General features: G+C 43.1%; 1 long non-coding RNA gene and 1 pseudogene across 1 annotated transcript; one reads left to right on the forward strand and one right to left on the reverse strand.

The window, feature by feature from the left end:
• Positions 1-16,720: 16,720 nt before the first annotated feature.
• Positions 16,721-54,078, forward strand: LOC110528802 (annotated as a pseudogene).
• Positions 54,079-59,559: 5,481 nt separating this feature from the next.
• LOC110527421 lies at positions 59,560-64,811 on the reverse strand. Its single transcript, XR_002474132.2, has 4 exons — positions 64,055-64,811; positions 62,748-62,897; positions 62,488-62,582; positions 59,560-60,453 (listed from the first exon to the last, which is right to left on the reverse strand). It is a non-coding gene; the product is annotated as an uncharacterized LOC110527421 (long non-coding RNA).
• Positions 64,812-72,089: the final 7,278 nt, after the last annotated feature.

The following is a 72,089-nucleotide window of genomic DNA, read 5'->3' on the forward strand; positions in this document are numbered from 1 at the left end:
AGGGGGGAGGACTGAGCCGTTGCGAGGTGTGACTGGCTGTCTTACTCTGAACTTCCCTATCCATGTCACTGAGGCATTTACTTACATCTGTTTCAATTGCAAAGGTCACATTCCTACACATTTACATGTAGTTGTGATAATGCAGCTATCCTAGTTAAGGCAGGCTTCTCCTGGCCTCCTGGTGTATCTTGCTTTGCATTTTGCATGAGCATATAGCCCCTGGAATTCTATAGTATTGTTTCCTGATACTTCCTGAAGGAATCGCGCTACACACACTCTCATGCCTGATAAGACGTGTGTCCTTGTCAGACATTAGAACAGGAACACACAGTGTCCTGGGGGTCAAGACAAACAGACAAAGTTCTCTGTTTCAAACTGGCATCAGCCACTAGATTAAAGAGCCCACAGTGGAAGCTCATGTGTGTTGTGGCCAGCCTATCACAAAACCACATGTCTCCTCAAATCAACCTATCACAGATGATTTCACCCTTGTTAGTGGTAGAAATTATTGTTTGAAGGTTTTAGCCGCTGTTACTGTTGCATTCACAAAGTGCGGAAAGAAAACACGTGAAGGGCAACATCGTCTTTCAAATTAATTTGTGCTGCAGAAGTTTTACGGTATCTTTTCACAGATCTGTGCTCTTCTGCGTGATTAAAACGTCCCCCTCAGTGATTGCCTTGCAGACAAATCAGCTCATCCTATACCTGTACTGCACCTCCACTTCAAGCCGTGCTCATCCTCCAAACATTGTCTGGACGGGGATTTCCCGACGGCCTCACCTTAACCCACAATAATCTCCCATAAGTGGCCTGTGATCTCACATTAGCAGTCATTTGTCAGATGACGCGGGCCAATGCTACGGGTTCAAACTGAAATTGGAAATGCCTCAGTGCGGCCAAACAGCCCAGCTGTAACCTCTCTTTGCTCTCTGTAACCCAGGCCAAGATACCATTATCTTCAAGGTATTCTAGGAGAAAAGGCTTCTGAATCTTTTGGTCATTTCAACTGTTTTGGTGAGCTCTTTGTTATCTCTCCGAGGTTCTTTCATTCATGTTCAGGCTCTGAGAGGAATGTTTTTAATGAGCACAGATGCAATTCAGAAGTCATTTTGCAGAGAGGCTGGAGAATTAAATCCAGCGTGTTTTTTGACTGTAGTCTCTGGTATCCAATAGCACCATGGAAAGAAAGGCGTAGCCTAGACTCCATACAGTATGTGCCTTGGGTCCTTTTCTACAGACAGCCTTATGACAGCATGATAATCATCATGAGACTGAAAATAGAATCAACTGGAACACTCTCCACTCATACAAGGAACATATATACTCGAGTTCAAAAATGTGGGGTCACTTAGAAATGTCCTTGTCTTTGAGGCCAGCGTCCCGGAGTCGCCTCTTCACTGTTGACGTTGACACTGGTGTTTTGCGGGTACTATTTAATGAAGCTGCCAGTTGAGGACTTCTGAGGCGTCTGTTTCTCAAACTAGACACTATAATGTACTTGTCCTGTTACTCAGTTGTGCACCGGGGCCTCCCACTCCTCTTTCTATTCTGGTTAGAGACAGTTTGAGCTGTTCTGTGAAGGGAGTAGTACAGTACACAGCGTTGTACGAGATCTTCAGTTTCTTGGCAATTACACAACTGGTCTAAAGAACGCCAGTTTTATTGCTTCTTTAATCAGGACAACAGTTTTCAGCTGTGCTAACATAATCCCAAAGTGGTTTTCTAATCAATTAGCCTTTTAAAATGATAAACTTGGATTAGCTAACACAACGTGCCTTTGGAACACAGGAGTGATGGTTGCTGATAATGGGCCTCCGTACACCTGTGTAGATATTCCATTAAAAATCAGCTGTTTCCAGCTACAATAGTCATTTACAACATTAACAATGTCTACAATGTATTTCTGATCAATTTGATGTTATTTTAATGGGAAAACGTGCTTTTCTTTAAAAAACAAGGACATTACTAAGTGACCCCAAACTTTTGAACGGTAATGTATGTTTCTGGTGAAATGTATTATCACTGATTATCACTATAGCAACATTATTTTTCTTTCTTTAATCACATTGTATCTACTCCTAGTGTTGCAACACCATTGTTGTTGTGGTTGTGTCTGTATACACATGGTACAGTGTGGACACAGTAGTAGGACACTATCTGAAGACCAGGTACCTTCCCACTGTGGACCTGCAGCACTGTTGAACAGCAGTCTTCATTGGGCCTCAGCTATCTGATACAGTCCATCCAAGTGGAGCGCTATTGAATCAGGAGAGTAAACCTCAGGGACATGGTCTAGCACACCCTGCTATATATGCATATATACAGTGCCTTGCGAAAGTATTCGGCCCCCTTGAACTTTGCGACCTTTTGCCACATTTCAGGCTTCAAACATAAAGATATAAAACTGTATATTTTTGTGAAGAATCAACAACAAGTGGGACAATCATGAAGTGGAACGACATTTATTGGATATTTCAAACTTTTTTAACAAATCAAAAACTGAAAAATTGGGCGTGCAAAATTATTCAGCCCTTTTACTTTCAGTGCAGCAAACTCTCTCCAGAAGTTCAGTGAGGATCTCTGAATGATCCAATGTTGACCTAAATGACTAATGATGATAAATACAATCCACCTGTGTGTAATCAAGTCTCCTTATAAATGCACCTGCACTGTGATAGTCTCAGAGGTCCGTTAAAAGCGCAGAGAGCATCATGAAGAACAAGGAACACACCAGGCAGGTCCGAGATACTGTTGTGAAGAAGTTTAAAGCCGGATTTGGATACAAAAAGATTTCCCAAGCTTTAAACATCCCAAGGAGCACTGTGCAAGCGATAATATTGAAATGGAAGGAGTATCAGACCACTGCAAATCTACCAAGACCTGGCCGTCCCTCTAAACTTTCAGCTCATACAAGGAGAAGACTGATCAGAGATGCAGCCAAGAGGCCCATGATCACTCTGGATGAACTGCAGAGATCTACAGCTGAGGTGGGAGACTCTGTCCATAGGACAACAATCAGTTGTATATTGCACAAATCTGGCCTTTATGGAAGAGTGGCAAGAAGAAAGCCATTTCTTAAAGATATCCATAAAAAGTGTCGTTTAAAGTTTGCCACAAGCCACCTGGGAGACACACCAAACATGTGGAAGAAGGTGCTCTGGTCAGATGAAACCAAAATTGAACTTTTTGGCCACAATGCAAAACGTTATGTTTGGCGTAAAAGCCACACAGCTGAACACACCATCCCTACTGTCAAACATGGTGGTGGCAGCATCATGGTTTGGGCCTGTTTTTCTTCAGCAGGGACAGGGAAGATGGTTAAAATTGATGGGAAGATGGATGGAGCCGAATACAGGACCATTCTGGAAGAAAACCTGATGGAGTCTGCAAAAGACCTGAGACTGGGACGGAAATTTGTCTTCCAACAAGACAATGATCCAAAACATAAAGCAAAATCTACAATGGAATGGTTCAAAATAAACATATCCAGGTGTTAGAATGGCCAAGTCAAAGTCCAGACCTGAATCCAATCGAGAATCTGTGGAAAGAACTGAAAACTGCTGTTCACAAATGCTCTCCATCCAACCTCACTGAGCTCGAGCTGTTTTGCAAGGAGGAATGGGAAAAAATTTCAGTCTCTCGATGTGCAAAACTGATAGAGACATACCCCAAGCGACTTACAGCTGTAATCGCAGCAAAAGGTGGCGCTACAAAGTATTAACTTAAGGGGGCTGAATAATTTTGCACGCCCAATTTTTCAGTTTTTGATTTGTTAAAAAAGTTTGAAATATCCAATAAATGTCGTTCCACTTCATGATTGTGTCCCACTTGTTGTTGATTCTTCACAAAAAAATACAGTTTTATAGCGTTATGTTTGAAGCCTGAAATGTGGCAAAAGGTCGCAAAGTTCAAGGGGGCCGAATACTTTCGCAAGGCACTGTATATACACTGCTCAAAAAAATAAAGGGAACACTTAAACAACACAATGTAACTCCAAGTCAATCACACTTCTGTGAAATCAAACTGTCCACTTAGGAAGCAACACTGATTGACAATACATTTCACATGCTGTTGTGCAAATGGAATAGACAACAGGTGGAAATTATAGGCACCCCCAATAAAGGAGTGGTTCTGCAGGTGGTGACCACAGACCACATCTCAGTTGTAATGCTTCCTGGCTGATGTTTTGGTCACTTTTGAATGCTGACGGTGCTTTCACTCTAGTGGTAGCATGAGACGGAGTCTACAACCCACACAAGTGGCTCAGGTAGTGCAGCTCATCCAGGATGGCACATCAATGCGAGCTGTGGCAAGAAGGTTTGCTGTGTCTGTCAGCGTAGTGTCCAGAGCATGGAGGCGCTACCAGGAGACAGGCCAGTATATCAGGAGACGTGGAAGAGGCCGTAGGAGGGCAACAACCCAGCAGCAGGACCGCTACCTCCACCTTTGTGCAAGGAGGAGCAGGAGGAGCACTGCCAGAGCCCTGCAAAATGACCTCCAGCAGGCCACAAATGTGCATGTGTCTGCTCAAATGGTCAGAATCAGACTCCATGAGGGTGGTATGAGGGCCCGACGTCCACACGTGGGGGTTGTGCTTACAGCCCAACACCGTGCAGGACATTTGGCATTTGCCAGAGAACACCAAGATTGGCAAATTCGCCACTGGCGCCCTGTGCTCTTCACAGATTAAAGCAGGTTCACACTGAGCACATGTGACAGACGTGACAGAGTCTGGAGACGCCGTGGAGAACGTTCTGCTGCCTGCAACATCCTCCAGCATGACCGGTTTGGCAGTGGGTCAGTCATGGTGCTCCATGTGCTCGCCAGAGGTAGCCTGACTGCCATTAGGTACCGAGATGAGATCCTCAGACCCCTTGTGAGACCATATGCTGGTGCGGTTGGCCCTGGGTTCCTCCTAATGCAAGACAATGCTAGACCTCATGTGGCTGGAGTGTGTCAGCAGTTCCTGCGAGAGGAAGGCATTGATGCTATGGACTGGCCCGCCCGTTCCCCAGACCTGAATTAAATTGAGCACATCTGGGACATCATGTCTCGCTCCATCCACCAACGCCACGTTGCACCACAGACTGTCCAGGAGTTGGCGGATGCTTTAGTCCAGGTCTGGGAGGAGATCCCTCAGGAGACCATCCACCACTTCATCAGGAGAATGCCCAGGCGTTGTAGGGAGGTCATACAGGCACGTGGAGGCCACACACACTACTGAGCCTCATTTTGACTTGTTTTAAGGACATTACATCAAAGTTGGATCAGCCTGTAGTGTGGTTTTCCACTTTAATTTTGAGTGTGACTCCAAATCCAGACCTCCATGGGTTGATAAATTTGATTTCCATTGATAATTTTTGTGTGATTTTGTTGTCAGCACATTCAACAATGTGAAGAAAAAAGTATTTAATAACAATATTTCATTCATTCAGATCTAGGATGTGTTATTTTAGTGTTCCCTTTATTTTTTTGAGCAGTGTATATATATATACATACACACGCTGAACATACGCAGCCCCTTGCTAATTGTGTAGACACATTGGTGACCATGAGAGGTTGTGGAGTGCTGCTGTCTGTGCTGCACCGAGCAAAGTAAATATAATACTGTGCTCTCTGTGACCTGTAACCCCCTCGCTGTAACAGCAGGAGGTACACATTCCCATACTGTATGAGCTAGACCTGCAGTGAACTTGTAATAACGCATCACTGAAATACTATATCTCTAAGGACCAAGATGCACAATCCTATAATGTACTAGAACGTTACCTAAAAAAAGGTTGAAATTACACATACATTTGGGGCAAGTCAGGATTTGACCCTAATTGAAAGATTTGAGTGTGATACTGTCAAGACAATCATTCACTCACACATTGTTTTATCCCTTGAGATGTTGACCCATTACCAGGCAGAGAATATACAAGATGCCAACTGTTTCAAAGGTCTGCACCACGTCTGCTAAATGGCATATATTACTGTTGTTATCATATGAAAAGGCCAGAGCAGGACTGCATCATGTGAAAAGGCCAGGCCAGAGCAGAACTGCATCATGTGAAAAGGCCAGGCCAGAGCAGAACTGCATCATGTGAAAAGGCCAGGCCAGAGCAGGACTGCATCATGTGAAAAGGCCAGGCCAGAGCAGAACTGCATCATGTGAAAAGGCCAGGCCAGAGCAGGACTGCATCATGTGAAAAGGCCAGGCCAGAGCAGAACTGCATCATGTGAAAAGGCCAGGCCAGAGCAGAACTGCATCATGTGAAAAGGCCAGGCCAGAGCAGGACTGCATCATGTGAAAAGGCCAGGCCAGAGCAGAACTGCATCATGTGAAAGGGCCAGGCCAGAGCAGAACTGCATCATGTGAAAGGGCCAGGCCAGAGCAGAACTGCATCATGTGAAAAGGCCAGGCCAGAGCAGGACCGCGATAATGTGAAAAGGCCAGGCCAGAGCAGGACTGCATCATGTGAAAAGGCCAGGCCAGAGCAGAACTGCATCATGTGAAAAGGCCAGACCAGAGCAGAACTGCATCATGTGAAAAGGCCTGGCCAGAGCAGGACTGCATCATGTGAAAAGGCCAGGCCAGAGCAGAACTGCATCATGTGAAAGGGCCAGGCCAGAGCAGAACTGCATCATGTGAAAAGGCCTGGCCAGAGCAGGACTGCATCATGTGAAAAGGCCAGACCAGAGCAGAACTGCATCATGTGAAAAGGCCAGGCCAGAGCAGAACTGCATCATGTGAAAAGGCCAGGCCAGAGCAGAACTGCATCATGTGAAAAGGCCAGGCCAGAGCAGGACTGCATCATGTGAAAAGGCCAGGCCAGAGCAGAACTGCATCATGTGAAAGGGCCAGGCCAGAGCAGAACTGCATCATGTGAAAAGGCCAGGCCAGAGCAGAACTGCATCATGTGAAAGGGCCAGGCCAGAGCAGGACTGCATCATGTGAAAGGGCCAGGCCAGAGCAGAACTGCATCACGTGAAAGGGCCAGACCAGAGCAGAACTGCATCATGTGAAAGGGCCAGGCCAGAGCAGAACTGCATCACGTGAAAGGGCCAGGCCAGAGCAGAACTGCATCATGTGAAAGGGCCAGACCAGAGCAGGACTGCATCATGTGAAAGGGCCAGGCCAGAGCAGAACTGCATCACGTGAAAGGGCCAGACCAGAGCAGAACTGCATCACGTGAAAGGGCCAGGCCAGAGCAGAACTGCATCACGTGAAAGGGCCAGGCCAGAGCAGAACTGCATCATGTGAAAGGGCCAGACCAGAGCAGGACTGCATCATGTGAAAGGGCCAGGCCAGAGCAGAACTGCATCACGTGAAAGGGCCAGGCCAGAGGAGAACTGCATCATGTGAAAAGGCCAGGCCAGAGCAGGACTGCATCATGTGAAAGGGCCAGGCCAGAGCAGAACTGCATCATGTGAAAGGGCCAGGCCAGAGCAGAACTGCATCACGTGAAAGGGCCAGGCCAGAGCAGAACTGCATCATGTGAAAAGGCCAGGCCAGAGCAGGACTGCATCATGTGAAAAGGCCAGGCCAGAGCAGAACTGCATCATGTGAAAAGGCCAGGCCAGAGCAGGACTGCATCATGTGAAAGGGCCAGGCCAGAGCAGGACTGCATCATGTGAAAGGGCCAGGCCAGAGCAGAACTGCATCATGTGAAAGGGCCAGGCCAGAGCAGAACTGCATCATGTGAAAGGGCCAGGCCAGAGCAGAACTGCATCATGTGAAAAGGCCTAGATAGGAGACAGAGAGCCATGGCGGTCAATGACGCCAGCACTCTCCCACTCTCAATTAAGGACGAACTCAAGAATAGACCTTTCAAGTAGTTAATTAGATGAAGCCAGTCGTTCATTCAGCGGAAGACTACGCCACAAACAATGAGGTGGTTACCAGCCATGAGCGGCGTTCAAAAAAAATACGGCTTATCACCATGGAGATGTGAGTTGGCTTCGATATCCCAACGTAAAAGAGTCGTCAGGTTGAAATGCAGATAGGATGTCATTATAATTTTTGGGGGCCTAATGATGGTCATTATGTGCCAGCCCTGATTGAATTCCATTTGTTAGTTCCACATTTGAGCCGAGTTGGAATAATTACCATTTAAGTGTCTCCATTAAAATTAATGTAAAATTGTTCATGGCCCAGACGTCTCTGGCTTTTTTGAGACTAACATGTTATTCTTTGATTGAGAACTGTTACAAGGATGTACTTTAGTTTTAGTTATAATATAGAATTAAGGAGAATGTGAAATGGACAGGTGGTTTTATGATTTTATTTGAATACATTTAAATTATTGCATAGTGTTAAATCAAATATCATATTAATTAATGTAATTTAATCATTAAAGCAAACCACATGGAAAACGTTAGACTATTTAAAGGTCTGCAATGATGAATTTACTGTGTTAAATGAGGCCTCACCTCCTGGTTACACTAGTGACCATATCCCCCGTGCATCCCGCTAAGGCAGAGGTGTTGCTAACATTTACGATAGCAAATTTCAATTTACAAAAAAAACTATTACGTTTTCGTCTTTTGAGCTACTAGTCATGAAATCTATGCAACCTACTCAATCACTTTTTATAGCTACTGTTTACAGGCGTCCTGGGCCGTATACCGCGTTCCTCACTGAGTTCCCTGAATTCCTATCGGACCTTGTAGCCATAGCAGATAATATTCAAATTTTTGGTGACTTTAATATTCACATGGAAAAGTCCACAGACCCACTCCAAAAGGCTTTCGGAGCCATCATCGACTAAGTGGGTTTTGTCCAACATGTCTCTGGATCTACTCACTGTCACAGTCATACTCTGGACCTAGTTTTGTCCCATGGAATAAATGTTGTGGATCTTAATGTTTTTCCTCATAATCCTGGACTATCGGACCACCATTTTATTATATTTGCATTGCAACAAATAATCTGCTCAGACCCCAACCAAGGAGCATCAAAAGTCGTGCTATAAATTCTCAGACAACACAAATATTCCTTGATGCCCTTCCAGGACAAAAATCAGTAACTGAGGAACTTAATTTAACCTTGCGCAATACCCTAAACGGACCCCTAAAAACTAAAATAATTTGTCATAAGAAACTAGCTCCCTGGTATACAGAAAAAAACAGAGCTCTGAAGCAAGCTTCCAAAAAATTGGAACGGAAATGGCGCCACACCAAACTGGAAGTATTCCGACTAGCTTGGAATGACAGTGCCCTGCAGTATCGAAGAGCCCTCACTGCTGCTCGATCATCCAATTTTTCCAACTTAATTGAGGAAAATAAGGACGATCTGAAATTTATTTTTGATACTGTCGCAAAGTTAACTAAAAAGCAGCATTCCCCAAGTGAGGATGGCTTTCACTTCAGTAGTAATAAATTCATGAACTTCTTTGAGGAAAAGATCAGGATTATTGGAAGGCAAATTACGGACTCCTCTTTAAATCTGCATATTCCTCCAAAGCTCAGTTGTCCTGAGTCTGCACAACTCTGCCAGGACCTCAAGCTGCATACTGGACCCTATTCCAACTAAACTACTGAAAGAGCTGCTTCCTGTGCTTGGCCCTCCTATGTTGAACATAATAAACGGCTCTCTATCCACCGGATGTGTACCAAACTTACTACAAGTGGCAGTAATAAAGCCTCTCTTGGAAAAACCAAACCTTGACCCAGAAAATATAAAAAACTATTGGCCTATATCGAATCTTCCATTCCTCTCAAAAATGTTAGAAAAGGCTGTTGCGCAGCAACTCACTGCCTTCCTGAAGACAAACAATGTATACGAAATGCTTCAGTCTGGTTTTAGTCCCCATCATAGCACTGAGACTGCACTTGTGAAGGTGGTAAATTACCTTTTAATGGCATCAGACGGAGGCTCTGCATCTGTCCTCGTGCTCCTAGACCTTAGTGCTGCTTTTGATACCACCGATCACCACATTCTTTTGGAGAGACTGGAAACCCAAATTGATCTACATGGACAAGTTCTGGCCTGGTTTAGATCTTATCTGTCAGAAAGATATCAGTTTGTCTCTGTGGATGGTTTGTCCTCTGACAAATCAACTGTAAATTTCGGTGTTCCTCAAGGTTCCGTTTTAGGACCACTATTGTTTGCACTATATATTTTACCTCTTGGGGATGTCATTCGAAAACCTAATGTTAACTTTCACTGCTATGAGGATGACACACAGCTGTGCATTTCAATTAAACATGGTGAAGCCCCAAAATTGCCCTTGCTAGAAGCCTGTGTTTCAGACATAAGGAAGTGGATGGCTGCAAACGTTCTACTTTTAAACTCGGACAAAACAGAGATGCTTGTTCTAGGTCCCAAGAAACAAAGATATCTTCTGTTGAATCTGACAATTAATCTTGATGGTTGTACAGTCGTCTCAAATAAAACTGTGAAGGACCTCAGCGTTACTCTGGACCCTGATCTCTCTTTTGACAAACATATCAAGACTGTTTCAAGGACAGCTTTTTTCCATCTACGTAACATTGCAAAAATCAGAAACTTTCTGTCCAAAAATGATGAAGAAAAATTAATCCATGCTTTTGTTATTTCTAGGTTAGACTACTACAATGCTCTAATTTCCGGCTACCCGGATAAAGCACTAAATAAACTTCAGTTAGTGCTAAATACGGCTGCTTGAATCCTGACTAGAACCAACAAATTTGATCATATTACTCCAGTGCTAGCCTCCCTACACTGGCTTCCTGTTAAGGCAAGGGCTGATTTCAAGGTTTTACTGCTAACCTACAAAGCATTACATGGGCTTGCTCCTACCTATCTTTCTGATTTGATCCTGCCGTACATACCTACACGTATGCTACGGTCACAAGACGCAGGCCTCCTAATTGTCCCTAGAATTTCTAAGCAAACAGCTGGAGGCAGGGCTTTCTCCTATAGAGCTCAATTTTTATGGAACGGTCTGCCTACCAATGTGAGAGACGCAGACTCGTCTCAACCTTTAAGTCTTTACAGAAGACTCATTTCTTCAGTGGGTCATATGATTGAGTGTAGTCTGGCCCAGGAGTGTGAATGTGAATGGAAAGGCTCTGGAGCAACGAACCACCCTTGCTGTCTCTGCCTGGCCGGTTCCCCTCTTTCCACTGGGATTCTCTGTCTCTAACCCTATTACAGGGGCTCTGTCGCAGCCAGAGGTCCGAGGGGCGACGCACAATTGGCGTAGCGTCATCCGGGTTAGGGAGGGTTTGGCCGGTAGGGATATCCTTGTCTCATCGCGCACTAGCGACTCCTGTGGCGGGCCGGGCGCAGTGCACGCTAACCAGGTTGCCAGGTGCACAGTGTTTCCTCCGACACATTGGTGCGGCTGACTTCCGGGTTGGATGCGGCTTGGTTGGGTTGTGTTTCGGAGGACGCATGGCTTTCGACCTTCGTCTCTCCCGAGCCCGTACGGGAGTTGAGGCGATGAGACAAGATAGTAACTACTAACAATTGGATATCACGAAATTGGGTAGAAAAGGGGGTAAAAAAAATATTTTTTAAAAGGAATAAGGCTGGAACGTAACAAAATGTGGAAAAAGGGAAGTGGTCTGGATACTTTCCCTAATGCACTGTGTTGACTACACTATGCATGCTTAACAAGTCTGACCTTATCATGTATGGATTAGACTGCAATCTAATTGGCAAACACTTCTCAATGTGATCATCTTTCCACTATGTTCTGAGTGATCCACTGTGCTGTATTGATGCCATATGCTGCATTATAAATAATCCAATCAACAGCAGCAATGACACTTATTAGCTACCACCTGAAATCAGACTGACACAACATGTCTGCATGTTTATGAAAAGGACATGTTTTGTCTGTCTGGTTTCGCAGGCCTAAAAAGCATGTTTCTATTGTGCAGCAATAACAAACAACAGCATGTATGGTGTCCTTGCCCGCTGCAGTGGGAGTCCTCTCATGAGCCTGTCCACCTGAGTGGATGTAAGTGTGTGTTTGTGTAGCAGGCAGCGTTAACACACACGCACATGCACGCACACACACACACATACACACACACTCCCCTAATACAGCCATTCCCTTACACATTCACACAGCAGCAGCAGCGGGCGGCCAGCCTACCAATGCACTCGGTGAGGGGATTTGGCCAGCACCTAATCAATCAATGACAGATTACCTCGAAAGCCACTTCCACAGCCATTAAGGCAGGACAAATGCAGAAATGCAACTGAACAACTTGGAGTTTTAAGCCAACAGTGGGACTTCCTGGTTATTTGTCAAAGTCACTACTGCTGAGCCGCATGACTGGGTGCACAGAGTGAGTGTGTGGGGCGACTCACGTAGCAGACAGAGGCAAACCAACCAGGCGGGAGAGAGAGCGAGTGTGTGTGTGTGTGTGTGCCTGAATGTGTGTGTGTGTGGGTGTGTGCGCGCGCTCGTGTGTCTCTATGGGTTTGCGCCTCTATAGCCGTGACTCAGTGGGCCCAGTGGCGTTTACAGTAAATCACATTGCCTTTATTGCCAGATTTAGTAGCTTATTCTCAATAGGCTCTGTTCAATCTAAGCTCCGACCCATCAGGGTCTTAGTCTCAGTCCATAAAGGACAGCAGACCACACACCAGCAGAGACACACAGACCTTTCAGCCTGTCTACTCAGTCTATTTACTTCCTGATTCTCTGAACACTAGGCACTATGGAACAGTGACTGGGTTTCATTGTAAATACTCTCATTTTTCTCCCTTAGGCTTTCATTGCTTTTTGAGGGTGTTCTTTTTATATCAGTGTTCTCTATTCACTGGGGGTTTCTATGCAATGTAACTGCACTTAATGAGAGACACCAACACAATCCTATTTCACATAGGTACTATTACCAAGGGAACGTATTGTATTGTAGGGAATTTAGAAAGGTGAGATTTTTATGTTAGATTTCAGCTTCATTCAAATTGTACTTGACATCTTTATTTGTTAATAAGTATGGCAGGTTAAATGTTTGCATAATGATTTATAAATGAGGAATACAATTATATCTGTGATTTGAGGATTATAGACATCAAGGAAAGAAAATAGATTTGTATTCTTAATGTATGTAAAACACATTCTCTCAATTTAAATGTTTGATCTGTGTGACAGTTGATAAAACTACTTTGCCTTTATACAAAGCTGCTTGTTTTGTTTTTAAGGACGAGAAGCATCTCAAATTAAGCTTTTTAAGATGTTTTTGGATCCGGCACTTCAGTGGCCTACTAAATAATGCATAATCCAATCATAATATGACACCAGACAATGTTTTTCTTTTCATTTTCAGGATGACTGGGGAAAAAAACAGACATTCCTCCTGTAATTGATGTAAAACAAAAGTACAGCTTGTGGTCTTGAAGTGATGAAGGGTGACATCAAAGTCCTCGGGCAGAGGGGCTGTAATCCAGACAGTCACGTGACTAGGAACCCCTTCTCTAACCCCTGTGAGTGTAAGGAAGGAAAAACATTGTCAACGTCGAGGGTGTGCATGTGTGTGTGCGTCACCAAAAGTCACATGCATGTGTGTGTCGACAGTGTGTGTGTGGTAGGATGGAAACGAGGAGGGTGGAGCGAACGTCTACTGTGGGTTTAGCATCACTGTACACCCCCTCCTATTCAATTAAGAGCTAAAGCTCATTAGTGGCAGCGCCACATCATTACCTCTGAAATGGTTAATGACTTCAAATCCATTTAGATTAATGTAGCAGTAAAATCACGGCTAGGCCTGCTCAAATTCAACAAGGCCATGCTTACACATACAGTATACACACACACACACACACGCACGCACGCACGCACACACACACAGTCTATCTAGCCTATCCATTACTCTTAGGGAATCATGTTGGTGGTGGCGGACTGAGCTTTCTTGCAAATTCACTTTCAAATTGGACTTGTGGTTAATTTGAAAACTAAATCCGAATGATAGATGACTTTGGGAGATTCGGACACTAGGTGGTATTTTACCGATTAGTGTCAAATATTTCATGCCATCGTTGAATATTCAGTATCCCCTGAATTGCTGTCTTCACTGCAATTTGCAAATTAGATGCAAATATTCTGCCTACCACAGGAGGGTATTTTATGTGTGGAGACTACACAGTACTTTCTACATCAAGTCTGAAGTACTCTAGGTACTCCACCATTTCCTGCAAAAAAAATAATAGTGTAGTGGATCAAACGGAAAGGGACAAAGATATTACGCAAGTAGAGAGAAACCAACACAATTCGGAAGAAATTCGGAGTGTATGTGAAGTGTGGATATTATAAGTGAAGAAAAGGAGACAAATTCCATGTGTCCTGCCTGCTGACACAAGGACAAAAGGCTGGACACAAGGTGTGTGTGTCCTTGCGTGCGTATTTTCATGTATGTGTGTGCACTGTATGTGTATGCATGTGTTTGTGTATTTTTGTGTGTATGCATGTGTGTTTGTATATGTGTGTATTTGTGTGTGTGTGTGAGTGTGTGTTTACACACCCACAGCACCGTCAAGAATCACAGCGTGGCTGTATCTCAGAATGACCTCCAAGCCAGTCGGCAGCTGTGTGGACCTCACAGCCACGTAGGTACACCATCACGGTGGCTGGCACACACAAGGCGAGCCAAACCCCCTCCATTCTCAGCCCCCAAACCCTCCTAATGATTCAACGCTCTGTCTCTGTTGCATCACTTTCTATCACCACAGCAATACCAGTCCTAGTAGTGTGACTCACATTCAGCTGTGGCCTCCTATCGGCCTCAGTCCAGTCCAGGTTTCAACATAATGGGGGGGGGGGGGGGGACATTCTCTCAATGTGTCAAGTACTTTTTTGCAACAAAATAAGGGTGAGATTTACTCAGCATGTGAAGAAAATATGCAAATACGGTGAGTGTACAAAACATTAAGAACATCTTCCTAATATTGGGTTGCACCTAGCCTTTTGCACTCAGAACAGACTCAATTTGTCGGAGCATGGACTCTACAAGGTGTCGAAAACGGTCCATGTTGACTCCAATGCTTCCCACAGTTGTGTCAAGTTGGTTGGATGTCCAACTTGACGTAAAACTGTTGAGCGTGAAAAACCCAGCAGCATTGTCGTTCTTGACACACTCAAACCAGTGTATCTGGCACTTACTACCATACCCCATTCAAAGGCACTTAAATATTTTGTCTTGCCCATTCAACCTCTGAATGTCACACATACACAATACATGTCTCAATTGTCTCAAGATCTTTTTCTAACCTGTCTCCTCCCCTTCAGCTACACTGAATTAAGTTGATTTAACAGGTGACATTAATAAGGGATCACAGCTTTCAACTGGATTCACCTGGCCAGTCTATGGCATGGAAAGAGCAGGTGTTCCTAATGTTTTGTACACTCAGTGTAAATTGCACCTCTTATTTCTAGCGTGGAAAGTGTCTGTATATCTGCTTGTCTGTCGGTCTGTTGGTCTGTCTGTCTGCTTGTCTATCTGTCTGTCTATCTGTCTGTCTGGAGGTCTGCCTCACTGTCTGGAGGTATACCTGGGGACCACAAGGTGGTAGACCTACATTGGAACCTGTTTTGGGAGGTGTGATGGGAACTGGAGCACTGGGATTTGGAATAGCTCCATGCTGAACTGATGATGTCCAAACCAGAGGTCCCCGTAAAAGACCAGTGAAACCCTACAGTATACGGCCAGCCCTAGCCAGTCAGTCAGCCAGCCAGGCCATGTGTGATCAGGGGCTAAATTGAAGGGGAACAGAGTGGAACAGATGGGAGCATACAGTGGGAATTGAAGCGATTCTCTGTTAAAAATGGTCATCGAAATTGCAACCCCTTTTGGGGACAGTTTTATAGCACTTTAAAAAATAATTCCCATTTGAACCTCTTTGTGCGTCTAGGTGTGTGTGCGCGTGCACACTCACACATGCGCGCCTGTGCAAGTTTGTGTGCGTTGTGCATGTGCGTGTGTGCGTGCGTGCGCGCACAAGTGTGCACTCAGTGCCGTCAACTGTTCTTTTGTGAGCACTGAAGACCATCTCAGACGTCTCACTATTTTTTAATTAACATATTCCCTTTATTTCAACTGTATACAAATCAAATTCCTGGCTCTTATTTGATTGTGTAAATAAATAAAAGATATCAGCCATGATAATTGGGATGTTTCAATTGAGCCTATATTTGACACACTGAACTTCATCTGACAGTTGTTCCATCTTTGATGTCTTGTTTAAATGTGATCTCCCTACTGATGCTCTGATAGTGTGTTAACTGGGACAGCTCAGCTCTAATTAGGACTCAGATAGATAATTCTACATTGGTGCTATAATTATCATTGGGAGACACAGCACTAGGGCTAGTGGAATGAGTGTGTGTGTCTGTGGGTGAGCGCGCGTGTGTCACACAGCAATCACAAATGCACACGATAGGCTACATTCCCAGATTGTTCTCTAAATATGGGACAATGGTTATTGATTTCTTATTTTCAATTGTTCTTTTTTATCAGCACGCTATTATAAATGATACATAGATTAAAAGTATCTGCTTAGACAGATCCAATCTCATAGCCTACAATAGTCTACTGTAGCTTTTACTTGAACACAATCACGAGCTTCTGCTTATTTCCCAATACAATGCCGCCTCGATGTCTATTGGTATAACACGATAATAACCTTGCATAATTACCCCTTTACGCGGGACTTTGAATTTCTGGTCTTTGCAGCTAGACGCATGCGCAATGCAAGGCATACTGGTCAGTCTCCGAAGCAGCTGTTTTAGGGTTTGAAATTCCAACATGGCAGTGGCTGTGGTCAGTGTTGCCTGCGCTAACTTGGAATGGTTTTAAATCGCAGGCAGCCTCACTTAACCCACCGCACAGTCATTCATCAGCAAGCTCTACCGTGGATCGATGTTGCTCTAACCCCAGAGGTCGACCTGTCGCACATACAGGTAAGCCTTTCCAGAACTAGTTTCGAGATGTCCGCAATTAAAGTAGCCGATATTAGGCGAGTCTTGCCTTAGCAAGGCACCCAAGCGCTTTATCCGTAAAGACACCACCACCCTCCGAGACGCAATGGATCATACGGGATTTAAGTATTCACAGTTAAAAACAAGTTTTAGTGGTTTTGCAAATCATGTATCAACGAGTTTGTTCGTTTTAGAATTGTAAAGTAGCGCATTTGCGTTTTGGATTAGTGGCACTTAAAACCGCATGGGTATGTTGTGTTCTTATTTAGGCGATCCAAGGGCTATTGCTCGGTTCGAATGACAGTGCACGGGGGGGGGGGGGGGGGGGGGATATTTGAATTGTTTCAAAGTAGCCAACTTTTATACATGCACACGGTGATTACAACAAGTATCCATCCCTATGTATCTTATCGTTCGCATGAGCGGATGCAATATCACAGTCCTTATGACACGCTATCTATTGTTAAAGCACGAGAGTAGCCTATGCTAGAGCTTGTGTATTTTTATTAGGCGAGAGCGAATTCACCACATGTAACTTTCTCGATAACATAATAACAGTAATCAATGCGCAAATGATCTGGTGTGAACCAAGTGGGTGCACCATCATATGATTTGCCCCCCCCCCCCCCCCCCTCTCTCTACAGCGCTATCCAACAGCGTTTTGCTGCCAGGGTCCACTTTCCCTGTAATAGTATGCATGTAGGCTAGATGAGTATTGAGTAGCCCTGACTAGAAGGACTCACGTTAAACTGAAATGTGAGAGTGGAGAGTATTGCTTCTTATGTAAAACAACCTTTGGAATTCCTCCTCGTCCAAATTCCAATTCCAATGCTCTCCCCTCTTCTTCCCCGTTATTCGCAGCGAGACATGATCAGTAGCAGCAGCGTCTATGGTAGGTTCTTTTTTTCCCAATCTTTCATTTGATGAACTGTTGTTGTTATTTATTAAATTGTGGTTGTTTTGACCGTGCTTGTTTTCAAGCATGCGTTTTGTGTCAGTTTCTTTAAAACAATGTCAGGAAATATTACTGATGTACGATGAGATATGTTGCATGCGTGTACATTGTTTTGTGAGAGTTTAGCAATGTAGGCCTACATGTTGATTTTTCCACGCTATTAGGTCTATCATCTTCAGGCTTGTGTCCAAGTTAAAACGATTCAAATATCAAAATGATTTTGCATCATACTCCATCTTGGCCGAATTGTTGCCACTCTCGGAAAACAAATGATTACTATAGTATACCTAATGGAATATGCCTCGCATCAGATGGTCGCGGTGAATGCAAACGGACCCTTGACGTCTGTCTTCTGTGCTGGTTTTGAATGCACATCACTATGACGCCGATATGTTTTCTGAATTGCTGCACCCAGAACCCCTTTCACACGCTGTGCTTGGGCAATAGTAGGCTAACAGGAATGTCTCCCAGGTCCACTTGTTTTGTCGGCTATATTCAGCATATATTAGTCTGCTTAAATGATGACTAATATACCGGTACACGTGTTATACTAATCTTCAAACGTTGTTATTATGGATATACTACTAGTAAATGAGTATAATCAAATTATTAGGAGAATAGACTGTAAGGTTAGCTTTTGTTAGTCTCAGGTGTGGCAAACAATCTGTAATGTAAACACAATATATCAGTCATTTATCAGTAATTTGTTTTAATAGAATGTTTCTTGTACCAGAAACCTACCCTACAAATAATAAATATAGATAGTAATTTATTATTAACCTCATCAGAAATGACAAACAGCAGTTTTAAGCAGCTATTAATTAACACATTAAGAGGTCATCTTTGTCACCATTAGGCCTTTATCAACATGGAACACTGAAATATATAGCCTAGTTAGGCTATTAGACACATATTTCAAATTGATAAAAGACTATTGAGATATTTTGCATCAAAACCAAAATATCCCGAATGAGCATGACAATAATTCCACTTTGTCCTGAATATGTGATTGTAGAAGATTTTGGCCTATCCCATTTCCGGACTGGCTTTGTGACGTTGATCCGTATGCATCGTACAAACTGTAATGTGAGGTGTGCAATTCAAAAAGGGACAAGAATGAACTTTTTTTAGGTCACCAAAAAATAGTGTTTGTTCTTTAGATAATGTAGTGGAACAGTCATCATCACAAGGTAGGCCAGACAGAATGTTATGCACCACGTCTAATGTGTATTTCTCTGTGTGTTCCGAGAAATAACAAATAGGACTTAGCCTACTTTCTTCAACATCAACATTTTGTTAATTTGTCATGTTAATTTGTCGCTAAGTTTTCACTTGTTGTTTTATACCTTAGTATAGAGATGAATGTTAATATTAGCCTCTCTCTCGCTCTCTCTCTCTGAAACGCACCACAGCTCGTGGTCACATATGTCGATTGATTATCCATTTCCACCCCCGTACTTTACTAATTCATTCATTTCATGTAAATCCACTGTATATTTGCTGAATGATAGAATAGATTCGTTTTCATTAGATTAGCCCACATAATGCAGCTTGTTATAGTGTAGGCTAATACAGCCAAGAACTTCTCTGGAATGAAGATGAAGACTGTTTCAGATGGAGATATTTCCACTGCATTGTAAAAATGTCCCCTTGCTATAGTGCTGTTGTTTGATTCATTCTCAAATGTATTTTGCTTGATTTATACAGTACATCTCTGTTTCCGATTCTATTACGCACATCATAGAGCCTGTTTGCAAATCCAAATATCTCAGTTTGGGCCCCTACAGATGAGTGATCTCTTGTCGTATAAGTCAAGGCAAAAGCCCGTGTGAACATTAAACACGATTTATTCCTTAAAAAATTTTTAAAAAATCAGGACAACTATCTGTACTGATATTTACTGGATTTAATTTGGTTATTTCCTAAATAAGGAAGTTGACGTTCTACGTCATTTAGTGTAGGGATGGATAGCAGGTATGCACCGAGCAGTCTCTTAGTGGTGTTTCTACCCGGTGGTTCTCCTGATAAATTGATAGAGAGAGGGAAGTTGTGGAGGCTACAGGCACAGAGAGTGACTTATACCCCGTGTCATTTATACTGGCTGTTGCTGATGTAATGAGAGTTGTGTGTGTGGGACGGGGGGGTGGGACGGGGGTGGGGGGGTGGAGTGTGTGTATGTGTGGGTGTGTTGGATGTATGTGTGTGCGCGTGTGCATTCACTCTCACATAGTATTATCATGTTGTACTAAAGATCTAAACACTAAAGATCACTATCCACTACACATCCCTACTATATTAGAAACTGAAACTGACAGCACCAATGATTCCCCTCATTATGTACACATTGTCTCATTTTATGTCTTTGTCAGAAGCGCCGTAATAGTTGCTCAAAGAGATAATGAAGGGGAAAGTAGAGATATTAGAGAGGGTTAAAGAAAACGGTCTTCACAAACAGAGACACTAATATATAACAGTCTCCTCGCGATTACTTTGTTTATCTAGCTAGTGATTTTCCCTCTGACTCAGAGTGAATACAGAGAGCGGTTTGGCGTTAAGGCTAGCTGGACTATTCCCCGTGGGACTAAAGACAGGAATTAGCCTGACAGTTTCTATCCGTCTGTAATGTTTACCATTAAAGAAGCCCTCTCTCTTATTAACGTTCCAAAATGACTCCCTTGCATATACTGCACCCTGGGGAATTACTGCTCAGGAAGATGTATGTAGATGGATTCCTTGTAATGTTAAAGAAAGAGACACTTGTCAGGCGCTCTCTCTCTCTCTCTCGCAAATATCAGTGGACTTTTCTCGTCTGCCGCTCCTGACAAAGGCCGGCTTCAAATGAGATCTAGGTAGGGTTGTCATCTTTTAGCAAATATGTTAAGTGTTGTCTTTTGTGCTCTCCCCGTTTCAGCGAGCGAGGAATGACCCCAAGGGAGCCTGGCTCATGCAAATCCCCCTCCCCCCCTCTCTCTCTCTCTCTCCAAAAACTAGTCCCTGGACTTGTGGCAGCTGGCTATGTTGTCTTTGTGCGTGTCTCTCTGTGTGTGCTGACAACCCTCTCAGTGATCTAAGTTAGAGAGGCACACAGCGCTGGAAACGGGAGGCAGCTGTCTGTTGCTATACTGTCTGTGAGACGAAGAAGCATTCGTTCTGCTGCTGCAAAGATGAACGGCCGCCAATCCGTAAATCCTTGACATCCAGCCTGCCCCTCCTCGCTCTCCTCCTGCGCCCCCTCCTCGTCGTCCTCCTCCTTCATTTCTTTGGATCCGTCTGTCAGCTCTGGATGTCTGTTTAGATGTTTTTTTGTGTTTGGTGTTCCTCTGACTGACAGTGTATGGGCAAAGGCATTCTTTTGGAAAGTATGATAGTCCCAGAGACAAACGCCTAAATCCTTCCTCTAGCCATTTGAACAGTGATCTGTTTGTTCTTCCCCTCTGTCATCAGACTGTTATCATTCTGAGTGCTGACAGCCCTGTGTCTTGTGGGGGTTTAGGAGAGAAAGAGGCCTCCTGATGTACAGTATCTGGTTTAGTACAGTAATACTTGTTACTGTATCTGGTCTAGGAGCATATATACAATACATTGCCCTCAGAAAGTATTCACACCCCTTTACCTTTTCTACATTTTGTTGTGTTACAGCCTGAATTTAAAATGAATTCAATTTAGATTTGTTGTCACTGGCCCACACACAATACCCCATTATGTCAAAGTGGAATTATTTAAAAAAAACATTTTTACAAATTAATTAAAAAAAATGGAAAGCTATAATGCCTTGAGTCAATAAGTATTCAACCCCTTTTCTATGGCAAGTCTAAATAAGTAAATAAGGAGTAAAAAAAATAAGGAGTAGAAATGTGCTTCAGAAGTCACATAATAAAACAAGCACACATTTGATACACACCTTGGATGGTGTATCAATATACCCAGTCACTACAAAGGTACAGGTGTCCTTCCTAACTCAGTTGCTGGAGAGGAAGGAAACTGCTCAGGAATTTCACCATGAGGCCAATGGTGACTTTAAAAAAGTTTAATATCTGTTATAGGAGAAAACTGAGGATGGATCAACAACATTGTATTTAACCTAACTGACAGAGGGAAAAGAAGGAAGCATGTACAGAATAATTATATTCCAAAACATGCATTCTGTTTGCAATAAGGCACTAAAGTAATGCTGTGTTAATACAACACATTACTGAGTACCACTCTCCATATTTTCAAGCATAGCATAACTATATCATGTTATGGGTATGCTTGTAATCATTAAGGACTGGGGAGTTTTTCAGGATAAAAAATAAATATAATTGAGCTAAGCACAGGCAAAATCCTAGATGAAAACCTGATTCAGTCTGCTTTCCACCAGACATTGAGAGATGAATTCACCTTTCAGAAGGACAATAACCTAAAACACAAGGCCAAATCTACATTGGAGTTGCTTACCAAGATAACAGTGGATGTTCCTGAGTGTCCAAGTTACAGTTTTGACTTAAATCTACTTGAAAATGTATTGCAAGAGCTACAAATTATTGTCTAGCAATGACCAACAACCAATTTGACAGAGCTTAATTAATTTTTAAAAGAATAATGGGCAAATGTTGCACAATCCAGGCGTGCAAAGCTCTTAGAGACGAAACCAGAAAGAGTCACAGCTGTAATCTTTGCAGGTGCTTCTACAAATTATAGACTCAGGGGTGTGAATACTTATGTAAATCAGACATGAATGTATTTCATTTTCAATACATTTGCAAAAAATGTCTAAAAACCTGTTTTCACTTTGTCAATATGGGGTATTGTGTATAAATGAAAATAAATAAATGCAATACATTTTGAATTCAAGCTGTTACACAACGGAATGTGGAACAGTGTAAGTCAAGAGGTGTGAATACTTTCTGAAGGCACAGTACTTTAGGTATCACCATATACCCAGTAATAAGGGGAGGGATATCTTTTTTGCATGTGTGGATGTTTTCACTATGGTGACGATAATCTGCACTTTGTATTCATTAGCCTATTTAGTATTTTGAGTATGCTTTTTTAAGTGGGACCCATTATTGTAAAATCTATTGTTATAATTTTTTAAAATGTAAAATACTTTCCCCACCATTCAACATTACAAGTTGGTTTCAGGGAGGTTTGTTTCTGACGTTGTTGTAATTGGCGCAGAAAGACAAGTTTGAGAGCTCAGGTGTGTGTTGAGATTTGTGGTAGTAAATTAGTAGACAAGTAAAGGGATCAGTATGGGGCCTGGAAGGAGAAGCAGTGACAGACAACAGTCCACTAGTGACCATCCACCGTTTAAAACACTTTTACCCATCATGCAATTATACTCATCTGTGAACACTGAGACAGTCAGCACACATCTCAGGAACATCGTTTCTTCATCCAGAGTTCAGCTAAATTCACCTTGGTGTGAATACAGGAATTAAAATAATATCTTCCCTGTGCATGGCAAGTGCTCAAAGTGTTTGAAGTTCCCCTGTTTTTTATGTCATGCGCCATTTTCATAGGTTTAATCAAATCGAAGCTATGGATTTTTTTCCCTCCTTTTTTCACTGCCCATCCAGAATTTTAATCAGTCATTTCTCACCCCGCGTGGCTTCTCTCCTGCTCAATCTCTCCATACTACCCATGGCTAAGATTCTCCTAGATATTAACACATTCTACCTAGATGATGGGAAAAGTTAAATATGCTAAAGACTTATTAAAGCTAACGTCCTGCTACCGGATATTCGGCTTCGTTAGATCCACTATAGACCACGGCTTATCCTGTACATTGTATTTTCAAATGAGACCTTTGATGGTTCTAATTAAGTTATTGATATGGACATCTGAGTTAAACGGTGCATTGATATGCGAATTGCCTGATGAGGGAACCAGTTATTAAACGATGACTGCTTTTTTCAGGGCTGCTGGGAGGAGAGAAAAAGACAGCAGCAGAGAGAGAGAGAGAATTGAGTCATCTCTCATCTGCCTGTGATCTGATCCTATATCTTACTCTGTGCGTCTCGGCTGGTGTACAGCTTGATTAGGCAGACGATCATTGGAGAATCGCACAATCTCTCTCTCTCTTTCTCTTGTCAGCCGCGGTCAAGTAAGTCCCTGCCTGGCATATTCATTCACCCAGCCCCTCTCTCCGCAGAGTTGTGTGTGTGTGTGTGTGTGTGTCTGACAGCTTGGCAGGCTGCCAGGGGGTGGCACAAAGGACCTTGAGTGGCTGGGCTGGGTGTGTTATGTGTGTGTGTGCGGCACGGCCAGCACGGCAGCCTGTGGCCTGTCTCCGGGAGGGAGGGGAGAGAAACAGACAGCGAGGACGGAGGAGAGTAGTGTTTTGTAAAGTGCCGCGTCCAGCAGAAGCGTGTGCATAATCAGGTTGATCTGCGGGGGACCTGTGGAGAAGGGTGTGTGTCTGTGTGTGGCAATGTGTATGCAAGCATGTTTTTGTCTTGTGTGTTAGAGTCTCTATCAGTTTTTGTGTGTTTGTGTCGGGTGCGGGTTTGGCTGTGTTTGAGAATGTAGACTCTGCTAAGGATGGTACTGTATGCACTGGGTAATGAGATGCAGCTCTGAGCTCCTCAACCTGGTTTCATACATTATCCATATAGGCAGATACACGCGTGGTATTGACTTTAGAGTGGGTGTGCATCAGTCGTGGGAGTTGTTTTGGGTCAAAGAGGAAGATTTGTTTTTCAAACCCAACCGATGCAATTGCTTCCATTATTTTCAGAAGGTTTTGTTTGACATGTAGAAAATATATCCTCTTATACTTGTAACTCACCACTCGCTTGTTTTAGTCTTATTAGATAGAAAACATGCAAAAATCAGTGTGTGTGTGTGTGTGTTCTTCTTGTATGTGTTTCTGTTCTTAGAGTGTGTATGGCAAAATAACCTCATCACATTTAGACAGAGTGTTGAATTGAGAGACTTGGCCAACTTCCACCCTCCACCCGGTCCACACATTAATCCTGTTCTCCACACTCCTCCGGGCCAATGAGAACCCTGGGGGGTCTCAATGACATGATTACTAATGTGTGCTTTGGAATAAAGACTGCCGTTGTGTCCTGCAAAGCTCATAAACCACTGTGTGATTTGTCCATTGTTGTCAAATCACTTTGCTTTCGCCAAGAACGAGGCATTTCACTGAGGGCTTAATGCTTTTGAAACCGTCAGCGACGTATTCGAGTTCCTCTTTTGTTACTTTGGCCGGGAAACTGCCAAGAGCGCTGCGCTGAATATTGTTGTCAGGATAGAAAAGGGGGGGGTTTTGCCAGAAGAGTCCATTGAGCAGACTGAATGGACCATTCATATTTAAGAAGAATTACCGAGGCGCCATATTGTTGGCGCAACAAGGCTAAACGCTCTCCAACAAGGGAGAGATTGTGCGTATTTTGACGAGTTGTGAAAGTGTAGAAAGCATGGGTCCTTAAAATTTTTTCAAAAAGGACTGCGGTGGCCCGTATGAATGGAATTAAATCATTGTTGCAATATTTTGAAAAGTGGTGTGAGTATTTTGAAAGTGGTAGTAGATAGGGCTGGTAATTGGCAGGTGTCGATGCAATATGTATTGTGATTCTCACGATTCTATATGTATTGCGATTCGAAGATGGAGAACAAGCTATGAAGGGAAAATACTGGAGTTTTAGTGCAGGTACAGCCAACTAGCGCAAAAATAATATTGTAGTTTTGTCAAAACGGTACGATGCGAAATATCTTCAAAAATAATATCTCGATATGTAACTGTATCGATTCCCCCCCCCCCCACCCCCCCATCACTAACTGGTAGCTGTATATTTATCTCAGGGTCGAACACATTTGTCATTTTAGAGACGGCTAGAGGTGATAGTTTTATGGTTGTACTTCAAAGCACCATATTAAATTCACAATGTATTGTTAAGAAAGCAAAAGGTTCACTTACTGTTCTCCAGAATGGGTTTTTATTGAAGCTCGTGATACTGCAACATTTCAACTGACCCATATTTGTCCCGTGCCAGTGTCAGTTATCCCTCTCTTTCCATGAATTTTGCAATGTAACCCAGTTATTTGCTACAGACACCTTTCCCCCAGCATTCTCCACTAATAATTCTAATAGCAGAATATTCTTAACAACAGAAACAACCTTTAGAATGTACTACCCAGCCCAACACATTTTGATTCCAAGAACGTTGTAGGAAAACTAAAAGAGAACCTTTCGGGAATGTTACGGGAATGTTCTGTGCTAGCTGGGTACAGTACCACACCCTTTAATTTGTTCTGTAAGCACTAGAATCTCTGCTCCCTTAGAAGGCAGTCCAGTCCTGTTTACAGTACGGTATTAGCTCGCTAGGCTATCCCTTAGCATAGTGTCATCTAGTCTAGGGCCTTTATGTCACCCTGGCCATGCATTCACCCGGGTATTAATCACCACTGTGGATCTGCGTATTAGAGGATTATCAAATGTATTGTTTGGCTGTCTGGGACTGTAATGGGTGTTTAATTACTCAATAAAAGCGCTTTTATGGATTCCAGTCCTCCCGTGTATCGAGCAAATGGTATTGATCTGTCTCTCCGCTGCAACACGATCGCCTGTGAAGGAGAATTAGAGCTGCCCGCCTGCCTGCCAATGGGCCTGCTCGTTCATTAGTAGCACATTACATACCGGGTTGGTTCAGACATAAGATTGGTAAGATCAGGGTCTAGACAAGACAAACAGTTAGCTTCTGTACCTTAAACGTGTAGATTTCCTGATATTACACATTTTCCGGAAGTTAGTCTGATTTCAATAGTATCATTATGAATATGGTTATGTGGTGTTCTGTTAGCACAATTAAGACTCTCTCCTATGACTTGCTATAGTCTAGCTGAGATAGAGTTAAGCTCTGAGATGTCTACCTGCTAAACAGCTTGTTTCTGTAATCTGTGTGCCCATTGTGGTCCCCCAGGCACAACGCTCATAATGCCGTATTTCTCCCAGCCCTCCCCCGAACGATTACAGGGGTGTGAAATCATCCTAACACGAGGGAAAATGTATGTCTATTAGCAGATAATAGTAGTTGAGTGCTATCTTTAAGTAGGTCTTTCATTGTGTGTTCGCGCATGCGTGGAACGACAGTACCAAATATCTGATTTGGCAATCTCTTGGTTTTTAGGCCACACCTGAATAACGTGATAAAGACTACATCTAATCCTTAATACTGTAAGTTTATAGGTCACCTAAGGCAAATCAATCATAGTCTCTCTCATATCTTCAAGCATTTGAAATGAATGTTTCCCCACTTAACAGTGAGACAGAGGAGTCAGTGTGGAGACGTTAGTGAAAAAAAAGAGAGGGCCGCGTAGCGTGGGGTAGACGGACCTCGACAGACCATAATAGCAGCACTGTCCAATATGGACCACAGTGCCTTCGTAGATAAAGGGATTTTCATGGCGATTCACTTGAACACAGACATGAGTGAAATGTGCTCGGACTGTGGATAATATTAAGTTATTCTCACCTCTCGCAACTATAGTTGAATCCTTTGTACTGTGCCGGTGGTCAGGGAGAGATATTGTACGGTTGTATTTAATAGATATTAGATTTAGAGCTTAGTGTCCATGTGCGGCCACATCAATCATCAACCACACTCTATCACTTGTAAATAACCTGAGATGATCATTACTTCAGTCCTGGGGTCATGGTTTTCCACCATTTTCACATTGAGGACCACAACATATCTTTCAGACTGTCAAATATCCCTAGCTTCCATTAAACATCATATAGATTACTTTATGGTTAGCAGCCAAATGATTATTTTGATGAAAAGAAAAACGAGGTTAATTTGACATAGAATGGGCTATCTACATACTTATGTGCACTTGCATTCGTCTATGTCTGATTAATGTACATGAGCAATCTGTAAACATAAAGATATGCATATTCCCTCCCCTTTTACCCTCATGTACCCCCCCAGTACCATCTCTGTGGTCAGAGTGAGTGTTGGAGAAGACTATTCATTCCGTGCTGAACCGGTGAACTAAGTAATCTGAATGTGCAAGAGGGACAGGCCTATTGGTTTACAAATCAATTGGCTGCATGTCCATGCCATTAGGTCGACATGTTACGGACGCAGTAAGAAGTGGTCGTAGAGGCAGGCTGTGGTTTGTTCCCCTGCTCCCCTGGACCTAGTCCAGCTACTAGACTCGCTTATCTCTGTTTCCATTCATTCTCTCTGTCTTTTCTTCGCTTCACCACTGTTTGGCTATATTCAGTGGATGAGTGCTTCAGGGGATATTGCTTACGGGAAAGTGTTTGTGTGTGTGTGTGTGTGTGTGTGTGTGTGTGTGTGTGTGTGTGTGTGCAGAGGAGATATTTTGGCCAATGAACCCTTGTTTAGCTCCATCCTCCAGCTCTGCTTTCTTGGAGTGAGTAAGTGCTCCCCAGGGAGAGAGGGCTGTAGTTTACCCAGGCTTAATGCACACACACACGCACACACACACACACACACACACACACACACACACACACACACACACACACACACACACACACACACACACACACACACACACACACACACACACACACACACACAGCATACACAGCATACACAGGCTGGCTCAGTGCTGTGTGGTGCTGTGGGATAGAAAACAAAAGTAATCTTAAGAGATTCCCATGTTGGACACTGCCTCATAGCCTCATTTCTCTTGGCTGAAGTCAATTTAGGAATGTGTTTGAATAGCTCATTTAATACACAGTTCAAAATTGCCCCCACCTCTATAAAAAATCAAATCAAATTTTATTGGTCACATACACATGGTTAGCAGATGTTAATGCGAGTGTAGCGAAATGCTTGTGCTTCTAGTTCCAACAGTGCAGTAATATCTAACAAGTAATCTAACAATTCCCAACAACTACCTAATACACACAAATCTAACAAGTAATCTAACAATTCCCCAACAACTACCAAATACACACAAATCTAAAGGGGTAAATGAGAATATGTACGTACGTATAAGTATATGGATGAGTGATGGCCGAGTGGCATAGGCAAGGTGCAATAGATGGTATATAATACAGTATATACATGTGATATGAGTAATGTAAGGTATGTAAACATTATTAAAGCGCCATTATTTAAAGTGACTAGTGATCCATTTATTAAAGTGTCCAGTGATTGGCTCTCAATACAGTATATACATGTGATATGAGTAATGTAATATATTTAAACATTATTAAAGTGGAATTATTTAGAGTGGCATTGTTTAAGGTGACTAGTGATCTATTTATTAAAGTGTCGAGTGATCGGGTCTCAATGTAGGCAACAGCCTCTCTGAGTTAGTGATTGCTGTTTAGCAGTCGGATGGCCTTGAGATAGAAGCTGTTTCTCAATCTCTCGGTCCCAGCTTTGATGCACCTGTACTGACCTCGCCTTCTGGATGATAGCGGTGTGAACAGGCAGTGGCTTGGGTGGTTGTTGTCCTATAATAAGGCCCATTGCAAAATGTTATATGCAATTCACTACAGGTGTAGATCTAGTCTAGCTGGGCTAGGATGTTGTAATTCACTGCAGGTTGTCATGTACACATTTTCCCAGGGTGGAATAGTTCTCAATCGTTCTAATTGTGGAGTCATATTGTAAAAAAATTCACAGCGTGGAAATGTTCCCAGTCAATAATTGCATGCACACCTCTGTGGGTGGCTGAGCTCATGCAGATGATTCTTTCACACCTCCTCTCTCTTGATTTAGCTAGCTAGCATAATTAGCTGTAAACTGGTCAAGATTACTTGTTCTCAGAGGTGTGCCATTTTAATTTGTTTGTATAGCTAGCTAACTAACTAACAAACAAATATATGCACTGTCAATCGAAAACGTGGTGCCCAAGTCTTTGCAATCGCAAAAAATCTCTCCTCACATCAACCCTCAGCACTTTGGCATGTGAGTCCGGGTATTTCTATGCTGAACTCACGCCTCAACAAGCTTCTGATTGGTCAGAGTTAACACTCCTGGCCACCGTTGATTGGCAGATGTGTGAAGCAAATGCACATGCCCACAGAACAGTTTTTCGAGGTCGAGGCAGGGTGTGAAAGAAACATCCACACGAGCTCAGCCATCCACATAAAGAGACGAGCTCAGCCATCCACATAAAGAGACGAGCTCAGCCATCCACATGAAGAGACGAGCTCAGCCATCCACATGAAGAGACGAGCTCAGCCATCCACATAAAGAGACAAGCTCAGCCATCCACATAAAGAGACGAGCTCAGCCATCCACATGAAGAGATGAGCTCAGCCATCCACATAAAGAGACGAGCTCAGCCATCCATTAAGAGACGAGCCCAGCCGTCCACATAAACAGACGAGCTCAGCCATCCACATAAAGAGACGAGCTCAGCCATCCACATGAAGAGACGAGCTCAGCCATCCACATGAAGAGACGAGCTCAGCCATCCACATGAAGAGACGAGCTCAGCCATCCATTAAGAGACTAGCCCAGCCATCCACATAAAGAGACGAGCTCAGCCATCCATTAAGAGACGAGCCCAGCCGTCCACATAAAGAGACGAGCTCAGCCATCCACATGAAGAGACGAGCTCAGCCATCCATTAAGAGACGAGCTCAGCCATCCACATAAAGAAACGAGCTCAGCCATCCACATGAAGAGACGAACTCAGCCATCCATTAAGAGACGAGCTCAGCCATCCATTAAGAGACGAGCTCAGCCGTCCACATGAAAAGACGAGCTCAGACATCCATATGAAGAGACGAGCTCAGACATCCACATGAAGAGACGAGCTCAGCCATCCACATAAAGAAACGAGCTCAGCCATCCACATGAAGAGACAAGCTCAGCCATCCACATAGAGACGAGCTCAGCCATCCACATAAAGAGATGAGCTCAGCCATCCACATGAAGAGACAAGCTCAGCCATCCATTAAGAGACGAGCTCAGCCATCCACATGAAGAGACGAACTCAGCCATCCACATGAAGAGACGAGCTCAGCCATCCACATGAAGGGACGAGCTCAGCCATCCACATGAAGAGACGAGCTCAGCCATCCACATGAAGAGACGAGCTCAGCCATCCACATGAAGAGATGAGCTCAGCCATCCACATAAAGAGATGAGCTCAGCCATCCACATAAAGAAATGAGCTCAGCCATCCACATAAAGAGATGAGCTCAGCCATCCACATAAAGAGATGAGCTCAGCCATCCACATAAAGAGATGAGCTCAGCCATCCACATAAAGAGATGAGCTCAGCCATCCACATAAAGAGATGAGCTCAGCCGTCCACATGAAGAGATGAGCTCAGCCATCCACATAAAGAGTTGAGCTCAGCCATCCACATAAAGAGTTGAGCTCAGCCATCCACATAAAGAGATGAGCTCAGCCATCCACATAAAGAGATGAGCTCAGCCATCCACATAAAGAGATGAGCTCAGCCATCCACATAAAGAGATGTGCTCAGCCGTCCACATAAAGAGATGAGCTCAGCCATCCACATAAAGAGATGAGCTCAGCCATCCACATAAAGAGATGAGCTCAGCCATCCACATAAAGAGATGAGCTCAGCCATCCACATAAAGAGATGAGCTCAGCCATCCACATAAAGAGATGAGCTCAGCCATCCACATGAAGAGACGAGCTCAGCCATCCACATGAAGAGATGAGCTCAGCCATCCACATGAAGAGACGAGCTCAGCCATCCACATAAAGAGATGAGCTCAGCCATCCACATGAAGAGACGAGCTCAGCCATCCACATGAAGAGATGAGCTCAGCCATCCACATAAAGAGATGAGCTCAGCCATCCACATAAAGAGATGAGCTCAGCCATCCACATAAAGAGATGAGCTCAGCCATCCACATAAAGAGATGAGCTCAGCCATCCACATAAAGAGATGTGCGTGCAATTATTTAACTGGGAACTATTTCACAGATTATTACATGACACAGGTACCTGTGTGAGCAAGGCTAGCTGGGCTAGCATGTTGCTCCATCCTCCAGCTCACACAGGTACCTGTAGTGGATTACAACATGCTAGCCCAGCAAGCCTTGCTCACACAGGTACATGTGTCGTGTAGCCCAATGTACATGTTCATTGAACACTTGCTCCCTTTAATAATGTTTACATAATGTTTTACCCATTTCATATCTATATACTGTTTCTAGTCAAGTTAAGTTAAATAAAGGTTAAATAAAGGTTAAATAAAAAATACTCTTAACTCTGACATTGCTCGTTCTATTTCTTAATTTTTATTTTGGGGATTTGTGTGTATTATTACGTATATTGCACTGTTGGAGCTAGAAACACAAGCATTTCGCTGCACCTGCGATAACATCTGCTAAATATGTCTAGGGACCAGTAACATTTGATTTGTAATTGGGTGTGAGCTAGGCTAGCATGGCTATCATGTTGTAATTGGGCTAATGTGTAGAGCTAGGCTACCTGGGCTATCATGTTGTAATTGGGCTAATGTGTAGAGCTAGGCTACCTGGGCTATCATGTTGTAATTGGGTTAATGTGTAGAGCTAGGCTACCTGGGCTATCATGTTGTAATTGGGTTAATGTGTACCTGGTCTTGGAGGGTCAGTCAAGTGGTGTGTCGCATTTCCTTTCCTTTATTTTCCTCTCTCTCTCTCTCTCTCTCTCTCTCTCTCTCTCCATCGCTCTCTCTCTCTTTCTCTCTCGCTCTCTCTCTCTCGCTCTCTCGCTCTCTCTCTCTCTCTCTCTGATTGTCTGAAAGTGTGATCACAGTAAGGTAGGAGATGACTGACTTATTGCAGTACTGTGTTGTCCAGAGGAAGGAGGTAGACGTTGCCCATAGCAACTGATTTAGGGTCAGATATTTTCACCGAAGCTAATGATGTCATCCCCTCAGCACCGTTAAGGTTCATTGCACTCTTTCACTTTTACCATTACGAAGCCATTTCAGACGTTCTCATTCAAATCAATGTCCTTGTTTTTTGAAGTGAGATACTGGTCAAACGTTTGACGGTGCTCACATGAAAAGTGTGTTTCTAATATCCGCTTTACACTGGTTTATCTGTAGTACAGCTTAGACCACTCTAACACCTTTCGGGTACATTAACGGTGAATGTGATTAAAGCCAGAGATCGATAGAGACTGACACACTGCTGGTGGGTGTCACCAGAGGTGTGTGTGTTTGCGTGTGTGTGTGTGTGTGTGTGTGTGTGTGTCACGGTGCACCCACCCCAGTAATATGAGAGCAGACACTGCCTGTTAACAGGCCTACAGCTGCTGTCAGGCACTCTCTCTAACTCTGTTAGGGCCCTTATTGATTGCTCATTATTACTGTTCCCTGAAAGATGAGCTTCCCTTATGATTACATTAAATCTGCTCTCTCTTATTCCTCTGAGACACCGTCTGGCTTATTGCTACCCCCCATCACGTTCCAACCTCCTAGATGCCATATTAAGGAGGAGGTAGGCGTTTTGTAATCGCCGTGGTTTTGCCTGTTTAGTTCGATGCTTCCAAATACCTGTCTGGAAATTGTTTGAGGAATTGACTAACCTGGTCTCTCTGTGAAATGGAAGTAAGCGATGATTTGATATTCTTTTTGTCAATTGTAATTATACTTAAAATAACAATTTCTTTATTTCCTCCCCACTAATTTGATGTAATACTAAAACAGTTGTTGTAAAACAAAAGGGAAAATAAAGGATAAGAGATGAAATTATGACTAATGACATTAAAGATATTTTCTTTGTCAATGAAGCAAGTGTCTGTGTCTTTCCTCTTCTTGTGGTGTGATATCATGAGTGAGTTGTCTGAAACATATATTGATCAGTCAGTCACGGGCTGGTTCTTGTAAAGTTTGGACTTTTCCAAATCTACCCCTCAGTCTCAGAGCTGCATCAGAGGCCATCTTATCACTCAGTCCCAATGAATTATTCAAAGGAATCGACGGCGTCAGTTCAGTCTGAGAACCTGTGATGATGTTACGCTGACTGCCTAGCTGGCTTGATATTCACTCAGAGAACTGTAATGGATGTCCTCATAGAGTTAAACTAACAGCTTATTCCAACTTCCAAAAGCACAAATGTCTCGGGAGCAAAGAGACTGAAATATGTGTGGTGTAGTTTGGTTGGAGTTATTTATATTTTGAGTGTGTGTGTGTGTGTGGAGGAGGGGGGTGTTGCGGCTCCTCAGAGGTAGACTGGGGAACGTTAGTGAGAATCTCTTGCCCCCTCGACACGTCTGGCTCAGTCTCAATGCCACAGATCGATGGCCATATTGATCCACTGTTTGAGTGTTTAGACAACCTGTGTGAATTCCACCAGAATGAAATCCACATTGAATTCAAAGTAGAGGTATTTTAGACTACAAATGAGTCTGTAATTAACCAATGGTTTTTGTCATGTTTTACCAAATTGTAAAATATTATTAGCAATATTAAAGTAAACACATTTTTTAAATTCCGTATAATTTCAGGCATGAATGAAATAATTGAAAACGGTCAATAATGTCCTTTTATTTGGTGTGTCTGTATCCCTTCATGTAGATTTTTGTTGGATGAGAAACCCGCCTGAGCTGGCAGTGCCTGATGTGAAGTGTGAATGACTTGACACCTTTGACGTCCAAACTGATCCCATGCATTTACAGTTCAATATGGAGGTTGGGGTTATTTCAGAATGGTGCTGTTCAGTAGTAGAGACAGGCTGTGCTCTGCTGACAGCAGTTTTTAATCTGAGCCAACTCCTGTTTGGAGCGGGCCTTTCTGACCCCCATCTCACCAACACACGGTCGCCCGCCTTTTCCTCTTTTGGAGGATTGTCAGGGTGGCTATCGTCAGATAATTAGCAGCAGCAGAACTCTTAACTGGTGACTCCTCTCTCTGTTGGAGGGGTTTGCACTGTTGGCTATGGCAGTGTATAATTTATTCTGACACAAACCACTATCAAGAAGCGCATGCATTCGATGCACACAAGCACGCACGCACGCACGCACGCATACACACTCATTCACAAACAGTGTCACTTTGACAGCCATGCCTGGCTCGTCTGTCAAAAGCTTAACGTTACCGTGCCTGCCGCAGCACACACACACACAGACAGAAAGCCAGTGACAACAGACAACGTGATGCATCAGTGGCTGGTGTTATATAACCATTCAAGAGGTTCCACTGTTGTCAGAAGGTTAAAAGTTATGTGACAAAACTCTTTCAAATGAAGATAATAGTAATTGTAGGTATTTCTTGTACGTGAAATGTACCAAATTGGCTTTAATTGACATTTGATTTCCATTAACAATATTTTTCAAGTCGACACCAGACTGGCACTCAAGGAATCACGCAGGAATATTAACATATTGGAAACAGCATATCTCGAGTCCACATTCGTTGTAGGGGACTTTAACATAATAAATCTAAGGACATTCCCAAAATTCCACCAACACATCTCTTGCCTCTTGCAGGAAAAATAAGTTGGACCATTCTCCATTCCGAGACGGACACAAAGCCCTCCTTCAACCCCCTTCGGAAAATCAGTCCACACCTTCATTCTGATCCTGCAAGTCAACAAACAGAAATGAAAACAGGAAAACCCATGGTAAGATTTGTGAAACGCTGGTCTGACCAATCAGAATTTATGCTCCAAGACTGAGAAATTTTCTGGGTTGCCTCTGACAATAGCATCAACGAGTACACAGACTCAGTCACAGGGTTCATCAGGAAATGCATAGAGGATGTTATCCCAACAATGACTATTCACACATATCCCAAACAGAAACTGTAGTTCAATAGCAACATCCGTGCAAAACTGAGAGCGCGAACCAGCGCATTCAACTTGGATTTCTGGGAATATGGATGAATACAAAAAGACCAGCTACGACCTCCAGAAATAAAACCAAAGACGAAAAGAGACAGTACAGGGATTGCATTTAGACGGCTCTGGTGCTAGACGCATGTGGCAAGGACTACAAACCATAACGGACTACAAGGGGAAAACTATCAGCATGGCGAACACAGATGCCTTTCTCCTAGACAAGCTAAACAACCTCTTCTGTAGGCTCGTTTCGAGGTAATCAACATTGATCCCTCTACGAGGCCCCCTACTGCTGTAGAGGACTGAGCTCTCAATCTCTGTGACTGATGTGAGTAGGACCTTCAAGCATGTGAATACTCGCAGAGCAGCCGGCCCAGACGGCATCCCCGGCCGCGTCCTCAGAGCATGTGCAGACCAGCTGGCTGGAGTATTCAAACTCTCCCTGTCCCAGTCTGTGGTGCCCACATGCTTCAAGATGTCCATCATTGTCCCTTTACCCAAGCAAACTAAGGCAACTCGCCTAAATTACAATCGCCCTTGTGAGAATATTCAACAATAAATACAAAACTCAGAGAACTAGAGATCAAGGGAGCTAGTTGTTTTTCAGTTCAACATCTGTTTAGAATCTGTGTATGGAGTCCAGTTCGGGACTCATAGCTGCGTGTGGCAAGTTCTCATTGGTCCAAACTATCTATACATTGAAGCCTGAAACAGGATACTTTGTATTTGGCCATTGGCCCAATTTTACTGCAGTGAATTCTAGTTAGTCAACCACAGGCTAGGCGTCGGTATAAACTACATCCTGTCTCAGTGGAGAAACAATGAGAACAGAAAAGAATGAACATCGAACATCCACTTTCAAGCATAACAACTATGAAATGTTCTCTTTGAATAAATCTATTTCCCCCCCTGATTTGCTTTGGGGTCTGTGATGTTGAAGAATAACATCAACTGCTAGCATCCTGTAGCACTCACTTCTGTCATCATGAAGTGCTTCAACAAGCGGGTCAAGGACCACATCTGCTCCACCTTACCTGACACCCTGGACCCACTCCAATTTGCATACCTCCCCAACAGATCCACAGATGACGCAATCACCATTGCGCTACACACTACCCTTTCCCACCTGGACAAGAGGAACACCTATGTGAGAATGCTGTTCATTGCTTACAGCTCAGCGTTCAACACCATAGTCCCCTTCAAGCTTGACACTAAGCTCAAGGCCCGGGGTATGAGGACCATCTGCAATTGGATCCTGGACTTCCTGACAGGCAGACCCCAGGTGGTGAGGGTAGGCAACAACACCTCTGCCACGCTGACCCTCAACACGGGGGCCCCATACGGGTGCATGCTCAGCCCCCTCCTCTGCTCCCTGTGGTACCAGGGAAACAGCCTCTCCCTCAGCGTCAGCCAAACCAAGGAGCTGATAGTGGACTACAGGAAACAGGGGGAGGAGCCCTACCCTATTGTCATTGACAGGTTTGCAGTGGAGAGGGTCAAAAGCTCCAAGTTCCTCAGCGTCCACATCACAGAGAACCTGACATGGTCCGATTACACTACCACTGTAGGCGCCTGAAGAAATTTGGCATGGGCCCTCAGATCCTAATGAAGTTCTACAGCTGCACAATCCACACCCTGGTACGGCAACTGATTCGCCGAAAACCAGAAGGCCCTATAGAGGGCCTAATACATCACTTTGGGCGACCTTCCTGCCTTTCAGGACATCTACACCAGGCGGTGCTTGAGGAAGGCCCAAAAGATCATCAAGGACTCCAGTCACCCGAGCCACAGACTTTTCACTCTGTTACCATCCGGCAAGCGGTATTGGAATATCGGGTCACGGACCAACAGGCTCCGAGACAGCTTCTGCCATCAGACTGCTGAAAAACTCAACCTAGCTCTCCCTGCACAGACCTGCACATTAGAGACTATTTGCACCGGAGAGACTATATATGGGCCATAGAAATGATTTGCACTGACTACCCACATATCCGACCACACACACACACACACACACACACACACACACACACACACACACACACACACACAGTCGACGCAGCTGTTCTATTATATACTATTGATCTCACTACCCACTTAATATTAGTAAATACTGTGTAAATCCAGTCCATTTTTAACAGTATAGCTTCCGTCCCCCTCCTTGCCCCTACCTGGGCTCGAACCAGGAACACATCGACAACAGCCACACTCGAAGCATCGTTACCCATCGCTCCACAAAAGCCACGGCCCTTGCAGCGCAAGGGGAGTAACTACTCCAAATCTAAAAGCGAGTGATGTTTGAAACGCTACTAGCGCGCACCCCGCTAACTAGCTAGCCATTTCACATTGGTTACACCAGCCATTAGGCTGATAGGCTTGAAGTCATGAACAACACGGTGCTTGCGAAGAGCTGCTGGCAAAACGCACGAAAGTGCTGTTTGAATGAATGATTACGGGCCTGCTGCTGCTCAGTCAGACTGCTCTACCAAATCAGACTTAATTATAACATAATAACACACAGAAATACGAGCCTTTGGTCATTAATATGATCGAATCCGGAAACTATCATTTCAAAAACAAAATGTTTATTATTTCAGTGAAATACGGAACCGTTTGGTATTTTATCTAACGGGTGGCATCCCTAAGTCTAAATATTCTTGTTACATTGCACAACCTTCAATGTGTGTCATAATTACGTAAAATTCTGGCAAATTAGTTTGCAATGAGCAGGCAGCCCAAACTGTTGCATATACCCTGACTCTGCGTGCAATGAACGCTAGAGAAATGACACAATTTCACCTGGTTAATATTGCCTGCTAAACTGGATTAGTAGTTATAACTAGTGATTATGATTGATTGTTTTTTCTAAGATAAGTTTCATGCAAGCTAGCAATTTACCTTGACTTCTACTGCATTCGCGTAACAGGCAGGCTACTCGTGGAGTGCAATGGTTAGAGTGTTGGACTAGTTAACTGTGCGGTTGCAAGAATCGGGACCCCTGAGCTGACAAGGTGAAAATCTGTCGTTCCGCCCCTGAACAAGGCAGTTAACCCACAGTTTCTAGGCAGTCATTGAAAATAAGAATGTGTTCTTAACTGACTTGCCTAGTTAAATAAAGTTAATAGTTAAATAGAAGGTATAAAAAAAAATATTTAAAAAATAAAATAATAATAATCGGAAATCGGCGCCCAAAAATACCGATTTCCGATTGTTATGAAAACTTGAAATTGGCCCTAATTAATCGGCCATTCCGATTAATCGGTCGACCTCTAATGCATATGTTGATATTGTGTCTCATTTAGTACCTACAGACCGTGAATCCGATGGCCTGCTCTGTGATTTCGTTGTCATCATGTGGATTATTCTCTGACTAGTACATTAGAATAATTAGCCTTTCTCTTCTAGTGTCTCTTTGTGCTGCTGCGGTAACAACCCCGTGAATAGTTATTTTGGATTACCTATCAAAGTCTTCTTTCCCCAAGCACCCAATAGATGGTACTTCTAGAAATGAGTCACTTGAAAATGATAATCGTCCAACACCGTATAAGGTAATGGATAACCATCACACTCCATTTCCCTGCCTCCTCACCCACACAAACGCAGCACTCTTGAAATATGATGCATCTACTGTGCTTAGCGGGCACTTAATGTCTGAAAGCACCCTGTTTGCGTTGATTTACCGACCGCAACGGTAAAAAAAAGAGTGCGCCTCGCGACATTTAGTGTCTCGCCGCTTGTTCACTCAATAATTATCTCATTTTATTTACGCAGACAGACAACTTTAGACGAGGTGAGAGCCTTCCCCTCCATTATCTGTAGGTGGGCCTCTCTCGCTGCCTTTCTACTGCACCCCCACCCTCAGAGTCCACAGTCCCTTAATGACGTCCTCCACGTCGAGGACTTTTCCAAGTTTCGATTTCACGAGGAACACACAGTGCACATAGACATGTAGGCACGCGCGCACGCGCACGCACGCACACACACACACACACACACACACACACACACACACACACACTCCACCTGTGTTAAAAAATAAACGTTGAACTGAATGACACAATGACTCTCCTCTGCCGGTCGTCCAATCAATGTGGTTTCTAAAAGGATTAGGGCCTTCAGTCTGAAATCTATTTTAATTACTTAACAAGCAGGTAAACAAAGTCGCGGTGGCACCGCCAGTATAGATCCAGGCTGGGGTGTATCAATACCACCTAGCCCTGTGTTAACCCCTGCAGACCCCCTAAAGAAAGGAGATCTTGGGCCCCTCCCAAATTGTAGCTTATTACCTATAAAGTGCACTACGTTTGAACAGGGCACATATAGCACTGGTGAAAAGTAGTGCACTGTATAGGGAATAGGGTGCCATTTGGAACAAAGTCCTGGACTACGCCACCAGGAGGATCCCATCACCTCTAACAGGTTTAGAATATATGTAGATGAGGTCCCTCAGCAGTGGCTTACTGTTTTAAATGAGCCCTGTTTTTTCTACCGTCCTGAGTGTCAGCACATTCTGGGGACGTATTAGGACATGTCCATGCTTGTTAAGGTGAATCTGCAGGATTGCAGTTTGTGTGTGTTCGTGTGTGTGGAAGGTGTTGGAGATGAGGGAGGAGTAAGAGGGGGGAGTCATTATGTTGGCTAACAGCGGTGAAAGACATTGTCGGTGTTAACACTGGGTTAAAATGATGTCTCAGTGGGCTACAGGCCCGGTGTGTGTTTATGTATGTGTGTGCTGTGTCTTTGAGAGTGCCATCGTGGGTATAACCGGGTGATTAGGCACGGTGCGCCAGTCACAGGAAATGGACTGTCTGAATGACAGGCCCGACTGCATTAAAGATGAATGGCGAGGCGCTAGGGCGTTAGCGTCCCCGTGTCGCCGCGGCGGCGGCTTAGAGCTCACTCTGAATATCTCTCAATTTCCTCCCTGACTGACACGTGAAGCCATGCACAATTTCCTTGATCCGGAGCATTTGTTTAACTGCGCTCTCCGTTTAACCCAGAGCTCTGATAGTAGGTCTAGTAAAAGGCAATTTATCCCGTGTCAATTTATTATACAGCTTGGGGGAAAGTGTCACTATATTTGCCTAGGTAGATTTGTTTGTGCTCAATGGAGTAATCAAAAGTGTCTGTATTGTCATGTATCTGTATTGTCATGTGTCTGTATTGTCATGTATCTGTATTGTCATGTGTCTGTATTGTCATGTGTCTGTATTGTCATGTGTCTGTATTGACATGTGTCTGTATTGTCATGTATCTGTATTGTCATGTGTCTGTATTGTCATGTGTCTGTATTGTCATGTGTCTGTATTGTCATGTGTCTGTATTGTCATGTGTCTGTATTGACATGGACTCTTCAAAACATTAGCTCACTTTTAAGGTCTGAAAACATCTGGCAAACTTTTACTGGAGAGTGAACTATCACTTTAACTATCCCTGAAAACATCTGGCAAACTTTTACTGGAGAGTGAACTATCACTTTAACTATCCCTGAAAACATCTGGCAAACTGTTACTGGAGAGTGAACTATCACTTTAACTATCCCTGAAAACATCTGGCAAACTGTTACTGGAGAGTGAACTATCACTTTAACTATCCCTGAAAACATCTGGCAAACTTTTACTGGAGAGTGAACTATCACTTTAACTATCCCTGAAAACATCTGGCAAACTTTTACTGGAGAGTGAACTATCACTTTAACTATCCCTGAAAACATCTGGCAAACTGTTACTGGAGAGTGAACTATCACTTTAACTATCCCTGAAAACATCTGGCAAACTGTTACTGGAGAGTGAACTATCACTTTAACTATCCCTGAAAACTGGCGGGTTATAGTTTCAAGAGCAAATCCATACATGAGGGAGAATTAGTAGGGATGAGGGATCACCAAATTACTAGGAATATTTAAAGGATATCTGTTGGATTTTCTAAAATGACGTGTCACTCAGAATTTCCAGAATTCCAGTTGGTGTTGTAATGTTTTTTAATATAAAATCTCATTTTGGTTGATGACAGTTTATCTTTTGTGTCTGTATTGTCATGTGTCTGTATTGTCATGTGTCTGTATTGTCATGTGTCTGTATTGTCATGTGTCTGTATTGTCATGTATCTGTATTGTCATGTGTCTGTATTGTCATGTGTCTGTATTGTCATGTGTCTGTATTGTCATGTGTCTGTATTGTCATGTGTCTGTATTGAAAGTGGAAAGTCACTGCTCGCTGTCTGCACTTTTAACTCGCTCTGCTTTTGTGGTTGTTGTTTTCCCTCAGTCTAGATGTTGTCATGGTAGGCCACCGAACAGCGGTTGGGCTTCAAAGGCTGCAACCCTTGGTTTTTGTTTATCTTTACAGTTTCAGAGGAAATGTGTGTGTGTGTGTGTGTGTGGGCGGGGGGGGGGGGGTGCTTGGTCTTTTGCTTGGACTGTGGGGGTTCGTAACTAATTGGTCAGGCTTTGGGTTCAAGCTATTTTATTTTAATTTTGTTTTATATATATTTCTGTTTTGGAAGGGATCTGTAAAGTGACAGATAATATTTTGGGGATGAAATGATCTGATCCTCAGACATTGGAATTTAAACATTGACGCGAGGTGTTCCAGCTCCATCTTCTCAGACACAAAGTACCTATTTAAATCTGCATTTACATACCAACAGACGAGAAACAAATACTTAAAATATAACTTCATTTGTTTCTATCGTCTTTGAGGTTGAACCCCAGACTCCCAAGTCCTCGCTTTCCCTTCCGTTTCAAGCTCTATAAACAGGCAGCTTGATTCTAAGTGGAGTTTTCTGCCTGACAATCTATTGTATACAGCTACCCACATTTCTGAACAGCACTATGAGTAGTAGTGGGCCACCACACAATAGTTACCTTCATTAGAAGTACACAAGCGTTTAGGAATCCAGATGACAACATTGATGCAATGTTATGGTTGGGTCATACACTAAGAGTCAAACTGTAACTTCTTAGCTTAGGGACCTGACATCAGTATTTGTAAGTGCAGCGGTTCAATCAATTAACCAAAACACTGAAGCAATTTTGATTGCAGTGTCTGACACTCATTCACGACTAATTACTTAATTAATTGCATTTTAGAGGGCTTAATCACATTATTTTACACGGCAGGTAGTGTGCCAATACGCCATCGCCACTGGCTTAGTAACAGTGTCAATGTGGCAGCCTCATTAACAAGGTGACGCACACACACACACGCACGTACACACACACACACACAATATCTCGCTGAATTCGAGGTTAAATGATGCCCTCTGCTCTATTTCAGTAATTGCTGTGACCATTTCCTCATGAAATTTAATTGGTCTCTTATTCTCATTTGATGAAGTTAGATCACTTGTCAATCAGTTGCTGCCACAAATTCAGTCTTTCACCACATTTCATTTCAAAACTCGCCGCCGAACATGTTCTGAATATATTGCGGCATAACTTGTTTTGGCGTGCATAGTACGAGATGACTCGTCGGAAGAGAAGGATCTTTGGATGTGTGTTTGTTCACGTCTGTCTCTGTAAACGCATGGGTCTGAATTATGACAGGGCTGAAATAGGCCGTCGCTCACACACTACACTCTCTGTGCAGAATCACAAAGCAGACGGACTTCAAAGAGCTCATTAGTGCTTTCTAAAGACCTGTTTACTCCACACACACAGACACACACGCACGCATACACACACACACACACCTTTCTAATATGCAGCCGCGTTGATGCCAATGTCCAGAAGCAGAAATGAGTTAGATTTGACCTTCTATATGACGGACAGAAAGGACACAGACATGCCTTGATGCTCTCTGGACGTATCCAGATGTTGTTGGATGTTGTTGCAGATGAGTGCATTAATGCTCGGCCAGACTCACACACTCTCACTCTCTCTCAGAGAGCGCACACACACGCACACACACACACAGTTCCTGATCAAAGTCTAGTTGCTCTTGACAATTTTGCTACACGGTCATTCATGGTGATCCATATTCTTGCATTGGATGTTAATATTTAGAATGTTTTCAATTAGAGTGGGATAATAGTTTTTCTAAGATTAGAGATGTGTGTATTCCATGTTTTAACCATCACGTAGACTACAACGTATGATTCAAGTGCCAGTCTTAGGGCCTGTTCCATGTCTTTGTGGAAGTGCATGAGGTTCAAAGAGTTGAGTTCAAACTCATATGCCCTCATCTGAATAACAGGAGAGTAATCAGTGTTACCTGATTTAAATAGTGCAAGTTATCATTTGGCCCTCATTTGCATAGTGGAGGTAATCACCCTGTGTGCGTCTCAAATAGGACCCTATTCCCTATATATTGCACCTCTGGACCAGGGCCTATGGGGCTATGGTCAAAAGTAGTGCACCATGTAGGGAATAGGACACCATTGAGACGCATGCTGTGGCTTTACATTAACCCCCTGATTGGAGAGATGAAGGCACTGATGGAGCCTGACACGTCTCTTAGAAGTGTTGGCTTTATTGATGATGGAATTATAAAGATTCCATGTTTTCTAAATGGATTTAAATAAGATAGGGGTGATTGAGGTTTTCTATGTTAATATTACGGTGTTAAAAGGGAGGTTAGGTAGTTGTTTTAAGTGGGCTGGAATTTGGAAGATGTGTTTTATTTTTTTACTGCGTAGAAGGTCGTGTGGGTGTGTATTTATTTGTGTGTGTGTGTGTGCTTGAATCCGTTGGCACTGCATACCCTCTCTCTCACCCTCTATTTCCCCTATAGCTTCTCTCTCTCCCTTTGTCCCTCTCCCCCTCTGTCATCCCCCTCTCTTTCCCTCCTTCCCTCCTGTGTGTTTCTCTCCATTGACATGCTGGCAGCTGAACCGTGGTCCCCAGAGCAAGGCCCAGTACACAGTACTAGGAGTCAGACTGTGAATTCTCCAACACAGGCAGGGAGGAGGGAGGGAGGGAGGCATCTCTAGTTAATAATGACACTGTGAGGGGAGAGACTAGCTAGCACTCCAAGGAGAGAGACCATACTGCTGTGAAGAGAGAGAAAGAGAGAGATGTTGTTTGGGTAGACCAGGTTATTGTGAGAGAGATACAAGAAGATATACTGTTGTGTTGAAATATTGAAGAGAGATACTATATTTTTAAGAGAGTACAGAAGGCTCTTTATCCCACCCAAACTGTTACTACCATAACCTCTGAACTACTTAATACTCTGCTATCTACAATTGAAATGATCATTCTTTCAATAAATTATATTTACCCCAAAAATTGAAACGCCATCGAAGTATTATAGAACTTTGGACAAATATTGCAGCTATCGTATAATGGGGAAGTTGGGACGTTTTTGAACCTCACAATTAGTGTAAAGGATGTGAGAAATACTGCAATAACCACCCACATAGCTATCGGGTGTAATGTCTTGCTGGGTACAAGACATAACCTTCTCCATTAGCTGACCATGACAAATATTATTATGAACCGGAAAATCACAGAGTTGAGAAGAATATTTTCTGCTGATGCTTTTTTTTTAAAATGTAAATGTATTTAAATCCGGATGCATTATGTTTTAGAATTCTCAAATGACCTGCATTGGCAAATTAATACCTTTTTGTTTTTAACTCCCATCCTTACCTAAACTTCAACTTTTTTTTTACATTTTGGCAATTAGTTCACTTCTGTGTCCAACCTCTAAGCCCAAAATATACGTTGAGTATATCCAAACACATTTGACTTTTTTTTACAAAACAAGAAAATAATACAGATGCTATATGATTCATTATCAATGACAACAATTATTCCCATCATGCAGCAGTTCTTTTTCAGAAACCACTGTCAATGAAAACGTCATGTCACCAAACACACCACACTGTTCCGTTATATTAGCTGATTGCTGTTTATTGATCAATTTGATCCAGGCTGAAGTATTTCCAAGCCCTTTCTGTCCGTGGAGTTTCATATAGTCATTACAATAAGGAGCGTGACATGCGTGCCAGCCCCGGCAAGACTCCCCTCGGCTAAAACCTTGTAAATGAACACAATTAGCAAATCGTCATCCTGCTAATTAGCTGCTGGTGTCTGGCGAGACGTCTGGGAGAGAGAATCAGAGAGGAGTCTGGGGGATTTCCCCCGCTCTATTACCAAGCAAACACCATGCTATGCTGACACGCCGAACGTACTGGAGATGTGTGTTTGTGAATATGTGTGTGTGTGTGTGTGTTCACGCCAGTTCCACTTAAAAAACCCAAGAGGAACGTCCGTGGTACGGTAATTGTAAGGCATGCAGTGCTTAAAGGGCCTCCGACAGTGGATTCATAAGACATGCTACTGAGACTGAAGAAAGGACAGAGGATGGTCATAAATGATCCTCATAATCCGCTGTGTGTTAAATCAAATCAAACAGAGTCCCATCTGAGAGGAGGCTCCTACGACGATGTGGGTCTGGCCTTTGATAGCACCATGCTTTGATAGTGAGATGACTGTGTGTGTGTGTGTGTGTGTGTGTGTGTGTGTGTGTGTGTGTGTGTGTGTGTGTGTGTGTGTGTGTGTGTGTGTGTGTGTTAGTATTTGCAGATAGTCTTCGGGGATTATATAAAATAGTGGCTCTTGAGCCTCAGAGGCAACAAAGGGAGCTAGGTGACTGAAGTGTGTGTGAGATGTAGCGAACGAGCCAGAGGAGGGGGGGGGGGGGGGGGGATGAGGACAAAGATGGGAGGGGGTAATGAGAGAGGGTGGACAGGGAAAAGGTGCGAGAGAGAAAGGGAAAGAGAAAGGTAGGAGAAAATGGAGATGGAAAGGCAGAGAGAGAAAGAGAGGTGACGGGGTGGAGGTGCAGTCCGGCACTGTGCGGTGGATAGCGGAGGCCTCATACACAGGGTGTTGTAATTCATAGCCAGCTGTGGCTCTGGTGTGTGTGTGTGTGTGTATTGATGAAAGCAGCAGAACACTGACGACGGGGGGAGATTGCTTTGCTGCACTAGGCGAGGCGCGCTCTGAAACCATCTCCGGCCGCCTGAGATGAGAGAGGGATTATGGAGTGACCTGCCTTGTCTGTGTCATATTGTTCTGTGCAGGGTGCATTATTTTGTCCTAACCTGGTAGCGACCAGCCCGGTCCCAAGGCAGAGAGGCGGTGTCCTTCATGTGATCTGTCAGTACTCGTGTCATATTTACCATCCGTATTCCTAGAAACAAAAGAACTGCGAGAGGCCGAAAAGAATCAAGACAACTTAAATGTCAAGAATGTTCGTTAGTTAGTCATTTTCATGAATGTAATATTTTACGTTTATTAAAGATGCACTTTGCAGAAATCGCTCTGCCATTTCCTGGCTGCAAAAATTATAATAGTTCGCCTAATTTCAGTTTATGTGACAAAATAAGCGAGTTTAGTGTAGAGAATCATTGTACCATCTAAACTGCTGTGAAATATATTCTCCATAACCAAAATATTGTATTTCCAGTTGTTTGAAGCTGGTGAACAAAACCCAAAGTAAAAGACGCAAAAACTAAGCTTATGAACAGAAAGCATGAAAATAGCGCACATAGAACAGATCTACCGCTTCTTAGACTTTCAATGAGAATGACAGATCTATAAAATACATTTCTATGTGAATTTGGTCAGGTCACCCAAAATGTTACATATTGCCGCTTTAAGCCATTCACTAAATGAAACTGATGGACGTCAAAAATAAAATATACAATTATTATTCACAGTAATTATTATTCAATATACAGTAGCACGTAATGTAAAATTTCATTAAACTAGAACACATTTTGCTCAGTAGTACATTAGTCATCATGGATGTTAATTATTGATCATGATGTGTGAATCATGTCATAAATGACCCACTGTATAACCTCATAAATGACCCATTGTTTAACCTCCGAGCTCAGATTCATATACACATTCATGAGTTGTATTCTCGATTTTATATTGAAGAAATGGCAGCAGTGAATCTCCATGATTAAGCAAAATACAGTGAGTACTATCATAAGCATGACAGTGTTTGATCACTCCCAATAAACTGTCATCACATCACAGCCATTATAATCAATCCGTTGACAGCATAGTGAAGACCAATTGACAGAGAGCCTAAGTGAAGAGATGCTGAATTTTGAGTGGCTGTACCTTTTCTTATAAATAAGACCATCCTAACTGTCCTGTCTGTCTCTATGCTCTTGCCGTTGCAGGCCTAAAGATGCAGTGGACCCCAGAGCACGCGCAGTGGGCGGAGCAGCACTTTGACATCACCTCCACCACGCGCTCGCCGGCCCACAAGGCCGAGGCTTACCGGGGTCACCTGCAGCGCGGCAGCAGCACATACCAGTACGCCTGGGCCAACGACGACATTTCTGCGCTCACCGCCTCCAACCTGCTCAAAAAGTACGCTGAGAAGTACTCTGGCATCCTGGAGATGCCCAGTGAGAGGGCCCTGCTGAACTCCTACGCCGAGGCCGGGATGAACGGCAGGAAGGGGGATGGCGAGGCCTGGCAGGAGGGGGTCTACTGCGTCCCCGAGGGGATGTCTATGAGGAAAGGAGGGGTGGCGGCGGAGGTGGCTGGTATGTGCAGCTCTCCGTCCCCGAGCCTGGCCTCCAGCGGCCTAACAGAGCCTGGTTACTCCAGCAGCAGCTGTGGTAGTCACACCGCCACGGCCCTCCACTCCTCTGCAGGCTCCTCTCAGGAATACGGCCCCAGCTACAGTGGCTCCTACCTGGGCTACAGCTCCCAGGTCACCACCTCCCCGCTTCACAGCTCCGGTCTCTTGCAGCCCCCTCCTCCGCCCCCCCCCACCCCTCCCTGGTCCCGACCTACAATGGGGGATCCTCCAACCTCTCTGGCTACAATTACCCACATGCCGGGTACCCCTCCCAGAGCTCTGTGGGGCCAGGCTACAGCCCCGGGGGAGCCCCCCCTCCATCCTCCTACCTACCGTCAGGGATCGCCGCTCCCACCCCCCTGCCCCCCTCCTCCACACTCCCCGGGTACCCCTACCAGTCGCACAACCTCGGCCCCATCGCGCCCACGCCTCTGAATGGCAGCTCGTCCAACTCTCTGAAGAGAAAAGCCTTCTACATGACAGGGCAAGGAGAGATGGACTCCACTTATGGAAATTTTGTCTATGGCCAGGCGCGCAGCTCCGCAGAGAGTCCCATGTACAGGGTACCGGACAGCAGCATCTCAAATGCGGGCGGAGGGAACAGTTTTGACAGGATCGCTGACAAGTCATCTTTGCCGTTTAATCCCCACAAGCAGCCCATGGCCTCTGAGCAGTCTGCAGGCGGAGCACTCACCCCTCCGTCCTATGCCTCCACCTTGGGTGGCTCGCGCTCGGCCGACTCCCTGGGCAGCTTCACCTCTCCCTCCCTAAGCGACCAAGGGGACGAGCACCGCGTGCACCTCTCCCACCTCTCCCTGACGGGGGCGACCTCATCCTCCCGGCCCGCTGAGGAGCAGCTGAAGAGCAGTGACCCCCACCTCCTGGACATGGTGACCTCTGAGATCCTGCAGCAGGGACCCCCGGTGGACTGGAGTGACATTGCAGGCCTGGAGCTGGCCAAGGCCACTCTGAAGGAGGAGGTTCTCTGGCCCATGCTACGTCCGGACATGTTCAGGGGCCTAGGTTCGGCCCCGAGGTGCATTCTACTGTTTGGTCCCAGAGGGACGGGCCGGACGTTGCTGGGCCGCTGCATGGCCAGCCAGCTGGGGGCGCCCTTCCTGCAGCTCAGAGGCTCCACCTTGGCCACCAAGTGGCTGGCAGAGGGTGACAAGATCCTGCAGGCCTCCTTCCTGGTGGCGCGCTGCCGCCAGCCCTCAGTGCTGTTCATCAGCGACGTGGACATGCTGCTATCGGCCCAGCTCAACAACGAGAGCCCCGTTCACCGGCTCAAGGCCGAGCTCCTAGCCCAGCTTGATGCGTTGCTCCTTGGGCCGGCGGATGACTCCAACAACCACGTCCTGGTGGTCTGCTCCACCAGCAAGCCCCAGGACATGGACGAGGGGCTGCGACGGTACTTTGGCCGGCGGGTCCTGGTGCCGCTGCCGGACGGTTCGTCCCGCCACCGCATGCTGAGCCAGCTGCTGTCCCAGTCCCAGCGGAAGTACTGCCTCAGTGAGGAGGAGCTGGTGCTGCTGGTCCAGCGCACCGAGGGCTTCTCCGGCCTGGACGTGGCAAGGCTGTGCCAGGAGGCCCTGGTGGGCATGCTGCACACCTCCTCCCAAGGCCTGGACCTCTCGGTGAGCATTATGCCCACAGGCCAGATGCGACCCCTCACCTACCAGGACTTTGACAGTGTTTTTTGCAAATTCCAGCCCAGTATATCGCAGAAAGAGATCGACACGTACACCGAGTGGAACAAAATGTTTGGGTGCGGTCAGTGAACCTCGTGGGGTGGGGGGAGTCCTCAAGAAAGAGGCGTTGGGAATTCTTTGACCTGGCTGTGGTGCTAACCAGAGAGGAAGTCACACAAGAGGGGCGACGTAACCCCCCCCCCCCCCCCCCACACGAGACCTGACACCAGACGTGGAGAAACATCAAGAGACTTGGTTGGAGTGATACCTGATGGTTTGGCAGGTAACGAGCAGAGATCTCATTAGGATGCTTGACACTGCTAAAGCCAGGCATTGTTTACACATTTTGAAGGGGTCAACTTGAGACAGAGGAGGACCCTGTGTGTATATATATATATATATATATATACCTTTGTTGTTGTCCCCTAAAATGTAGTTGGCTAACCAAGTGCCTGTAGTGGTGCTTTCTAAATTCTAATTTCTTTTTTTTATGTATAATGATTTTGTTTGCCTCACAATCTACATTAATGGCATGTGCTGATATTAAGAGCTTTAAACTTCAACAGCGAGATTAAAATTAGAGTGGCGGTTGCCAATGGAGATGGTCAATGTTTTTCTCCTGCCATTTCACCAAGTATCAACAGTATTCCTCAGGGGGTGACAGTAATCTGGACCCCCGATCCATACACTTCATCTCTTTTGATCCTCTGTCTGCAAAAAAAACTCAGGAAAGTGTTTGTGAATTGTACAGTACCTCAACGACATCACCACACATAAGCACTATGATCCTCTGAGAGTATTAAGACCAGGATTTTTGTCATTTATATAATATCTAGAGAAACAGTGTTAGGTTTACCTCGAACCTTCTAGGCGAGACGGTCAAGGAGATGAAAATGAATGTAACCAGATTTAGTTCTGGAACGACGGGACAAATAAGTCAATATGGAGGTGCTTAAAGTGAAGAATTTGGTGATGAGTTCCGTTTCCCATGTTAAGGTTTTTCGAAAATGCGATGCCCTAGTGTGTTTTTCTGATCCTGCCTTGTGTATTGATTGAATCAAGAGCGTTGTTCACCTGGTGTTTTAATGAGGCACAGATGACCACGTATAGTGGATTATATTGTTGTCAACAACCCACAACTCTTTAGAGGGAACGGTGGACTTCGGTTGCTATTGCGTTATCACAGGAAGCCATAGAACTGCTGTACTTGACGATGAAGCAGAAACCAAATGAAAGAAAGCGAACAGTGCCGTGACACAGTTGTGTGACTCCGTATATTCCCAGAATAAATGCAACATCAGGATCACACATACTTTCTGTTCCACCTTGGTTGGTTTTAACTCACCTAGGAGGCAGCAGAGCAGTCGGAGGACAGCCTCAGATCCAAAATGGCTAGTTGCTAATGACTGCTCTATGTCAGCCAGTTGAGTCAGTTTGAATGAGAAAAGGCTGCCATCTTTATTCATCACCGAGGTCAGAGGTTCAGCACCAGGGGCTCAATTCCAAACCGGTTTTCAGTTCCTTACCAGAGGTCCTCATTGGCTTAACCAGGTACAGATCTGACATGATTGGATTGTTCACATCGGTATGGCTGTAGAGCCACCTAGGCCTCTGGAATGCTCTGGGGATTTTCGGTCATATTGCTAACACCTATCCAGTTGTGTCATATCTGCAAGGAGACTCAACAAGGGCTTGCGGGTAGGAGCTAGAAATTGTTTTAAGATATTTGGCCAATCGCATCTTCATTGTACAGTATGTGCACACATTACCCCAAGAACATGGTCAGGGTGAATATACTACTAATTTGACACTCGTCCTGGCTCTTAAAGGCCCAGTACAGTCAAAAATGTGATTTTTCTGTGTTTTATATATATTTCCACACTACGAGGTCAGAATCAGAATAATACTGGGAAATTGTGAAAATTATGATAATGTAATTTTAGTGTAAGAGCTGTTTGAAAAGACTGCCTGAAATTTCTGCCTGTTTTGGTGGGATGGAGTTTTGGCCATTCGTGGTGATATCACCATGCGGTAAATTAGTTATTAGACCAATAAGAAAGAGAGTACCAAACCTCTCTGCCAATAACAGCACATGTTCTGTTTTCCACCCCACACTCAGACCACTCCCAGGATGTCCTAGCAAAATTCTTGCTTGAGAAATTGCCCTTTGCTGAGAGCTATATATATACCATTTTAATTGAAAGCAATCACAGTAAGGTACTTCAATGTTACCCAGAAATGATTTGAAATTGAGATAAAAACAGCTGCATTGCACCTTTAAGAAACGTCCAGTCAGTCTACTGTGGTCAGTACCAAAAGACCCACAGAACAGTGATTCATAGCTCATTGTGTTGCATTTGAATGTATTTTGTTGCTCTTCTTTTGTTCTCTGTGCGTGACTGTTGCTAAGCACCACAATGGTGATGTTGAAGTACCCTAGGTGTATTATTATTATTGTACAACAGCTGCACTAGAGCATTCCTTTGTGTGTATTTCTGTCTCGTCTTTAATAATCACGGGTTTGCAATCCCCGAGCACTGAGATTGCCAGTACCACGTTGCTTGCGTTTACGTTTTTGTTTGTTTTGTCAACTTGTGACCAGTGTAACGCTTATCTCTTCCTTTGATTGGTATTATTTCCAATTCTGGTTTGCATACCTTTTCCATTTTAGCACTCAAAGGAATTTAGATGGAACTTGCTGTGACTGCACAGGCGCTAGTCTACCACGATGTCTCGGATATTTAAGATTGAACACTTCTCCAATTTCTCTCACTTGGGTAGATTAAAGGGTGGATCCACGGAAGTAACACGGCCATAATATAACCACTTACATGGCCTTTGAAACTTTGACTCAAATTATACTTCACTCATATAAAATAATGGTAGGTGGGTGAAATGTACAATGTTTTATCGATATACTACAAACAAACAAACGGAGTTACTTAAGAATTAGCTGAATGCACTTTCACATAACTTTAATTCATCGGAATGTTCAAATGTTTCACAAACTTGATACGGTGTCAACAGACTTACACACAGCCTGAGTGTGCTGTATGTGTAAAAGCTCATCGCTAGAAGGCTTATTCTGGAAATAGAAAATGGAGTCTCCTACATTCTCCTTGACCCGCAGCCCAGGCGTGTGAATCTCACTTCTCCATTCACTCTCACCGAGGAGAGGAAAGGACACGCTGAGGTGTGTGTGTGTGTGTGTGTGTGTGTGTGTGTGTGTGTGTGTGTGTGTGTGTGTGTGTGTGACAGCGCGGCAACAGCACATGGAAACTGCAGTGCAGTCTGTCAACAGCCTGACCAGAACGCGGTCTATCCCATAATTCAGTCTGCCATCTCTAAACTGGTGTACATGAGAGCACAAAAAGCCCATTCCTTCACATATACAGTACTTTCAACACAACCAAATCACTTGAATTGTACTTTCCAACCGATCTTATATTCTTTGTTTTGTTGCTATGTACTTGGCTTCATTTTTGTCTTTGTACCAGAACTGGCAAGCAATGTTATTGGTGGTTTCTGTGTTTGTTTATTTTTCCCTTTCTATTCAATCATTTTATTATAGTGTTCTTTAAAACATTTCTACCTCATGGCTACATATTATACATGTAGTATTTCATTTATGTCTTTTGAATGTCCTACATTTGTTGAAAAATCGAACAAAAGAAAAAGAAAAAGGAAATGGGTGGGGAGCAGGAAATCACAGGTCCTTGAGCTTGAGTCTACCTCAGAGGCACTGAGCAGAGGAGATGGTGGTACAGTCTAACGTGTGTCTGACAAAACTGGATGCACACTCACTCAAGACACCGAGCGACATATAGATACACAACACCCGCAAGGAAACATTTTTAGTGGACGGGAGAAAACTGTTGGACTTTGCAGGTCCTCTCCGAGGTTTCTCTTGATGCATCAACCAATGCGTTGCTTTAATCTTTGGTGAACTGTAGTTGTGTGATTGTGTATATTACGTGGGCACACATGAATATGATTTGGATTGTGTGGGATTTTATATATAATTAGTATATATAAAACACACATGCACAAAACTTTAACTGAGTGTAACGTGTTTCTGTTGTACATATTTATATACATAAATACAAACAAAATGCACCACATACATGTTTATATGTGTGAATATGTTGCCATACTTGCAGTCGACTTAAATGTATTTTCATGTAATCTGTCTGAGGTACAAAAGACAACAACTGATTCATTAAAGATGTTTTCTTGAAATAACATTTTCTGGTTGTATTTTTTTAAGGTCTAAGGTCTTCAATTGGGCTTTTGTGTTCCTTGAAAATAAAGCTTGTTTTCATGACATCCTCTAACTGTGTTGAATGCCAACATAACAGTAGAGTTTACACTCTTAGAAAAAAAGGTGCCATACAGGGTTCTCCGGTTTGTCCCCATAGGGGAACCTTTTTTGGTGCTAGGTAGAACCCTTTACCTAAAACCCTCTATGTGGGACTCTTAAAAATAACCCCCTGTATATGGTTCTACCTAGAACCCTCTGAAGGATCCTTCCAATAACCATTTTTTATAATCCAAAGGTTCTTCCTAGAACCCTTTATGAATGGTTCCACCAGCCTTTAAATGAATTGTAACAATACATTATACACTGATTGTACAAAACATTATGAACACCTTCTTACTAATGAGTTGCACCCCCTCCCCCTTTTTGCCCTCAGAAGCTCCTTCATTTGTCAGGGCATGGACTCTACAAGCGTTTCAAAGGGATGCTGGCCCATGTTGACTCCAATGCTTCCCAGAGTTGTGTCAAGTTAGCTGGATGCTCTTCTTTATACACACAGGAAGCTGTTGAGCGGGATAAACCCAGCAGCGTTGCAGTTCTTGACACACTCAAACTGGTGTGCCTGGCACCTACTATCATACCCCGTTCAAATGCACTTAAATCTTTAGTTTTGCCCATTCACCCTCTGAATGGCACACATACACAATCCATGTCTCAATTGTCTCAAAAATCCTTATTTAACCTGTCTCCTCCCCTTGAAGTGGTTTTAACTGTTGACATCAATAAGGGATCATAGCTTTCACTTGGTCAGTCTATGTCATGGAAAGAGCATGTGTTCCTAATGTTTTGTACACTGTATATATCATGAGGCCTTTCATTGAGGGCATAGTTATACCCTAACAGAGTGGTGTTAGGAAACCCTGGTTTACAGGCACTTCAGGCCTGCAATTCACATTATGCTATCTTGCAAAGTGATGTGTAATTCCTAATGGAATCCAGACAGAGTTAGGATATCCAACAAGTCAATTTGTTTATCACCCGCAACATTCATTCAGAATTAGGGAAGATTGAATACTGAGACTACCTCAATGATCTAAACTGTAACAACCATCTCTTTAACGTGGGCAATAAGTCCAACGACTAACAGATTGGTTTAGTTAAAAAATATGTCATTTGTCTTTGTGTAGCATAAAATTAAATCAACCAATCAATGTACATGCAAGAACACATTTGAAACAATTCTAAAAATCCCCCTGAAATAGAATATGCTGGAAAATATGATATATGGTTCCATGTAGAATCCCTCTTGCCTTCAAAAGATCCCTTATTGCCTTTCCGAAGAATCCTTGCCTTCCAAAGATCCCTTATTGCCTTTCCGAAGAATCGTTCTTGCCTTCCAAAGAATCATCAAAGAACCCTTTCTTCCAAAAACGGTTCTTAGGATGTTATAATTCTAGGTAGAATCTGCCTTACAAAGAAATGTTGTCTTCCTAAAGGGGTTCTTCAGATCAAAACAGTTCTTGGTAGAACCCTATCCCTCTGCAAATAACCCTTTTGGAACCCTTTTTTCTAAAAGTGTAGTTTCGATTTAAATCAAGGCAGTACTTTTGAAAAAAACAAAGTCCCTGCTCTGCGAGATCTTAGTAATATTTTTTTTGTGTGTGTGTGTGTGTGTGTGTGTGTGTGTGGGGGGGGGGGGGGGGGGGTGTTAAATGTTGTTTTTACACAATGTACATTTCCTGTAGTGCAAATTATTTGATATCAAACACAGGTAAAATGGAATATCTTCACAGCAAGATGCACTGTGTATGCAGTATACAGTAGATAATGCACATTTGTTTAACAAACCCTGTGCCACCTCAACCTACAACATGTGCAATTCAAATATTAGTTATTTTGCAGTGCACCAAAAGTCTAGTCATACATTTCTCTCATTAAAATGTAACAATTCATTTATTTTTGTGGGGAAAGTGTCAAGTAAAAACACTAAATCCTTACCTCACACAAAGAATTCACATAAAATGACTACCATGAATGTAAATTAGGTGATTTTTTCTCTACCATTTTTGAAAGCATCATTATATGGTTGATGGTAAGCGTAGGAAGCTAGCTACAGTGTAATTAGCTGTGCAAAGCAGACGGAGATTTCAGGTTGCTGAGCAATGGAGTTTCTGCTTGGTCTTTGTCTATTGTACTTTGCTACATGTTATCTCTCTGAGGTCTGTGAGATTTGAGGTTCAGCCACTGCTCCTTTTTCTTGCCTTGTTTTTAAAACAAAACATGAAATGTTAAGTTGATTTGAAAAGCTACAACCAGTCCCATCCTTACTGCGTGTATGTACATTCTATTACAGTTTGGCCCAATATGTTGCAGGCCCAAGGTCTTCTCATTACAATACAAACCTTGGATGGGCTTATAGATACAGTACATAATGTTAGCTCATTCAGGTTTCATTGAAACAGTTATATATGTATGTATTGTAATGGTAATCTTATGAGTACCGGTAGATCATTGGTGGAGCTCTGTTAAATCAATGTGTTGGCATTTTGTTGATATCAAAGAGGCACTTACTCCTGTGCTCTTCATTTGCATTGCAAATATTGGTGTGTGTGGGTGCCTGCGTGCATGTGTGTTTGTGTACGTGTATGTGTGAACTTGGAGGGTTACTCTGGTCACCACTGCACACCTAGAATCACCTGGCCAGAGCAAGACTCAATAGGATACACCTAACATACCTCTCCCCGCACAACAATTCAAATATGCAACGTGATAATTCTCTTTATGTACCCTTAAATGTGCAATAGATTCAAATTGTGAGAGGAAATTGCCCAAAGCTCTAGAAGAGGTGGATGGAAAGAATACATTATGCAAATAACACAAAGGACTGAAGCACTTGAAAGCCTAATTCCACTATAATCAGCATACTGTGTCGTTTAATATGTTTTCACCTCTTATTAAAAGTGACTGTTCTTCTGCACTGTCAGCCGGCTGGATCTGACATTGGACTGAGACAACGGACAGACCATCACGCTTTCGCATTCCGCCGCCAGAGCTTTTAGATGATGGTTACATATTCCACCCCCCCCCCACAAGTAATTATGCGCCGGAGAGTCCAGAAATAAGGTTTAATTACACAGTAATCGCCTCTGATGGACACTAGGAAGTGGTGAGCACTGCCAGACTGCAATCCATCAATGACAAACCTCTGTCCACTTTTAATTCCTCCTCATTTGCATCATAACCTCCGCACCAAGTTGCACAACCGCTGTTAAATGCTAATGGGACCTGTCTCTCCACTCAAAATGAATGCTTAAGCCCCATTTCACTCCCTCGCTCTTTTATCCCACTCTATCCTTTCTCTCTCTTTTTTTCTCTCTCACTGTCCATCGCTTCTCCCTTTCTCTCCCTCCCTGCTCTTCCCCCTCCCTCCCTCTCTCAGCCAGCGTTAACGGGTGAAGAGAACCCACAGCGTGGTCAGTGATGCGCTAATTGGGAGCAGTTTTATCTCTCCAGCACTAATAGCGGCCCTGCACCGACAACCCTCAGCATGGGTGGTGGAGGGTGTGAGAGGAGGATGGAGAGAAGAGGCGAGGAAAGGAGGAGAGTAGTGGGCATGTCCTGTATAGGAAATGTAGATCACAGCACAGATCTAAGTATGATTGGCCCCTCCAGTCATAGTTAATGCGAGTCTGGAGGGACCCCGTACACAATTTCCAGCTTCATTAATTGAAAATTGTGTTTTTTTTTCCTTTTTGGGGGGGGGGGGGGTGAATAAAATAAAACACCATGGCCATTTATCAAGCATTTTGTCTGTTTTATTCCCGCCACTCATTGACGATGAAGTGGGGGACTATCTAATAATCGGTGCCATCTTGAAGAGTCGCTATAATCCAAGCCTTGATTGTTTCACCGCTCTAACAGAGAAGTAAATACCCACAATGTTTTGCTGTGTTGATGCAGACACTGTGTGGAAAATAATAATTTGAAGTCTCATCACAACACACATCATGGAAATAAATCTGATATTAAATATTCCACACTGGCTCTTGATAGCGCACACAAACACCTTCTTTTTTCATCATTAGCGCATCTTGTTCATTGCTTTTTACCGTAATTGGAATCAACATGTATTGTTTGAATTCGTGACCTCCTACTTGTTTTCCCTCAGATGCACAAAAACAATATATTAATGTTGAGAGGGACTGATAGCAAAGAACACAAGGTACTATTTTTTTAAATTAGCATTTGTTTTATTAGCGTCATGTTTCTTTTAGCAAAGTGTTGTGGAAAGAGGCCCTTAGTGGCTCAAAGTTCTTATTTTAATCCATTTCAGTGTTTTAGAATAAGAATTTTGCATTCTTAAGAAAATACATTCTACTACTTAATCTATCATCTGTGTGTCTGTTTTCAAACAGGTCATATTTTTAAGCAAATTATTTGGGGTGTAGGTTTTTAGAACAAAACGTAAGACACATTCTTAAGTATAATCTTGAAGAGTGCACAGACTTTGTTTCCTCAACAATGTCTGTTTTCCTAGAGCTGGTCTCTTCCCAACACTGTCACTCCTCAGGCAGCCTCGATGCCTCCCTCTCAGAAGACATGACATTAATTTGTGCCCTTTAAAAACAAGCGTGCTTGGAGGTTTCAGAGAGACATCGCAAAACAATATATATCTTAGAATGTTTTTAAAGGGATAGTTCACCCAAATGACAAAAAAAGCAATTTTTTTGTCATTTGAGTGAACAATCCCTTTAAGGTTGTCAGGACTGGATATTTTTTGCTGATGCTTAATATGTAACTCTGGTTTATTAGTCCTTTCCCTATGCAAATTATACATTATTAATAATGTATTCTTTTTATGATAATACATGATTATGATAATGAGAGACATCTTTAATGCATGACATTGACATTGAGACATTGATAACACGTTGCATTTTGTCATGCAAATTGTATGTCTGGAACTTATGGAGTAAGCCTAATTGACACTTACTTCAGGTTGTCGATAAATACATGGACAGTTCAGTCTAAGAGATAACCACCATTTGTTATACTCAAGCCAATACACCATTCACTTATTCAGTTTCATTCATGATGCCTTATCATATCCGATAGAGACAAGATCAAATGTTCTCTCTCTTCACTATAGCACTGCTATTCATAGATGTACAGTATCTTCATTGACTATCATCACAAGTCATCAGAGATGTAGCCTATCCGTATCCCTGCCCATACATTTTAGATTAGAGTTGATAGAGCTAATAGAAAATATGGCGGGTATAACGTCCCTTATCAGTGCGGTGCTCCGTCTATTACTGAGCCCCAAACGTTCGCTAATGACTCAAACAAGCGGAGATCAGTTTCATCCAGTCCCCCTCAATGGGAGTCAGATGCTGATGTCTTCACTTCATCTCCCTTCTTTAATGCTTAAAAGGGACTCTGTTGAGTCGGTCGTCACAGGAGAGTAGAGCTTTATTAAAAACAATGGCTATAAAGTAGAGGTTTATTAAAAACAATGGCTATAGAGTAGAGCTTTATTAAAAACAATGGCTAGAGTAGAGCTTTATTTAAACAATGGTTATAGAGTAGAGCTTTATTAAAACAATGGTTATAGAGTAGAGCTTTTTTAAAACAATGGGTACAGAGTAGAGCTTTATTAAAACAATGGGTACAGAGTAGAGCTTTATTAAAACAATGGTTATAGAGTAGAGCTTTATTGAAACAATGGTTATAGAGTAGAGCTTTATTGAAACAATGGTTATAGAGTAGAGCTTTATTAAAAACAATGGCTAGAGTAGAGCTTTATTAAAACAATGGGTACAGAGTAGAACTTTATTAAAACAATGGGTACAGAGTAGAGCTTTATTAAAACAATGGTTATAGAGTAGAGCTTTATTGAAACAATGGTTATAGAGTAGAGCTTTATTGAAACAATGGTTATAGAGTAGAGCTTTATTAAAAACAATGGCTAGAGTAGAGCTTTATTAAAACAATGGTTAAAGAGTAGAGCTTTATTAAAACAATGGGTACAGAGTAGAGCTTTCATAGCTATTTTAGAGCTCTTACTGCTTTGTGTTGTCAGATTACACTGTGCTTTAACGCTCTCAGACACACAGGCAGAGGCTGTCATGTTTGACTCAACCGTGACTGATGGACAGGCAGACAGATATGCAGCAGAGGCCTACTGTGGGGCATCAGCGTGCGTTCACAGCGCTAGATAGCCTGACAAAAGACAGACTGTGAAGTTCTGAAGGGATTTTTGGTGGGTTTCTCCTCGAATCTATTGTCTGGTGTGTGTGTGTGTTTGTCAGACTGACTGCTTGACTGCTTTTTGTTCAGATCATCGTTTCTTCCTTTCTGTAGACAGTGGAGTAAAATAGTTGGGAGAAAGACCAAAAAAAACCTAGCACATGGAATTGAAGCTGAAGCAAAGGACATTCGTTATCCTTCCCCATCAACCTGGCCTCAGAGCATTTCGTATTATTTTGTATGTACAGTTGAAGACGGAAGTTTACATACACTTAGGTTGGAGTCATTAAAACTCGTTTTTCAACCACTCCACAAATTTCTTGTTAACAAACTATAGTTTTGCCAAGTTGGTTAGGACATCTACTTCGTACATACCACAAATAAATTTTCCAACGATTGTTTACAGACAGATTATTTCACTTATAATTCACTGTATCACAATTCCAGTGGGTCAGAAGTTGGGTCCAATTCCAGTGGGTCATAAAATGATGTCTTGGCTTTAGAAGCTTCTGATAGGCTAATTGACATCATTTGAGTCAATTGGAGGTGTACCTGTGGATGTATTTCAAGGCCTACCTTCAAACTCAGTGCCTCTTTGCTTGACATCATGGGAAAATCAAAAGAAATCAGCAAAGACCTCAGAAAAAAAAATTCTAGACCTCCACAAGTCTGGTTCATTCTTGGGAGCAATTTCCAAATGCCTGAAGGTACCACGTTCATCTATACAAACAATAGTATGCAAGTATAAACACCATGGGACCACGCAGTCGTCATACCGCTCAGGAAGGAGACGTGTTCGGTCTCCTAGAGATTAATGTTCTTTGGTGCGAAAAGTGCAAATCAATCACAGAACAACAGCAAAGGACCTTGTGAAGATGCTGGAGGAAACAGGTACAAAAGTATCTATATCCACAGTAAAACGAGTCCTATATCGACACAACCTGAAAGGCCGCTCAGCAAGGAAGAAGCCACTGCTCCAAAACCACCATAAAAAAGCCAGACGACAGTTTGCAACTGCATATGGGGACAAAGATCAAACTTTTTGGAGAAATGTCCTCTGGTCTGATGAAACAAAAATAGAACTGTTTGGCCATAATGACCATCGTTATGTTTGGAGGAAAAAGGGGGAGGCTTGCAAGCCGAAGAACACCATCCCAATCGTGAAGCACGGGTTGGCAGCATCATGTAGTGGGGGTGCTTTGCTGCAGGAGGGACTGGTGCACTTCACAAAATAGATGGCATCATGAGGAAAGGAAATTATGTGGATCTATTGAAGCAACATCTCAAGACATCAGTCAGGAAGTTAAAGCTTGGTTAAAGCTGGGTCGCAAATGGGTCTTCCAAATGGACAATGACCCCAAGCATACTTCCAAAGTTGTGGAAAAATGGCTTAAGGACAATAAAGTCAAGGTATTGGAGTGGCCATCACAAATCCCTGACCTCAATCCTATAGAAAATTTGTGAGCAGAATTGAAAAAGTGCGAGCAAGGAAGCCTACAAACCTGACTAAGTTACACCAGCTCTGTCAGGAGGAACGGGCCAAAATTCACCCAACTTATTGTGGGAAGCTTGTGGAAGGCTACCCGAAGCATTTGACCCAAGTTAAACAATTTAAAGTCAATGCTACCAAATACTAATTTAGTGTATGTAAACTTCTGACCCACTGGGAATGTGATGAAAGAAATGAAAGCTGAAATAAATCTCTCTCTACAATTATTCTGACATTTCACATTCTTAAAATAAAGTGGTGATCCTAACTAAGAAAGCAAATTTTTACTAGGATTAAATGTCAGGAATTGTGAAACTGAGTTTAAATGTATTTGGCTAATGTGTATGTAAACTTCTGCAGGTGTATGTAAACTTCAACTGTAAATATCTGAATTCACATTTACAGTGTTACGTGAGACCTGGCTGTCAACATAGGCGGTTTGGTGCCACTTTCTATGAGGACCTCTGTTCATAGCAGTGGAGGCTGGTGACTTGAATAATTGAGGATGATAGGAGACCCACGGTATAGGCGCAGAATGCACGGAGACAACAAAGTGTGTTTAAAAAAATCGTCAAAGACTAATTATTTTAACCTAAAGCATTTAATAAAGTCATTTATGGTACAATATTATGGGGAATGAGGGGGCTACTTACACCATGTTGGAAAGGGATCACAGCAGTGATTGAATGAAGGTATGAGGCATGAGATGGGGTGTTCAGAGGCTTGACCAATGCAGGACAGGATTTGACTGGGAAGACAAAAAACAATAACACAACACATTACACAGTTAGACAAAAGAGCTAAGAATGAGTTAGTCCAAGCAAGGAGTAAAATCACTGATGTGTAATAATGTGATTGTGCATGTGATTGTCTCTACATACAGTAGTGGGAGAAAATTTGTAGGGGTACTCACAGTGCTTGGAGGGGAAGTATTCAATGTGCGTGCCAGTGTAAGAGCGGGCACATGAGAAGGGGCTTCAGTTAATGTCAGGAGAAAGTTGACAAAGGTAGTGAAGTGGAGTAGTCATCACCTCTTAAAATCAGGGAACAGGAGGGGACTTGGCTGTAAATACAAATAGCAGATACATTCCATTACAGCTGCGCCATCGTAGGTTTGAACAACGACTTGCTCTATGAAGTCTCAAAATGAATAAAGTCAAACACGGACTACACATCTCGCTCACTTGACACATCAAAGTATCCAAAGAAATGTTCCTGACTAAAGCCCTGATCATCCACATACCTGATGATAACGGACAACTGCAAGCAGACTGGTGGCACCATAGGTCCCAGAGCGATGGCAATTTTTACCCACTGAGACCTGGAGTTTTTCCTTATATAACTAGGAAAACTCTATGACAGTGTATGACAGTGATTAATCAGTTGTAAAAAAGTTTTTATATGGGCTATGATGTGACCAGTTTTCCTAATCAGGTCACATGGTTTGAAAAAAACTCCTGGCCCTGAAAACTCTGTCAAACTGCAGCTACCTTTTATTTGTTCATCTAAATTATATTTAGAAAAGATTAGAAGTGGGATTTCGTCGACCCAGACACATAGATAACAACTGATAGACAATAGACCTCACAGGGCTGAGCTTGCTTTATGCATGTTTTCATCATGCAGGCCTATGCAACTGTAGGCCTTATAAAAAATGTACTCAAATCTGTCATCACTATTATGTTGATTAATTAATTCCAGTTAATCGTTTTGGATTTTAAAAATATAGGCAGCCAAGCCAGCCCAATTTTGAATAGAAACTAAATTTGATCACATACATATTTTCTCCTGACACACAAATGGACTATTAATACATAACGTTACCAATTAGTTTACCCTGACCAGATGGACAGGGTGCATAGGCTGTATGCAATCTGCTCTTATTAGTAGCCTACAGTTGATCAGACTGTTTTCAACCCAGATTTCTCATGTTTAGGTGTAGCCTAGGCTGCTGCAACATTTATGTAATGACTTTTTGCTTGTGTCTGTCCGGAGTGATTATGTGTTATCATTTTTGCTAAATAAATAGCGGAAGAAAGTGGAAAGTCTACTTGAGTGTACAAGAAAAAATGCGCTGCGTCAACCGCTCCCTTTAATCTAACTTGTAATGGATGATGCGATGGAAGCTATCAAATCGTTCGGAATTGTTTTCGACAAAGCAGAAAAGACAGAGAGTTCCATATGTTCAGCAAGTGTTAGTCCATCGTAACGTGCAATTACCTCTGCAAGCTCCTTGTAGTAGTTGCCCTTGTTGGTGGAACTTTACCTCTCGTCGTGATAAGCAGCTTGATAATATCCCTGTTTCTTCTTACTTTCTAGTTGTGTTGCGCAGTTTGAATACGCAGACCTTTGTCATAATCGATGCAGCTTTTTTCCAGAAGCTTGAATCTGATATGGGCATTTATATGCTCCCTGCTTCTGTTTTGCCATTTAGCTGAACGATCAATGTTCTTCAGGTCACTGTACCCACCTTTCGACCAAGGCTCAGACTTTCCAAAAAGCAGGTAAGGTCAGCAATAAATGCGGCTTCGATGAAAGTTCCCTGTTAACCAGATATACTTTTGATACCAGTTGGTATTGAACGCCCTCAACTTTTCATCCTTCATGAAGCTGAGCTCAGGCAGAGGTCGACCCCTGCATTTAATTTGCAACTTTTCCATGTACCCCAGAAAATGAAAGGGGTTCTTCAACAAAAAGTCCATAACATTTTCGGCAGCATTGACCATTCTGGCAGAGAAAACTACACATTCGCGCTGGTAGCTAGCTAGCTACTGAAGTTAGCAAGGCAAGTTTAAATAAATTGCACTAACTGGACACAAAAATAAAGTTCTAAAACCAAGAAAACAATTCATAATATACCTCCTCCATCTCCTGTAATTTGAAAAAACTAATTTTAATGGAATAATATCCCCAAAATGCTAAACTATCATTCTTCACTCTTAATCCAACAATGTCACCAAATTTCTCAACACATAGAATACCCATAATGCTCTGTGACACAATCCCAATTCAAGACACTAGGTTTATTCTCTGATTGGATGGACAACATGTCAGTTTATACTGCAAAAGCTTTGATTGGTTGGAGGGCGTCTTCCGGAAGTGGTCATAATTACCATGAATGTCTATGGAAGGGTGTGAGGCCTACGAGCCTCCTAGGTTTTGTATTGAAGTCAATGGAGCCAGAGGAGGACAGACGCTAGCTGACCTCAGGCTACACCATGGCGCTACCCCAGACAGTGCTTTTGAAGTTACTGTAGACCTTCATTGCAAAACAATGTATTTCAATCAATTATTTGGTGACATAGGAATATATTTGGTTTAGTTTTATCTAAAAAGGATAACTTTTTAATGTTTCACAATAATACATTAATTTCACTGAGGAGGATGGTCCACCCCTTCCTCCTCTGAGGAGCCTCCATTGGTTCATAGAGGTTAGACGATGTGATTATTCTCTCGGCTACAGAATCACATCATGTATGCCTACCAATGGTTACATCCAATTAGTAGTTTTCCTGGTTGTTTTATGTTAGTTAAGACAACTTACAGTTCACATTATCACCACCACACCACATTTTCCACACGAGTTCACCCGTGTTAGTCCAGTGGGTAGTGGGGATGGGTGGATGGAGGACCGCAATGGACAAAGAAGGGGGAGAGGGGATGTCAATGTCAACCAATCAGGTGTGGATGGAATGGCTTCATTACAACCTGTAGGATTCCAGACCAGACCCTGGTATTGTGTGTGGTTGGGAATGGGGGGTCAGTAGGGAGTGAGGGAGGGATGGAGGGATAGGCAGAAGAGGAATGAGATGGGAATCCTTTTTTTATCCTCTGTGTGATGGAGAGATCCAAATTGATGTCTGCCTGCCTGTCTACCTGTCTGTCTCTGTAGTTTGATAGCCTTCTAGTTACATTTACCAAGACCCAGCCCAAAATGTACAAACCTAGTATAGAAGATGGAAACAGACTTAGTAGTGCTGTTTCAATAGGACAAAAGTAGAAGTACAATAGAGGTTTGTGTTCAAAGACAAACACACGCAGCCGTCTCTCTCAACGCCCTCCAAGGACAGTGACGAACAGCAGAGGAGAGGCAGACAGAGGCCGGCGAGTGTCAACAGACCAAGGTCATTTCAGATTGAGAAGTTTGTCAAAATGTGATGACATCAGCAGCAGTCCGTAAAGCGTTATTGCACCTTGCTGCAGGTGCCACTGTGAAACAGTCTGAAATTACAAAAACGCACAAGCTGCCAGAGCACTGCCAAGAATGATTGCCCCTGGAGTTTTTTCTTTCCTCTCTCTCGTTCTTGCTCTCTCTCTATTCCCCCTACCTTCTCTCTCTCTCCCCCACCCCAGCACCCCCCCCCCCTCTCTATCTCCTCTCTCTTACACACATGGATAACTGCCAGATGTGAAATGGAGGGAAGGAGGGAGAAATAGGAGGGGGGATACAGATCTAGATTTAATGATATTAAACATGTTTCTTGATGCTCAATAAGAAGCCTATTATGATTGATACAAGGCCACTGACACTTTATCTACGCAGTAACAGAATCATCTGTCACCCAACTGTATTGAATCATTAATATCCGCTCTCTCACTGTGTTTTTTTCCCTACTGTTAACAGTGACTAATCATCTGTCTAGTTGCCGATGTCTCCGGGTGCTTGATCGGATCGTGTTTGTGAAAACCGACGCAGCCAATCCAACGCCGCTCCTGGGAAGATTGAGAGGGGTCCCATTATGTTCGCTAGCTGCCTGTAGCGATATCCGGCTCTTCTTCTCTCTACATAATACAATGCCAGTAAATAAGTCACGGAGTGTCCAGCGCCACTTCCACTCTTTTATTTTGAGTGCTTCTGGTGAGTTGTTCTCCACAGAATGAAATGCTGTTTTATATGTTGGGTGCCTGTCAAGACACTCCGGCGGCAGACTAAGAGAGGCTGGTGTACAGTAGACTCTTCTAGGCTGAGCTGCATGCTCTATAAGGATACTGCCACGGATCCCTCCGGAACTTTCACCACGCACACCTGTCCCCTATTCCAACTGATTAGTGTTTGTCCATTATTGTTACAATGTCCGTTGGTGCGTGTGAGTACCTGTGCTGTGTGTTTTGGGCTTTCGTGCCCTTGTGGATTGCGCAGATGATTATGGGTCTCGTCCCATGTGTTAATCATTGTGTGCAGGTATTATTTATTCGAGGTACTGCTCGCTCTTTTGTTTGGGTTTCAACCCTGTGTTTTTGTAACGTGTTTGGTCTTCGTCCCCGTGCCTTAACACGGCACACCGTAATTTGAGTAAAATAAAAAACCCTGTTACGCTTTCCTGTGCCTGTCTCCCGAATCATTGTTACCAACATGGCAGAATAATTGACCATTGAGGGAGACAGCGGGAATGACCCGTCCGACGACGCTTCGACTGGTCCGTCCAGCGTCGCTGCAACTTCAGCAGCTGCATCTGGGTCGTCCGACGTCGCCACAACGGGTCCGTCAGACGACGTAACTTCAGCAGCTACAACTGGCCCGTTGCTCTTTGCTCTTTTGTTTGGGTTTCAACCCTGTGTTTTGTGTACGTGTGTGGTTGGTCTCCGTCCCCGTGCCCTTACACGGCACGTCGTAATTCGGGGTATAATAAAGAAACACTATTACGCATTCCTGTGCCTGTCTCCCGTATCTCTTCATACTAACGTTGACAGATACAGTGTAGGCTACAGTATCATAGTACTTTACATGATTTGTTTGAACGTTGAATTGGCAAAGAAAATATGTGTAGCCGGCCGAGGGAAAAACCTTCACTTCGTCAGATTTGGACTTTTAGATTTTTGATAACTGAGATATCTTTATCAGAACCAGAGTTCTGAGATTTTCAAGTTGACTGCAGCCAAAAAGTTCAAACTGACGAAACAGCATTCAAAGATTTTTTTCTAATTCCGCTGAGGCATGAGAGAAAAACACCAACACTCAGCTTGTTTCAAAAGAGATTGTCACTAGATTTGTTATTTTGAAAGTAGCAACTGCTGGTATTGTTTGCATGAAATAATCATTACTAGAAAACATTATTATACTGTACAATAATAGATACAAATATCTGAATTGGAGCTGAAATAATGTACATTTTAGTCTGATTATGAATCATCAACAACAAATCCTTAAAAAGAAAAACATTATAGAAAGATCTGATTGATTTGACTATCTACAACACTGGATGGCATGAAAGATGACAAAAATTATGATAATCATTTCAATTCAGCTGTCAGGAACGGGTATTAGAATGAGTTGCCAACGTCATAAAGGCAAAGTAAAAACAATGCAACACTACAAGAAGTAAGCAAAATAGTACAGCACTAGTGTGCAAAAGCCAACAAAGTGACTGTGTAGTGTCGTGTGTTGACTGCGACCTGGTGTTGTTAAAGGCCGGATGGCAGTGGCAAAGAAGGATTTAATTCATTTTGATAATAATGATTCATATTGAGAGTCATGATTATTATCTCTCTCTCTCTTTCTGACAAGCATACACAAAGAGATCTCTAAGACACACAAACACAAACTACTAGGTCATCTTATTTACCTTACTTGAATGCTCCATGGTGACGACCACGTTGGATCCAGCGCTGGCCGCCAGATCCATGAGCGTCCCTTCACCATCTTACCCAGAGGGAAAAAAACATGTTTCAGTACTTTATCAGTCTTTTTTATTTGGGTCCACATTAAAGTCAATAGTCATGGAGACCCAATTATTTTTTAAATACACACACATACTGTACACACACGCAAAGAAGGGTCTCTCTTCCTCTTCAAACTGCTCTCTTATCTCTCTCCCTATCTATCAATTAATTAACATGAACTTATTAGCTACCTAACGTGTTTTGTGGGATACAGGGATGAAAAATACCATGGCTGGTGAAATAGTCGTTGAAACATTTAGGCAAACGTTAGCTATAGCGGCTTGTCTTCAAACTTGTCTTCAATACTACTGTCACTCCAACAACACTGGCTATAGCTTACATAGAACAATACAAAGAAGATGCAGGTAGTGAAATCCTTAAGAGAAGGGGTTGAAACCGGTTCAGGGAATAGTTTCCCGAAAACCAGAAAATTATGTTTTTTTTTAAGGAACAGAAACAGAACATGGAGCAAAAGTGATCCATACTGTTCCGGGAACAGAAGCGTTATTTTTAAAGCATGAGAACCGGTTAATAACATTATTTTACATTCCAGGCACAACAAGACGTAACAAAGCGCCTATGCAAAGCCCTCACTCTGCCACTCAGAAACATATTCCAGTGTCTGCCGACAAGCTGGAAATCTTTGCATGTCGCCTGTCTGTGTTTTGGCTACCTGCTACCTGCTATTTATATTTTTGAGTACTTTTACTTCACTACATTCCTTAAGAAAATATTGTACTTTTTACTCCATACATTTTCCTTGACACCCAAATGTACTCGTTACATTTTGAATTCTTAGCAGGACAGGAAAATAGTCAAATTCCCACACTTATCAACCAAACATTCCTTGTCATCCATACGGCCTCTGATCTGGCGGACTCACTAAACACACACACTTTGTTTATAAATTCAGTCTTAATATAATGAATTTGAAATGATTTATACTTTTTTGATACTTAAGCATATTTTAAACCAAATACGTTTCTACTTTTACCCAAGTAGAATTTTACTGGGTGACTTTTACTTTAGTCATTTTCTATTAAGGTATCTTTACTTTTACTCAAGTATGATGGTTGGGAACTTTTTCCACCACTGCCCCTCCCCCCTCCAAAGCATAGGCTACTGTACTGACGTTACAATTGTGATTCAGAAAATAGAGAGAGATTTTTTTATTAGCTAGAGAAGAAATTGATCAACTTTTCTAATGCTAGTTAAGGATACTTTAGGCCTAGTTATCATGTCTCATGTCAGATTTATTAACTACAAAAATGTAGGACGTGTTTTTAATTCTGGTGCCGCTCTGCACACACAAGCTTGTTAGCTAGTTAGCTCAAGATTGTTGGCTAGTTAGCTCAAGATTGTTGGCTAGTTAGCTCAAGATTGTTGGCTAGTTAGCTCAAGATTGTTGGCTAGTTAGCTCAAGATTGTTGGCTAGCTAGCTCAAGATTGTTAGCTAGTTAGCTCAAGATTGTTGGCTAGTTAGCTCAAGATTGTTGGCTAGCTAGCTCAAGATTGTTAGCTAGTTAGCTCAAGATTGTTGGCTAGCTAGCTCAAGATTGTTAGCTAGTTAGCTCAAGATTGTTGGCTAGTTAGCTCAAGATTGTTGGCTAGCTAGCTCAAAGGACATTCAAAGTTCCTCCATAGAAGCTTCTCCTCCTAGGTATAATTCTGTGGACCTAATTTACATAATGCATGTCATAACAAAATCTCCAGGGCTTCAAGCTTCCTCCACATCTCGCGCCATAGGTTACACTTGTCTGTCCATCACGCATGTAAACAACTAGCTTGCCTGCTCTATCCACACTGATTGGGTGTTACTCGTTAGCTCCAGTGTACGGCTACTTGTAGACAAAATCTAAATCTGACCCTTCTACTCATAACTACATTGTTGATTGTAAATTATAACTTTATACTACCGCGTTACTAACTAGCTAGCTATTTATTCTGTGTCTAAACCAGCATGATTTCATTTATTTGTAGCATGTTTTCTTAAATGGGCCAAGTCAGCTGCGACACTCTCAGGTCAGGGAAGTTCGAGCTAACGTCTTCAAATTGGGCATGATAGCTAAATAAAATAAAAAACATGAAAATTAACAATATTTTATAGTATCCAAATAAACCACAAAAACAGTTTTCAGTTGCATTTTGGCTTTTTCCCAACAATGAGTCGACGTGACATCCGGTAGTTTCTATAATAATCCATTAATGGATTATTATTTGGAAACACCTGATGAGATTGTATGTTATGATATTCCACCGGATATCTTGTTCCTCTCTTCTTTCGAGCGTTATTACTATAGTCTGAGTCGATATTCACATAATAATAATGATGCCCACAAATTGGGGAAAACAAGCAGTCTTTCCCAGTGTAAAAGAGGCAACTTCGTCGTCGATTTTTTGTTATACAGAAAATAACAAAACATGCCAAAAAGCTGCTGTGTTGTTCAATATACATGTAACCAGGTCAAAAATCCCGACCTACGATTCACAATGTCCCCCACATACGGAAATAGAGCTTGCGAGAAGTGCCCTGTGGCTTCAGGCCTACGCTAGGCTACACGTAGCAATGTGTGTGAAACATTTAATCACAGGTAAGACATTTTACTTGTTTAGCATAGCTTGTTTGTAACTACATTCACTACTTGAAGCTGTATAGTCCGTTTGAAGCTGTATAGCCTGTTTGAAGCTGTATAGTCTGAAGCTGTATAGTCCGTTTGAAGCTGTATAGTCCGTTTGAAGCTGTATAGCCAGTTTGAAGCTGTATAGCCAGTTTGAAGCTGTATTGTCAGTTTGAAGCTGTATAGTCCGTTTGAAGCTGTATAGCCAGTTTGAAGCTGTATTGTCCGTTTGAAGCTGTATAGCCAGTTTGAAGCTGTATTGTCCGTTTGAAGCTGTATAGTCCGTTTGAAGCTGTATAGTCCGTTTGAAGCTGTATAGCCAGTTTGAAGCTGTATAGCCAGTTTGAAGCTGTATTGTCCGTTTGAAGCTGTATAGTCCGTTTGAAGCTGTATAGCCAGTTTGAAGCTGTATTGTCCGTTTGAAGCTGTATAGCCAGTTTGAAGCTGTATTGTCCGTTTGAAGCTGTATAGTCCATTTTCTATCACTTAATCAAACCATGGCTGAACCCTTCATTCTCAACGTGCCAGTGAAATGGTGAACCCAGGTAAACCCTTGGCAGAGGATACGGCATGACTAGTAATCAGCACTAATAAGATACGTCTTCCCTTGAAAGACTCCCAGAAAAGCCCTCAATTCATTCCGAGCACATTCAAAGGCATGGGGACCCTACCCCTCTCTCTCTCTCTCTCTCTCTCTCTCTCTCTCTCTCTATCTCTCTCTCCCTCTCTCTCTCTCTCTCTCGCTTTCTCTCTCTCTTCTATCTTTCACCTCTCACCCTCTCTGAGGCCTCTTCATTATCATTCTCAGGTTATTCCCAGCTCAGTGAATCGGGGGTGCTCGTGAATTAAGGGAGAATTAAGAAGCTTTTGCGGAGCGAAGCCTCTCCAAATCTCACCCCAGATGAAAGGTGTACAGAGACAAGCCTGTATGTGTGTATCAAGTGTGTGTGTCTCTGTGCGCGTGTGTGTGTGTGTGT

The sequence above is a fragment of the Oncorhynchus mykiss genome, chromosome 7, assembly GCF_013265735.2.
Source record: "Oncorhynchus mykiss isolate Arlee chromosome 7, USDA_OmykA_1.1, whole genome shotgun sequence".
Taxonomy (NCBI): domain Eukaryota; kingdom Metazoa; phylum Chordata; class Actinopteri; order Salmoniformes; family Salmonidae; genus Oncorhynchus; species Oncorhynchus mykiss.